Below are 54227 nucleotides of genomic sequence, written 5' to 3'. Positions count from 1 at the left end.
GTTGGAACTTTTGGAGCCGAAACTCTGCCGAATTGAGAATTGAGCTTGGAGTTTTAAAGACTTGAAGACTTGGACATTCAGATCTGGTTCTTGGCGAACATCCACGTCACAAAAGGCAGGAGTTCGAGAAAGAGAGATCAGATCTCAGATTTCTAACTCCCTCGTCCGATATCGGAATGAGGTAATCCAAGATGTGTTGGAAAGCTATCGAAGAGCTATAAAACTTTCCATAGGCAAGACACTCTCTTTCCTTGTGCATCACCTTCCACTGTTGTGCCATTGCCGCGTTAGTTACCATTGTCGCGCACCTCCGAGGCAGTTTGCGTTGTCTCGGGTATTTTGGCTCTAACTCCCTCGTCTGATATCGAAATAAGGTGATCCAAGAAGCGTTGGAAAGCTAGCGAAGAGCTCTACAACTTATCATAGGCTAGACACTCTCTTTGCTTGCATGTCACCTTCCACTATCGCACCTATGCGCATCAGTGTACCTTGTCGCGGGTATTCATTTTGTTCTTCTATGTTGTTTTACCTGTTCCTTTGCTTCTTTTGGCTTTGGATGATCCATTATGACTTAGATAATTACATTCATTATCTTCTCTTTATCTTGAGCTGTATTTGGATATGTATAAGCATTTTTAGACGTCTATAAACATAATTCTTAATAGTATGTTAGTAATATATTATTCTATTTATGCTATTATTTTAATTATTTTATTATAATTGATATATAATTATTATAATAATTTAGTTGGTTACTTCTAATAATCATGTATACTTTTTTTTGGTAAATGAAAAGATTTTATTTATCCACCAATGTGAAAACTTGAAAGTACATCAAAAATCTCTTACAATTTGAGATATCCAAAACCGAAACCTGTAACCAAAGCTCAGAGAAATAAATTTATACACAGAGCTTTACAAGGATAGTAATCATTCTCTATTCTCAACTGGAATTCGAGTGTTCAGATTTGTGATCAAAATATCCAGCTTTATATCTTTAACCAAACACTCCACGCTTCTGTTTTTATTTTGAAAAATCCTGGCATTCCTTTTAATCCATATACTGTAACTGTAGCAGAAAAAGCCATACGCTTGACTCAATGTTTAAAACCTCTGCCCCTCAGCTTTGTGCAAAACTAATCTAATAGAATCCCCCACTCACATGATTTCATGTAAGAGACCTGATGTCACATTTGATGACAAACGGGTATTAATTGTTGAAGAATTTTTTTTCCTCTAATTGTAATATTATAGTTCATAAGGATCCATTTAGTCATTTCAACGTGTTATGAATATAAGATATCAATAAATGGATTTTAAAATAACCTTCTTGAATGGATATCTTTAAGAAGATATTTACATATTATAGAATCAAGTATGTAAAATTCAAGAAGATAAAATTGATTAATTGAATCAATTAAAGTTATGAACTTAATCAATCAAACATTCATTTTGATGAAATGTTTAAGGAAATTGATTTTAATCATATCCTTAAAAAGAAATAATGTGTGTATAAGGAACAATAAAGTAAGTCCATTATATTCCTATCATTGCATGTTGATGACATATTGCTCATTAAGAATGATATTTTAATGTCATGATTAAAAGTATGATTTAGTTCTTTATGAAGGATTTTTTTTTGACATTCTATATCGTAGATCTTAAACTCTATATAGATAGAGAAATAGATATATAGAGTTGTCACAATCTACTTATATGGATAAGATCCATAGAAGATTCAACTTAACAAGATTCCAAGAAAAGAATGGTTCCTAAACAATCTCTCTTTAAGGAAATGTGTCCCAAAAAGGTTGTTATTGATCTTGTAAGTAGTTTTCAATCCAATCATAATAATAGAAAGTCTGTTTCGGGTTATATTTATATCATTAATAATAATAGCAGAATATGTAGTGCCATGTTAAATCATTAAAAGAAGGAATATGGATTAATGAGTTATTCCATAAGCTTAATATTATTTCTTGTAATAATTTTCTTTCTCATTATTATTTGATAGTAATGGAGATGTTGCAAGAAGCTTAGAAAGAAAAATTATCTTATTAAAGGTTAATAAGAAGAAATATGTTATGGTTTAATAGATGGCTAAGCAAACAACATTTAATGTCCTTTTATAGACCATTGTCTTAAAATTTTTTTGACAGATGGGAGTAAGGATTACATCTGATTGGATGTTAGGGCAAGTGGGAGATTGCTGGAATAGTAATAATAATTTGCCCTTGAACATCCAATACAAATTATGTAATAATATTGTAATGTTAATAAATTTAATTGTTGCACATAATTTGGGTATTATTTATATAATTGTTATATATATCCTTAGAAGTTATTTTGTTAGATCATGCACTGTGATGGTCACTTGCTTGGAGATATGATCTAACTTAGAAATTTCTTAAATTTGTGCTTAACCTATAACTAGTAAAGGATAACTTTGTTATAACAGGTTATTATGCATGACACCGATATATGAGATATGGTGGTGGGTCTCAACCATCGAGAATGGAGATTCTCCGGGTGTATGTCATAAGCACGCATTATGATGTGTGTAGCACTGGACCGTATTTGAATTCTCTAGGACGAGTCACCTAAGAGATAGAAAATTCAAATTGTTACATGGTCCCTTTGACTTGATGATATTGTCATTTTCGATTTGATAATTTAGTATGCCCTGAAACATTGGGTTGCTAAATTTCATTTAGGAAAATGATGGATGTCTAGATAGGATCCAGTATGCTCATTATGATGAGTTAATTTATTATGCATTCCCATGAAGCTATTAAATTCCTGCCGGCAGGTAGCTTTGAAAATATTTTTACAAAATTTATTTTCTTATAAAAAATAAAATATTTTGATGTTTCAAAATAATTTTTATTTATGTTCATGGGAATTGCAAATTTAGGCATGAGCAAATAGGTGAGTTGTCCTGCTTAAAAGAGTTGCCTAAAATAAATAATACTGGAAGGGATTAAATGTAAGATGTTATTTATTAATAATTAATCCCATATTATAGAAGAGCTTTTATGAACAATTGGTCGGATAGGGATTTGATTGTTAAATTAAAATTATTAATTTGATTAATAATTGGTTCTCGATATGGGACCCAATTGGTCTCACTAATGTCATTAGAAGAGGTATACATGCAATGCAATTCTATTTCTATCCTTAATTGTTATGGATAAAGTTTTTGAATAAATCTATTTCTATCCTTAATTGTTATGGATAAAGTTTTTGAACAAATCTATTCTATCCTTAATTGTTATGGATAGAGTTCTAGATAATTATGAATTGTTTAAAGTTAAAATCTCTAAGACTAGTGTAATCCTATAAATAGGGTTCATATGTAGCCTTATGAGAGGTTAAGAGAAGAGATTCAAAATCTTATGAAGATAATATGAAGAAATAGATTTTTGAGAACCTATCTCTCAGTATTGCTCCTCTACGGTGACGGGTGGATTTCAATTGGAGGCTTTTTCTCTTGAGGAAGCTATTTCGGATTGATCTCGGGACAGATTATTGTAAAAATTCGGAAAGCGTTTCAGGTATTTTTCTAATATTTAATTAATATTGATTAATAGTCTTGATATGTTTTTTCCGCTGCGTTGTATGTCATGTTTCCAACAAAATCCTAGTTAGATATAAGAAGTACAATCAAGATTTGAGGTAGGCAGCAGTTCAGGCATTAGATTCGACCCTCTCTTCTGTAAGAAGAACGAGCACATTTGATATTGTCAGAGCTATTCAAAGTTACAACAAAATATATTCCTAAAAAAAGTTCAAGAAAATACTTGCTCCTTGCTTGAGGAGTCGCGACCAATATAGACGGAGACGTCAAGGGCTAAACCAAAGAATAATTTTCATAATTCAAAGCAAATTGATATAGGTCCCAAGTATGCTAAAAATGTAAATGCCTCTTTGAAATAGAGCAAACATTAATTAAGAAATTTAAGAGGGGATTAAAAGATTGATTAATTACATAGATTTAGGGGGAGGGGTTAATTGTATGACAGCTCAAAGGCAAAGTCCTAAGAATTTACCATGTGACAACTAAAGAGCCTTGTTCATATATTAAGATAGATTAGATAGATAGACGATGAGCCTCACTGTTCACTTACTGTAGTTAGGGTCTATATTCCGTCAACATGTTGCTCAGATTAATTTCTATTAGTAGAAAGACTAGGATCCTATTGTAATTCTTTACTAGAACGATTTGGATCATATTGTAGTTCTTACGTATGATCATGTATTTATGTAGTTTAATGACCTACAATCCTTTAGAGAGATTACAAGCTTCATCTCAAGATTCTCAACAAACTATTTCCTTTTTTACTCTTTTAAACTTTTGGGTATCAGAGTTAAATAAGATGTAAACTTTGAGATATCAAAGTACCAAAAAATAATAATAATAAGGTTACCAAAGATAAAAGAAGATGTAAACGTAGGTCACAAAATTCCAGATAACCCTTAAGTTAATCATTAGGGCATGGTATTCTAAATAAATAGTAGAGGGTATTTTGATCATTGAGGGACTAAATTGCAATTTCCCTTAGAATTTAAGGAACATACCAGCAATTTCAAAGATTTTGTAGACTAACGAGCAAAATTAATCCACGCGTTGCCGTGGTATTTGTATGAAGAAGCTAAAAAAATGGTTAAGTTGCTTAAAGAATTATTTTTTAATTTGTGCTTAAAATTATTTTTAGGAGTTGTAATATACATAATTATTTATTTTCAAATAAATCCCTCAACTCGTTGAATTTATCATTAGGTCTTACGATTTTTGTAATCTTTTCAAATTAATGACTCTGGTTATTACTTCTACTCTTTATTAGAGTGGCTCGTTTATAAATAACTAGTTTTTATGCACGTGCAATGCACGTGGTAAAATATCAAAATATTTTATATATTTATTTTGTTACTATAAGTAAGCCAGATTCATCTCGAGTTAAAATATGTAAAATTGAATTATTAGATTTACTATTATTTTTATTTAAATATTATTAAAAATCAATGTAATTGATTTTTAAGCTTACTTGGGATGAATGTACCTAACTGGGATATTGTAATTGTCATTATGAATTATAGTTATAGCAATAAAGAAATCACATTTCTTATTGCATTAAAAGTAGAATTGCACAACTTTTTTGGATATTATAAGCTGGGACATCTTAATTGGTTTCTTAAGAAAAAAAAATATGAATTGACATAATAATATCTTCAAGTAGAATAGTAAAAGAAAATAAGTTAAATTAATAATGTCATATCTCAAACTCTACTAGAATAACAATATCATTATGAACTAATGTTCTAGTAAAAAAAGAAACCACATTTCTTATTACATTAAAAATAAAATTGCACAACACATTGGAACATTATAAACTCATGTTTTATAATAAACAATTTTACTAAACCATAATAATCATATAAAAATAAATTACAAGGAATGGTTCCAAGATGCCTCTTCTTATATGAGATAATAAAAATCAACCTATACAATAATACGCATTATTGAAAAGTAGTAGGATATGAGCAAACCCATAAAGAAATTTATAATGAAACTCAAAGAAACATGAAGATTTTAATCAAGTGCGCATTGAAGAACATTGCAGGCAGAGAGTAATTATCCCAAAGCAGTAAAATTAGAGCAATCCTATAAACAAATTTAGAACGAACTCGAAGAAACATAAAGATTTTAAACAATTGCGCATCGTAGAACTTTACAATTAGAGAGTAAATGTCCAAAAGCAATAAGATTAGAGCAATCCCATATAGAAATTTACAATGAAATTTGAAGAACAAAACATACCAATTACAGAAAAGACAGAGAGATACACCTATAATTGTCCAAAAGCAGTAATAAAAAGACGAAAACTAAATAATAATGGTAACTATAGTATACAGTAATAAAAAGACGAAAACTAAATAATAATGGTAACTATAGTATAATTTTATGTGATGAAAGCAATCACATAAGCATACAAAACTACTAATAATGTTATATGAAAATCCTTTATAAAAAATTCTAATTCTACTCAAAAATTAAGATATGATATAAAATGATCAAAAATATTATCCTTTATTATTTTTATTTCTAATTCTACTCAAAAATTAAGATATGATATAAAATGATCAAAAATATTATCCTTTATTATTTTTATTTCATATTTTAATTGAACCGAGATCAATCTTTCTCCACATTTATAAATATTATCCTTTATTATTTTTATTTCATATTTTAATTGAACCGAGATCAATCTTTCTCCACATTTATTTTTTTCCTGGATAATTCTAGAGTACCACCTTCTTCATCTACGTCGATTGTAATATCAGGAGGGAGTTGGATTTCTTGTGCTATTATATTTTCTTCGCCTCATTCATCTTTTGTTTTTTATCTAACTTCACAAGGAATTTGAATGTTTTTCGATGTTGAACATAAATTTCTAAAAATATGAACTTTGATTATTTTTCTGTTTTAATGAGAAAAATGTTATTTTAATATATATGGAATTTTTTTGATTTTCTAAATTATTACTTGAATAGAGTTAAGGATTATCTCTTTTTTCTATAATGAATTTTTCTGTTGTGCATCCAATAAAAGTTTTTGTTGCATCAAACAGTGTTACCCTTGCAATATACTTGTTATTTTCCACGAGAATCTTAACTACGTACCTGTAGTTTTCATTGTCGATTTCTAGAGATAGTTAATATTATATTTTAATATGTTCATGCCATAAAAAAAATATATTACTTAACATTGGTACTGAGTCATTAATGATTCAGCGGCATTTATCATTCATGCACTCTTTACTGACATCTTTATCTACCTTCTTGTTGTAGTCTTTGCAAGCATTGAACCATGGCTCGAGACTATTCAAAATAGTAGTTATCTTTGCCTTAAATGTGCAATAGCGTGTATGTATATTGACAAATTTTAGTTAGATTTAAATGTGTTAATAAGAATAGGTTTCTAATATTGTACATGTATCGAATTCTACGATGTAGTATAATATCACTAATTTAAATTTCTTTTGAATTTATAAAAATCGTTGATGGAGATCCTTTTGATTTTGTGGCTTCTTCCAAATGAAACCTGCACATTAGATTAAAATATAATATTATTTCATTATTGCGTTATATGAAAGTATGCTTGTTCTACTTACCATTCCCTTAATTCTTTAGCTAGTTGTATTTTTGGGTTGATACATATTGTTGATATAATTTGTAACGATATGCTTGTCTCCCCTGCAAAATTGAGGTAATTATTGAATGACTTTTATGTTTACCTGTCTTTAATAAGAATTTTAATAATAAATTATGTACCTTTATATATAGAGATTTAAAATCTGATAATGCTATTACCGACTTATCTTTGATTTCAGCTTCAAGAATTGATCCTTCATTTGTAGCCAAATCCCCAAATAAAGTTGCGCGCATAGTCATCCCACTGTATATGAAGATCCTTCATTTGTAGCCAAATCCCCAAATAAAGTTGCGCGCATAGTCATCCCACTGTATATGAAAAAATAAAGTATGTTAATCTTATTTTTTCCTATATAAGATGAAAAAGAAACAAAGAGAAGTGAATAAGAAATGAGTTTCTCCAATTATGACAACACACACCACACTACACTGAAACTTAAATTTAGATAATATAAATGCATTTATCCATGCACAGAAGTACTAAAAAATGTGAATGGATAGAACTCATGTCCCAACTTCATGACGAGCTCCTCCAACACCCTCCTTCTCCACCGAAAGCTTCACCACCACCTCCAAATCCACATCCCCTTCCTCGATCGAATACTTGTCACTACTTCCTTTGTCAGACCCATCATATTCATCGAATTAACCACAATTGACCATCGAACCTAGCTTCTCCACATCCTCTGACCGGCCATACTATCGAAATTGCCAAGCTCGCTACAACCACCTTCATCAATTTCACCTCACCGCTAATACCGAGCTTGCCTCAATGGCAGAAGCAAAATCTTTTACTATTCAAACTCTCCGTCTTCCTTTAATTTCCTTGCATTGGCAGAGCAAAGAAGAGTAGCAGAGGGGGAAAAAAGTAGAACTTGGATACTTTAATCATTTGATTTAACCTAGTATTTATTATGTGAAGAGTGGTAGAGGGGGGACCTGGGAATGAGACTATATAGAGAGTGTGATGAAACAGCTGGAAGTTGGAGGGGTTCGTGATAATTTGTTGAAGGTATCAAAAGGAGCTCACTTGTCAAATGTGTTAATACACAAAAGAAGCTTTCCAAAATACTAATTTTCTTTTTTTTATGAAATGTTTCCATTAGAAGGACATCAAATTTTCACTCATTAGAAAATCTAAGTTTGTGGGGACTACTTAAGGTAGAATTACGGAAGTATGAACTATTTTCTATATTGGTTTGTGTCTCTCGGACACTATAAACTATTGAAGTTTGAATAAAACGTTTCATCCATGTCTTTACATATGCGCACATAAACACCAAGTTATTGTTAACAAGCCGATTAGATAATGATTAATTAACTAATTTAATTAGAGTTACATAATTAATTATTTCAATTTTTACTTAAAACCACTCTAGATGAAATATAAACCTTATTTGTAGTTGATAAGCACTAAAAAAAATTAATGTTTAATTATAATCTTATACTATTAAAAATCTAATGTTTAATATAAATTTGTACTATTATAATCTAATTGGAGTTGCATTATTACATAAATAATAATTCCTACAATATATTAAAACATCACACGCTTGATAATCTAATACTATTATGATAATTGATTTAATTATTATATTAGATTTAATTTATTTAATAATATAAAGAATATTTATACTATAATATAAACCTTTAATTAATGTGATTTAATAAGATTGTGTGTTATGATAATAGAGTAAATTGGTTAATTTCATGAAAGATGAAGGATATTTTTGGGAAATAAAAGTTTTCCTAGTACCCACTCTTTTAAAGGGAGAATGATATTTTAATTATGAGGACAAATTTGTAAGTGTGAGAGATATGAGGGGTATATATGCAAAGTTTCATAATTTTCTTGCACAAATCAAAATTCTCGCGATCGGAGGAGGTTTAAGTGATTAAGTGTGTCAATTTATAAGTGTTATTATCGCCGACATTATTCTTTAGGCCCTATTAGTCAGAGTGTGTCACTTTGTAGGCTAAATTGATATTTTGGTCAAAAGCAATTTATAGTTAAACATGAATAAATTAAATACTCTACCGCGGACATTATGACAAGATTAGTTTGGAATTCAGGTCGGATCTCTAAACTCAGATCCGACTCGGAATCGCAAGGAACCCGAATTCGGGTCGGATCCAATCGGATTACGGCCCACTGACCCTATAAATAAATGGTACTCACGAGCCCTGTTCGCAAAAGACGCCGGACCACATCGCGTCCCGTCTCCCCTCTTTCCAAATACCTAAATCCCAAAATTCCCCTTTAAAACCCTAGAATTCGATTACCTTCTTCAAATTCATACAAAATCCCTTGTTTATTTATCGATTTATTTGCTCACGAGGGCATCGTCATCGTTATTTGCTCTATCTTCTGCTGCTCTCGAGAGCTTAAACGGTATGGACTCGATTTGCGAATCTCTTTCTATTCATTTTTAGGTTAATTTACTAAATTTAAGGTTTTAATCAGCTCTAACTCGCTCAAGTTGCAATTGAGGTTTTAATCAGCTCTAACTCTCTCAAGTTGCGATTTTTTTGGTTTCCAGGGTTTCGATTATGGCGATGGAGGTGCAGACATCTGGAAAACCTATCGAAACTTTGATAGAGAGGGTGCTCTCTATGAATATCCTGTCCTCTGACTACTTCAAAGAGCTCTACAAGCTGAAGACGTATCACGAGGTCGTCGATGAGATCTACGAGCAGGTTGATCATGTGGAGCCTTGGATGACTGGTAACTGTAGAGGCCCTTCAACAGCATTTTGCCTTCTGTATAAATTTTTTACGATGAAACTGACGGTCAAACAGATGCATGGGCTGTTGAAGCACCCTGATTCTCCTTATATCAGAGCTGTATGTTTCTTTGGTGATTCCATATATTTCTCTCCTACTTTGCAAATTCAATAAAAACTGCAACTTATGTTTTTTAATATAAATAATTGCTACTCTTGTGTGAGCAAGTCATTGTATTTTTTTATAATATGCTAACCAGCCATTATCATCTAAACTGGGCCCTTTTTTATGATGAAACTTAGTATCACTGGAATATAACTGCAACTTCATTAGTATGAAAGACTCAAAAGTCCTTGATTCTAAAGTTGATGACTTTCTAATTAAAGAAAGAACATTTATCCTTGATAGGGAATTTGAATTCCCCTCACATGTGAAGGAAGATAGAGTGATAAACATGATCGTTTTCCTGATGTAGATGGTGGCTATTTTGTTGACAGGTTCTTGGAAGCAATTAAGTGATAGATATAGTGATTTGTCTATGAAGAAAAGATTGCATTTTTAATTTTATGTAAAGCTCTATCCCATTGTTCTAAAACACGACTAGTTTTCTCTACTTGTACTTCGAACATAACTATTTGAGTGTTATTGCAGATTGGTTTTCTCTACTTGCGGTATGCTGGGGATCCTAAAACATTATGGAAATGGTTTGAGCCATATGTCAAAGATGAGGAGGTGTGTATCGGTATGCAATCCTTTTCTTGTTGACGATTACTATCTTCAAGAGATTATAGTTCCAACTTTTACATATACTTGTCCAAATGTGGCTTATCTCATTTCTTTTTCTCTGTTGTCTCGCTCTTAAGGTGATTCACAAAGAAGACACTCTACAATGTTGTGTTACTTTTTTCTCAGATCAGTTTTAGGATGCTTACAGTTGTAGATCAGTAGATAGGGAGTTAAACAATATCAAGATCACTGAATCATACTACTATAACTGCTTGCATGAAGGCCTTTATGATTTTTTCCCCCTTACAGTTAGTAATGTTGCTTGTCTCTATCATGCTAAGTAGTATCTATGTACTCCAAGTACAGTGAGGTAATGTTGTAAAGATAAGTCACTTAGATTATAGAGTCCAGATTAATGTCAGTGCGTAGTTCTAGTTAATCTATACTTGGATGAAGAGACGCACATGTTACCTGTCAATTAGGGTATACTAAACGGGGGTCCTAATAATGTAGAGAAGCAAGGAAAGGGTTCCAGAGTGTAAGTAAGACTGGTAATGTAAGTGTATTCACTCTGTCAACTATTCCAGTCTTTATATGCCGAGTTAGACTTTGTGCAAAACACTAAATTGTGGTTCTGGTTCACAAGTTCTTATGGGGGGGGGGGTTATTCATTGGTGTAATTTGGGGTAAATTGGGTTAAATTGTTCCAATGGGGTAATTTTACCTAATGGGATAATTTGAGTGGGATAAAGTGGGTAAAATGGGATAATGAGACAATTTGAGTGGGACAATTGGTATGACAATTTGAGTGGGACAATTAGGATAATGCATCTAAAGTTAAATTGGTGCTTATTAACAAAAGCAACTTAACAGAAAAATAATTAAAATCAACCAAAAAACATCCTAAATTGTCACAATACCCAATACTGAAAGGAGAGAGAAAAACAAGATTTCCACAACTGCTTTAGTTCATGGAAGCATTCCTAAACATTCATCAAACAAGAACCATGATTTCAATAAGATTATCACATAAACCACTAGAAAAAGATCATTCTTTTACACTAACAAACGCTAATTCATCCCTCTAATCACAAATCAAGAATCCGCAAGAAAACTCACAATCTTGGCGGCGATGATCTCGAACGTATCGACGTAACTGTAAAAGGTCAAAGTTCACGCTGAAATCGAGCACATAGATGAGAATCGTCGTCGTCTTCAAGCTCGTCGTTGTCGTCTTCATTCAGTTCAGCCTCCGCCGGAGATCCAGCCTCCGCCGCCTCCGTCGTCTTCTTCAAGCTCGTCGTCGTCGTCTTCAAGCTCCGTCGCGTTCAAATCTCGGCCATCCGAAGACGAGATCGACGAGGGCGGCGTCGATTCCGATAACCCTAGCTGGCTCGACCCCGATTCGGATGGCTCCGTCTTCAAGCTCCGTCGTCGTCTTCAAGTTCACATCGTCATCTTCATTGAGAACGGTGTGGAACGAAGTGGGGTAATTTGTTGTGGGGTAATTTGTTCCAGCAAACGAAGTGGGGTAAATTTTGAGGGTGGGCTGAGCTTTGGTTATTATAGGTGGGATAATTTGGGGGAAAGTGGGGTATTTGTCCCCCAATTACACCAACAAACTAATAACACGAAAGAGTTCACTCCTGTTCCAATTACCCCAACTAATAACACCAAACACTGATGTTCCCCAAATTATCCCATTATCCCCCAAATTACACCAATGAATAACCCCCCATAGTGAATTTGTTGAAATTGGTCCTTTATATTTGGCTTCTTGAAGAATATATTATCATCGCTGGTAATGTAGCATGATAGGGTATGTGTTCTTAGCTTTCTTGTTGTATATTGTCTGTTTGATAATATTATAGAAGATGCTATGAATATCTTGGCTGATAAACAATAACCTTCTTAACTGTATTTTTAATGGCATGTAATGGCTTTTTCCCCCTTTGCTCTTTCAGGAGTTCGCTCCAGGGTCTGATGGTCGAATGACAACAATGGGGGTCTATGTACGTGATCTTCTTCTTGGACAGGTCAGTCTCGAATCTCAATAGTTCGGAATTCAATTATGATCATACGTAATCTTTTGATTGTGGTAATTTGGCAATGCTTTGGTGTATTCGACTGTTGTTGCTAAAAAATCATCTTAATGATAATTTCACGGTAGTTGAAAAGCTAATTGACACTTGTACATGGCTCACTGGCGGTGTGAGATTCTGAGCTTGGATATCCTGCTGGAGGTTAAAGTTTTGAGAGGGAAGCATCTTTTTCAACAATGTTGTGGAAGGTTTGTCAAGTTGATTCTAAAAATGAAGTGTTTTATAAAAGAACATGATGCATTTTATACTATTTTGTTTAGCAAGATGCCATCCTGCATATGGTTTTTGGATGTTCTGATGTCTGTCACTAACTTTTAAGTATATTTTCCATGTGTCTTAGGAAATTTCTTCTGAAGTTCTTATAGGGGCTCCTTTTAACTTATGCAATGAATTCTTTCTGGTTTTTTAAGTAACTGGTGCACATTTCAATTTTGTTGGACATGTGAGATGGATATTGGGAGTGTTTGGGGAGGCTTATTTTTTGGTCAAACTAGCTTTTAAGCTAGCTTTTTCTTTTCTACCTGTTTGGTAAAGTAATAAATAAGTTAACTTGTAAGTGCCATTTTCAAAAGCTGGTGTACCCCAGCTTTTAGAAAACTAGCTTATAAGCTCACTTATATAAGTTAGGTTTGACCAAATAAATTACATTTCTACCCAAACAATTTTAAAGCATTTTTATCATAAAAGCTAAAAGTAAGTAAAAGGCAACATATAAATTTCAAAAAATAAGCCTTCCTAAACACCGGCATTGTTATATTCTGTCATATTAGTCTCTAGTATTTTTACGTGAGTAGACTAAGTTTAAACAAGGTTACCAGAATTTATTGCTTCCTAGGTTTTTGCCATGTTCGACTGACAGTCAACCCGTTCCGGCTTAAATCTGTTGGCTTGAGCCTATAAATCTCAGCCTCCTTTGTTCGGAAAAAGAGTCCTGCCAACCATCCCAACCTCCATTCTAGAACACTTTTGTCTTTTCTTCTTCTTACTCCTGACCCTGCCCTTTATATATATCACCTAGTATGGAATTTGATGGTAAAATCATGATGATTTCCTTTTGTAAATTGACTGACTTGCCTATTTCTCGGAGTTGTCTTCTATTCTTGATTTCCTTCCTCTCTCTGTAGAAGTTTGTGAAGCTTGTTTTAACCAGGTGTTGGTAGTTTCTTCTGCCAGTTCATACTTCTGGATGTTCACTATGCAAAGAATATAAAATAATTACTAATATATGTAACATATAAAAATAAAGTCCACGCTCAATGCCCCCATTGTTGTCTTACTATGAAATCTGTAGTCCTTATAATTTGTTAAACAATCTATTTATTTCAGACTATATAATTTGTTATAATCTGTTTATTTCAGGCCATCAGTAATGCCTATATCTAATCAATCTGTACATGTTGGGATATAAATAATATGTTTCCTTTATGAAAAATATTAGTCTCCTGCTCAAAATCAATACTGGAGATTAATATGGTACTACCTGTCTCATCTCAGTATCCATTCATTTTTCATCCTGGAAGCCAGGAGTAGTCCAAAGTTAGTTGTGTAATGCATGTCAGGGCAAGATTTTCCTGTAGTAGATAATATTCAGGTGAATAGGTATATCCTATTTCTGTACCTATGATATCCATGTCACCTCTTCAAAATTTTATTGGTGTTTGCTCTTTGCGTGTTATTTAAAATGCATACTGATGTCAAAAACTCTTGATGACATCCTTTGTCTAGTTTAAGTCATAGTTTGTTGCCTTACCTACCTGCCTCATTCATATGTTCTTTCATGTCAGTTTCTTAGGAATCCATTACCTGTATAACGGGTTCAGAGGTCTGTAATGTGGTTTTCTTATATTTTCAGTTTTTTTTTAAAATCTGATCTCAGAAAAGTTTCCCTTAATTATTTTATTCCTTAAATGCTTGCATTTCTTCCAAATATACTATGGTAAGCTTGATGTTTCCATTGCTCTCTTTAATGTTGGTGGCAAAAGATTCTCATTTTGTCATGTCTCTTATCTACTACTGATATTTATCCGTTTCATTACCTCTTACTGGCTAGATTGACTGTGTATTGATAGAATAGGGGAACATGGTAACTGGCACATACTAAATTGTTGTAGGATAACGTCGAGGTGGACTTTGAAAGATTCAGGATTGACAAGATGAACAACCAAAGTATGTTTTAAGGTTAAAAATCTTTGGCGGTCGCCTGCTTTCATGTCCTAGTTTCTGATATCAGTATCTTGAGTTTCAATCTTTCAACAGTTGTGGACAAGTTTTTTAGCATTTGTTGGTTGATAATATCAACAACTCAAATTAAAATTGAAATAGATTATCCAGTTCGCAACATTTTGACATGCTATTTTTCTTTTGACTAATTGATGGAGGAAAGGTTATATGTTTCGGTGGACATTGTAAAGTACGCGTTGCTAGGCCTCATTTTGAGCTATTTTGCCTTCATATTTCTTAATACAGCAAATTATCTCTAATTAGCAGAATACCGGTAAGCGTGATAACGGGTAAAAATAAAGGAGAATATCTGACCAGAAAACTCGTAAAAAATACTAGTTGTTTTTGCTAAAGTCAGAAAATAGATAAACCTATCTGATGGTTTGCTAAATAAAACCGAGGTAATTTAATTTATTGAAATGGATCAAGGGGAATGCAAAATTAACACTTGAGTTTTTAATAAAATTCGCTACTGAATGGTCAGATCTTGTTATGCAACAGATAATCTATTATCTTAGCAAATGAGCAGTTTTGTAGGGCTATGTAATAAATGTTTCTTAGCTGACCTTCGCCGGCCTTCTCAATCCGGTTTTTATTTTACTGTTCCTAATTATCTTAATTACAAAATGATTGTATGATGCCCCAACCTCTTGTGACTAACGTATGTTGTTTTTACGCTCCTACTAAATTAAATGTTGCCTGACGTGGAAAAGCTGTTTCTCAACCATATCTTCTTCATGTGTTTCTCTTATGTTTTGTACTAATGTCTTCCGGCCATTTTATTGCAGTACTACTTTGACAGCCTTTTCCCGCGCATTCCTGTTCCCATCATGCGCCAGATTGTCGCAAACCTTGAGAAAATGAATCTTCCAACCAAGCAATCTGGTGTGACTGGCGAATCAAGTCGTCTTGGCTCAGATGATACAGCCCGTCGCCCTCCATCAGTGAAAGCTGCCCTTTCCGTCTCTTTTGGACAACGAGCCCCTCATCGTGCGTCCACTCGGGACTCTTCCCCTGTTCGAAGAACCTTGCCTCCTCCTCGTGAAAGAAGAAGCCACAGTAGAGAAAGACCGGACAACGACCGAGACCGAGTGAGAGATCGAGACCATGACCGTGATCGCGACAGAGAGAGAAGGCACAAGAGGAGCTATGATGATCGTGATGGTAGAGATAGAGATTCTCATCGGTATTCAGATAGGGGTAACGAGAGGCGGGACTATGGAAGGAGTGGAAGAGATAGAGATTGGTACAGAGGAGACTCTAGCTCTCGTAGGAGCAGGAGCAGAAGCAGGAGTCCTAGTCGAGCAAGCTCAGACCGTCGTCCTAGCCCATTTGGTGATGGAAATAGAGACAAGGTCTCTAGCAATCTGGCAAAGTTGAAGGATTTGTATGGTGATGTGAGTGATAAGAAGAAGGATGCAGGTAATGATAGGCTTATGAAGGATACTAGTACTGAGGAAGTGATCAGACTTGGGGGCTCTTCATGGAAGTAATATGAATTGCTTTCTCCTCCTATGAACGATTATGAGCGGGGACATAGAACCGAGTCCAGGATTGAAGGAAAATTGTCAAGGGATCAGCTTGATTTAAGATCCTGGAACCCAGATGGGGGAGGATATCATGTATTTTAATTAAACTGGATGCACGAGCACAATTTTAAGCTTAGGTGATCGACAATCTTTGATGGTTGCGTATTTTAGATGTATGGTTCAGTAGGGTCATACTTTTTAAGCCTTGCTGATAAATTTACCAAGTGTATCAGTATCAGAATTCAGCTCAGTAGACTGCTAATGTGCGCAGCCTCTTGGTTCGGTATGTACTTTGTAGTTTATGATTCACATGTATTTGCTTTTGTATTCTTACCTCTCCGGTTTCTGGTTATGCTAATTTCCATGTGGGATTTAAGGTCTGTTTGGATACCTTTCTGCAAACCTCGTGATTCCGGAAACATGTCGCCTAGCTGTACGTGACAGCTACAGTATTGCTGAGCTAAAACGGCTTGAGATGGAGGGAATTTCATTAGGAGAGTATCCCAATCCCTACAATATTACATTAACTATTTAGTTTGGTTGTGCAAGGAGTCGAGTGATGTGACCACCCAAAACCATGCCGACAGTCCCATTGAAATTCGGATTGGGATCCTCTCCTAATGAGTAGTGGTCCTAATATCTCCTAATAAGGAGATATTAGCCTTTGATTTATCAATCAAATGTCAAGATCTCCTCATGAGCGAAAGTAGGGGGGCCCTCCTACTTTCGCTCATGAGGAGATCTTGACATTTGATTGATAAATCAAAGGCCAATATTTCATTAGGAGATATTAGGAACCTCTTTATTAGGAGAGGATCCCAATCCATATTGTCGTAGCCTGACAGCTACAGTATTGCATCGCCCGAAACACTAACCTTTAACTGCTTGCTCGTATTTATTTCTCTGTCAGAGCTTTTTGCTTGGTGATGTTGTGAGTTTAAGGACCTGTTTGGTTTATTTTCTAAAATCAAAGAAAAAGAAAAATGATAAGGAAACCATTAAAAGTTGATTTCCATCCATTTCCTCAAAAAGTCATGAAACGTGTTTCCTTAAAAATTAGTCACATCATCCATTATTAATGTGAAAACTCATTTCATCTCATTTCTTTTTTAGTTTCAAGAAGTGAACCAAATACAAGAAAAGAACCTATTATAGGAAATATGTTCCTTATAATTAATTTTTTTAGCCAACCAAACAGCCCTTAAACAAAGAGTTTGTAGTTTTTTTAATTGAATAGGCGCAGCTAGCTTCTCGTGGCAATCAAGTTTTTTTTAGTGTTTTTAGTATTTGGTGGAAGTTTACCACTAGCGCTATAATCCGCTTAAATAATTTATTTACTCGGAACACTCAAAGCTTAAAGAAGCATTCAGAAGGAATCCAAGTGTGCATAAACGCATTAATTTTGAAGGTGTTTTTTGTTAATACTATACTTTCAAGAATTCTTCTCATCTTAAAGATAAAAAAAAAGTTCTTTTGATTATTATGAAACAATTAGGGTTAGAAGGAAGTTTTGTTCTTTGTTCTACAAATGTCTGCAGGTTAGTCATTTAAAAAATTATTGCTTTACTTTATCCAAGAGCTCTCTCTCTCTCTCTCTCTTCTTTTTCCTTTTCTTTCTATTTTCTTTCTTCCAAACGCTAATGTCCTTTTCGGATGCCTTGATGATCTTATACATAGGAGTTTGGTCAAAGATGGGTTAATTTCATATAGGCCCCGTGAACTTTGGATTGTCTTACGAAGGCCCCCCTAAAACTTTTAATTGTCTGTAATCTGCGAATAAGTAAAATGACTTTATACATCGATGTGAGGGGTTTGTGAAATTAACCCTAATATATCGAGAATGGGTGTTTCTCGTAAATTTACCTAATATATCTTGGACCGACTTAATTTCCTGTGCCGTGACGAGAGCTGCCTATTTACCGCGAGAGGCAGAGGAGGGACCGCGGTGCACTGGAGTTGAGTTCGAGGTTCATTTCGCCCCTCTCTTCTCCAAATCACCCCGCCACCCAGGCCGTCCACTTCTCGTCGGGGAACCCTAGGATCGAGGAGACTCGCGGCATCATGCATTTGTACCCCGATGACCCCTCTCCCTCCTCCGATCTCCCGGTATCAATTATTCTCTTGTTTTTTTTCCTGGTGTAATTTGAACTAGAACTGATCGAATTCTAGGGTTTTGAGGAGTAGGAGATTGAATTCTGGGTTTTTTTTTATAGATATCAAACGACTTTGATGATAATGAGCGTTCTAGAACTTATTCTCCCTTCTGGTGAAACGTGATTTATTGGAATTCTAGGTTGGTACTGACTGAACCTAGAATTGATCGAATTCTAGGGTTTCTAGGGCGGGAGATGGAATTCTAGGGTATTTGGAGTTGCTGATGGGACTCAAATTAAAATTGAAGATGGAATTCTAGGTCTAATATCTAATTCTTTTGAAGATGATAATGAGGGTTCGTTAACTGGTCGTTTTGGTGTGTACCACTGGAACTTGAGCTTCTAGCTGAGATGTAAGAATTGTTTCTTTCTTCTGGTAAGTCAAATGTAACAATTGGAATTCTAGGGTACTACTGGTTGAACCTGGGATTCATTAAATTCTAGGGTTTTAGCGTAAGATATGGAATTCTGGGGTTTTTGGAGCTGGAGCTGTAACTATGGGGCTTTTGAGTATTGAATGGATTTGATGGTTTACAGAGAACCCTAGTGGTACAAAAAGCTGCATATGCAGTATTGTAGGTCTTTGACAGATGATAGTGTGTGCGTGCGTGCGTGTGTGTGTGTGTGTGTGTGGGGGGGGGGGGGGGGGGNNNGACTTTTTGGTGCTTATTGTGGAATTTGAGCTTTTCAGTTTCTCTTCTGTTGAAGTAGAGTAATCGGAATTCGATGGAGGTAAAAGTTATCTTCCATTGTGGAAGAGGGCTGTACGTCTCCCCTCCTTCTACCAGGAAAATCAACGCTAAGGTTTTATATGGTTCGAAGTTGATCTCATCTGGTTTGATAAAATTCTTGCTTGTCCTTTTTTGGGATTAAAATTGGATGTTGGGTAGTTCTATTGTCTGGAAACTGACATTTTCAGATTCAAAGTCTCTTTGGGTCCTCTAATAGTAGTATACTAATATTCAACCCGTGCCAAGCACGAGCTAGTGTTAGCCTGTGAACTATTGTAACATCCCATATGTAAATCCTCACGCCAATCGTAGAAACTAATTGATACACTAGACTCTGCAACTGTTCTCTCAGGCTACCATGGCCCACAAATATATCAATAAAATAACACATCTTATTCTTTCGGCGATCCATTGCCTTGAGAGCCATGATCACTATCAACAAACAGTTCAGCTATACTTCAACATTTTTTTGGTAAGCAAGTAAAACTTTATTACCAAATTGTAATATTGCATGATTAAACAATCCCTATATAAAGTAAACTCTCTCAAAACACCCAACTCATCTTAACAATATATGCACAATATTTATCACATAAAGCATCAAAAACCTATCAACAGCTAGAAGAAAGAAAATGCAATACTGCAGATCAGGATCTCTGTTTCTTCATGAACTCTGGAGCTATATACACAGTTTGACACCGTTGCCTATTCCTCATTGTATATCTGAGTGTCTTGATTGTGTTGCATTTGGCCTTGATGTCATATATAGCTGATTGAACACAGTCTATTGACACAATCTTCTACTGGAGATCAAATAGTTTTGAGCTCTTCACTCAAGTAGATGTATACTTCAAAAGCGCAGAAAAATTGGTATTTAGGTTATATTCAAAATTTTGCTTAGAAGAGAAAGAAATTTTGAAACATACAACAAAGAGACCAAATGAAAATGTTGTTGAATAGTGTATAGCCACTGGAAGTTCTTCTGGGGCTCTATATCACAATCTGATGATATAAAGCAATGAGCTAAAGTAATTAGTGTGGTAAAATATCTAAAGTGGGAGGGATAACTGCATTGAATTTGGATAAAATGGTTTTTGCATTCTAAATTTAGATACCTCATGAGTGTACTTCCTTATAGGAATAGTGAAAGCTCTACTGACTCCAAAGTACTCCAAGATAGATAATCACATATGTTATTAAAATAAAATCTGAAGGAGTGAGATAATCAATTGTACATAATTTGATAACCAATTGTACAGATGTACACCATCATGTCAATGCATTATTTCATAATATGCATCGTAATATTCCTCCTATCAATCAAACGCAAATCCAAGGTAAAATTCTCATGACATATTCAACAATCTCAAGCTCTGCGTCTATGTATCTCATTAAAGAACCAATATTTGCCCAATTACTCATAATTATGATAACTATTTTGAAGAAAATTCAAAGTGGGCATGTAGAAAATCACATACAAAATCCAAGTTTGGTATTACCAAGGTGAAACTTTGCAGCAAAGGTGATACTTTGACAACCAAGTTTGGTCCTTTGGCATAGATCATGCATTAATAAACAAAGCTTATCAGATACATTACTAATATTATGCTAATAATAATGATAAAAGAGGAAATTTCACAATTTCTATTGATTAAACATATCTCTCCCTCAGAAGTAATCAAAGGAGCACAATTTAGAGCCCAAAAATTGGAGAAGTCTAAAATAACTACATCATCGCCGGTATAACTTATAGCTAGCAAAAACGACAATACAAACTTCTTCCTTCAAATTATGAGCCTTCACATCAGGAAACTGTGGATAAAAATCAAAATAAAAGATTAGTATAATACTACAATCCAATGAATTCCATTCACATGAAAACTAGAAAACAACGAGAAAAAACTAAAGGAACTGAGGAAAAAAGGAAAAAAAGAGAAAAAGGAAATCAAAAAGTACACTCTTTTGTCACTGTTTGCCTGAAATCACTCAAGGAAAAAAAATCGAAAAGATACCCTGAAGTTCTAAAGTTCATGTACAGTTATTCAGAATTTTGTAGTATTTCTTAGGCAATACAAACTTCAGGTATCAAAGTTAACGTAGCATAAACTTTCAAGTACACAACTAAAGAAATAATTCCAAGTATAATATATCTAGAATAGCTAATTGTCATATTAGACGAAATGTTCTTCCCATGACCAAGCTTATCTAACTAACACAAAGGAGTTGATCTTCCCATAAGCCTAAAAAGAAAAAAACATATTCATAATAAATTTCATAAAAATTAGAAAACAATGATATCCTCCTCCTTTGAACAAAGATCTTAGAGGCATAAGATAGTTGTAACATGATAGATCATCAGAACATAAAGGAGTTTGACCTTAATGTATTCTTAATTTTTTTTTAAAAAATTGGAGTTCGAGCTTATTGTAATTAAATATGTATGTATGCAGAAATTTAGTCAATAGATTCGCATAATCAAAGGAACATTGATAAAGGTTGGATTTCAACAACAAAGAAAATAATCCAAATTCAGTTTATAGGTAATAGGTTCATAGTTTTTTCCTCAATCATAATAGTGAATATATCATTAATAACAACATAACTCACAATACATTTGAATTTTTTAAGAAAAAGAGGTAAGATTTGAGTTTTTCTCGCAAAATTTGGAGTATGAGCTTAATCAAAGTTAAATATATACAATAAACTATATAATGGACTGCCTATTGAATTTCTATATAAGTTCAGTCTAATTACAAAAAGTCACTAAAATTGGTTAAATTCCCTCAATTTGAGCATTGTTCCAATCCATTAATACATCAAAATATAATATAATATATAATACTTAATTACAGAAAATCCAATAAGAAATTATGAGATTGGATCTATTTCTTAGCCTAGGATCATGAATCTGGTAAACTACAGGAACCTGAATCCATTGAGGGGAATTTGCACAGAATTGATAAGAAGGGAGTTAGATTGAGCTGTGGAGATTGAGTTGAATCATGAAGTCTATAGGATTGCTTGAGAATAAGATCAAAAAAAGCCAAAACAAACAAACAAAACACCCAACTGCTTATCCTTACAAAACAAAGAATTCATAATTAAAATATTAAGGAATATAATAAAATTATGAGCTATAATTCATATAAAAACAAACACAATGCAGGAAAAAAGAAAGAATGGAGAGAGAGAAGCTTGATCATGGCAAATTCAAGAAAAGACCCAATATAGTCACAACCACAATATGTACATTCCCAATCAAATATGTTAAAAAAAAATTCAAATATGTTCAAAAAATATTATACATTGTTGAAGCTTGAGTAGTTAAAGCCATAGTCCATCCATCCCCAATCGACAATCCAATTGATACGCAATCCCCTTAAATTCACGATAAGATTGCAAATCCATAAAACCAGAGTTAGCATTAAACAAAAAAGTTGCTCAAAAATTCATTTCCATCTCTAGCTTAACAAAACATCACTAATCGAGACTATTCCACTATTGTAGGTAGGGGTGGGCAAAAACCGAAACAAACCGGTTCAACCGAAAAAACCGTCCGAAAAAACGGATCGGTTAACCGAACCGAATTAAATGGATGAGAAGAAGACTCTAAACCGTCCAAACCGAATTAAACCGGTCTGGATCCGGTTTGAACCCCTGAACCGCCCAAAAAACCGAACCGAATTCTTAAACAAAAAGTAGCTGCGAGCCTTGGGTGTGAAGAAAATTTATGGCTGAATGTTTAGCATTTAAGAATTGTGGGGTGGTGGAGTTTATACTAACATATATTTGAGTACGCTAATATAGTTAAGTGAGATTTCCGTAAATCAATATAAGATGTTGAGGTTGAATGATAAATTTAGTGTTTTGATCAAATTTCAGTGATAACATGAATACAGCTTGTTGGTGCTGGATATCAAATTAACCTATAGTATAGGCTGTCAAGGATATAAGATAATTCTTGATGAGAAAAAGGCAGTTAAAAATTAACGAAAATCATCAAAAGGTGTGTGTGCTTGCCAAACATTGTTCTTTCTCTAAAAAAAGCTACATAATTACATGGTCCTCCTAGTGTATTAAGCTAGTTATATTCAGATCATACAATTTGATTAAGTGGCTTAGTACAGTTTTGAGTGTTTCTTTTCAGTTTTGATTGCTTCTTTTCAGTTTTGGATGTAACTAAAACTTACCCAGATTTTTGTGAAATGGAGTTAATTCGGTTCAAAACCGAAACCGAACCGAACCGAACCGAATTTCGGTTGGGCCGAATATTCGGATGAAGGGGAAAAAATCTGGATCTGGATGAGAGTTTTGAGAATCCGAAAAATTCGGATTGGATGCGGATTGGGCTTAAAACCGAACCGAACCGAATACGCCCAGCCCTAATTGTAGGAAAGTGTGTAGATTCAACTCATTCAAGCAACATCAGTTTAGGAGGAACAATCGAAACCTGCGAAATTAGGGATAAGAACAAGAATAATTTTTTTCATAAAAATTATATGAAAAAGAATGTGCAAGAAAAGAATGGAAAGATCTCCCCTTTGATTGTTTGCCACTACAAATTCAAGAAATCAAGAAAAATATTAAAAATCTAACTTAAAATTAGGGATCAAGAACATACCCTAGAAAAATAGGGAGGTGAAAATATAAATCCTAGAAAAGAATTTTTTTATAAAAATTATTCAAAGACAAATATGCAAGAAAAGAATGAAAAAAAATCTTACCTTTGATTGTTTGTTGCTGCAAATTCAAACCTAAAAAAAATCTACATAAACTTGGGATCAAGAACAAACTCGATAAATTTTTTCATAAAAGTTAAATAAAGAAGAATATGCAAGAGAGAGGAGAGCCTCTGAGTTGCTTGAGAAATAAAACTAGGGAGAAGAGAACCTTCGAGTTGCTCTGAGCTGTAGGATCTTTCTTTTCCTCTCCTTTGTTTGTAAACAAAATTAGGGTTAGGGTTGGGGTTTTGGATGGTTTCGAGAAGCAATCGGGGAGATCTAGGGTTAGATTGGTATCTTCCGCTTCCAGCTCTAATCAGCGAAGGTGGAGGAAATGGATGTTGACTTTTGGTGGAGTCTCTTGAAGCGTAGGAGAGTGATGGTGAGGGCGATCTTGAGAGAGTTAGGGTCGGACGTCGATGAGGTTGATGATGGCGTTGCTATTTTCTTGAAGCGAACTTTGATTTGTGAGAGAGAGAGAGGGAGAGGGAGAGAGAGAGAGAATCTTTCTCTCTCTCTAAAACCCTAGAACAACCCTTTCAGAAGATAACCTTAGGATTTTCATTTCAAGAAGAGATGAAAACAATCATTTCAAGAAGAGAAAATAAAAAAGAAGAATTAGAGATTACCTCAAATATTGAGAGAGGAAAATAGAGAGGAAAACAAAGAAGAAAAATGGGAACTAGGGATTACCTTAGAGATTGAACTCCTATCTTTTTTTCCCTTATCCTTTTTTTTATCTTTTTTCTTATTCTTTTTCTTATCCCTTCCCTCCACCCTTGAGGATTGTAAAGTTATACTAGGAGAGAGTTTAAATACACAACATAGATTGATGGTTTTAGACATATCTATTAAGAAGTGGAGTAGAAAAACTAACGTGAACAAAAGACTAAGAACTAAATTGTGGAATTTAAAAGGAGAGAATTTAATACATTTTAAAGATAAGATAATGAAAGAAGATATATGAAACATAGATAATGAGACTAATATTATGTGGAATAACATGTCTTCTTGTATTAGAAAAATGGCTAAGATATACTAGGATAATCTAAAGGTTATACATTATACTGTAATAAGAGTTGGTGGTGTAATGAGAGTGTGCAAAAGATTATTAGCGAGAAAAAACTTTATATAAATAGTGGCAAAAGTATAGTAGGAAAAACTTAGAAAATATAAAATAGTAAGGAAGGAAGCAAAAAGAGTGGTTAGTGAGAATAAATACAAAGCTTATGAATTTTTTTATAAAAAGTTAGAATCTAAGAAGGGAGAGAAAATATAAATATAAATATATTTGATTTATCAATCAAAGGCCAAGATCTCCTCATGCACAAAAATAGGCGGGAGATGCGGATAAGATATTATCCTTTGAATATGAATAAGCCTCAGCATAAAAGAAAGCCTTGTGAACTCCTTACACCCCTCGTATAATAGTTACGCTCACCCCTTATCCTCACCCTCACCCCTACCCCCACCCTCACCCTCACCTAACCCTAACCCTAACCCTAACCCTAACCCTAACCCTCAACCTCACCAGTTGTTAACATTAGAGAAAGGAAGAGTAGAGATTTGGGTAATATTAGGTGTATTAAAAGTGAGAATCAAAGAGTTCTAGTGACCAACGGGGAAATAAGAAAGAGATGGAGGGGTTATTTTTATCAATTGTTTAATGATAATCAAATAAGTGAGCAAAATAGAGATTTTGACCATGTACTGAATGATAGGAGCTATAGATATTGTCGTAAAATGTGGATTAGCGAGGTTAAATATGCTCTAAAGAAAATAAAAAGTGGATGAGCCGTAAGACATGACGATATCCTATTGAAGTTTGAAAATATCTTGGAGATATAGGTTTACGATGGTTAACTAAACTATTTAATAAGATTACTGAGGCGAAAAGAATGTTGATGAGTGGAGGATTAATATTTTGACACCAATATATAAAAATAAAGGGGATATACAAAGTTGCTCAAATTATTGAGGTATAAAACTCATGAGTCATACTATAAAACTTTGAGAGAGGTTAATTGAGCAAAGACTAAAAAAAGAGACATGTATATCTGAAAATCAATTTGGTTTTATGCTTGGGAGGTCAACTATGGAACATGTACATATTTTGAGATGGTTGATAGAGAGATATAGAGAGAAGAGAAATGACCTACATATGGTTTTTATCGATCTAGAAAAACTTATGATAGAGTACCTAGAGAGGTAATGTGGTGGGTGTTAGAAAAAAAATATGTATCTAGTATATATATTGATGTGATTAAAGATATGTATGATAGAATAACAACTAGAGTAAGATCTAATGAAGGAGAGACTAAACCATTTCCTATTACCATAAGTTTACACCAAGGGTTAAGTCCTTATCTTTTTGCATTAGTTATGAACCAACTAAGCACATTCAGGATAAAATTTTAAGGTGTATGTTATTTGCAGATGATATAGTATTAGTTGATGAAACTAGAAGATGCATTATTGCTAAAGTAGAAAGATGGAGACAAGCTCTTGAGTCTAAAGGTTTTAGAATTAGTAGAATAAAAACAGAATATATGTAATGTATTTTTAGTAAAAATAGAAAAGAAAGAGCGCCTATGGTACATATTGCTGGAAAAAATACCTAAAACTAATCATTTTCGCAATTTAGGATCTATCATTAGACATGATGGTGAAATAGAGGATGATGTTGTGCATCGAATCAAATCGAGATGATTGAAATAGAGGAGTGCTTCGGGAGTCTTATGTGATCGTAGAATACTAATAAAACTAAAGGAAAAATTCTATAGGACGGCTATAAGACCAACTATGCTTTATGGATCAGAATGTTGGGCAATTAAAAAACATGTTTAAAAAATGAGTGTAGCAGAAATGAGAATATTACGATGGTCTTGTGGGTATATATTAAAAGATAGGATAAGAAATGAATGCATCCATAGTAAATTAGAGGTTGCGCCTATTGATGATAAAATGAGAGAGAATAGATTTAGATGGTTTGGTTATGTACAAAGGATAGGAAAAGTGATAATATTAGAGTTAATGAGGCTAAGAGATCTAGAGGTCGACCTAGAATGACTTGGTCAGAATCAATTAAGAATGATGTGATTAAGACTAACGTAATGGAGGAAATGACCCGTAACAGAATGGAATGAAAAAATAGAATTCATGTAGCCGACCCCAAATATTTTGGATAAAGTCTTGGACCTTGGTTGTTGTGGTGGTTGTTGTTTTATGATAGACTTTGAAGTGAAGGGTGTAATTAAAAACCCAACTTATCCTTTATCCTCCATCATATACAAGAAGAAAAAAAGATTAAGAAAAATGGTAAGGAAAAAAAGTTTATTCAGAAAATTAAGCAGATAAAAAATGGTAAGGAAAAAAGTCTGCTTAGGAAACTGAGCAGAGCTTTGAACTTACTTGTAAAGGAAATGGAAGATGGATGATAAAAGATAAATTAGCCATTGGGTTTTTAATTACACCATTCACTTCAAAATCCATCATACATAAGAGGGGAATAAAAAAACAGATTATGAAAAATGGCAAGGAAAAAAGTATGCTCAAAAAACTGAGCAGCTCTGAAGCACGGATTCGCCCCCAGAGGCCACGAATCTGTGTCCGACTCAAATCAGACACGGATTCGTCACGACACGTGCATGACACATGTCGGACACGGTCAATCCGTGTCTGAAAGGGTCAACGGTCAAATTAGGCTCGGACACGGTCAAAGGAGCTCGGACACGGCCCGGATTCGTCGAAGGCCGATTCATTCGGGTTGCGGGATTGATGGTTGCGGGATTGGTTGTTAAAATCCAACCCGAACCGTTCAATTAAAAAACCCATCCCTATTTCTCCAATCTCCCGTTCGATTCGATCCTCAGCTGACCCAAACGAAAGAAAATAAGAAAAAACCCTAACCCTAATCTCTCTCAATCTCTCAGCTTCCACTTCTTCTTGAGGTACTTTTTGTTTACAAACTTGTTATTTTGTGATAGATTCATATTTTAGATTGTTAGTTGAATTTTATAATTTTTTCTATATATAATAATATTTTTTAAAAAAAAATCCTTGCCGTATCCCCGTATCCTATTTTTTTGGATTTTGTCGTATCCCGTATCCGTGTCCGTATCATGTCCGTGTCCCGTATCCGTATCCGTGCATCATAGCTGAGCAGAGCATTGAACTTACTAGTAAAGAAAATGAAAGATGAAGGATAAAGGATAAATTAGCCATTGAGTTTTTAGTTACACCCTTCACTTTTAAAATTCATCATACATAAGTGGGAATTAAAAAAGATTATGAAAAATGGTAAGGAAAAATGTCTGCTTAGGAAACTGAGCAGAGCTTTGAACTTACTAGTGAAGGAAATGGAAGATGGAGGATAAAGGATAAATTAGCCATTGGGTTTGTAATTACACCCTTCACTTCAAAATCCATCATACATAAGAAGAAAAAGATAAGAAAAATGGTAAGGGGAAAAAGATAGGAGGAGTTCAATCTCTGAGGTAATCCCTGGTTTCCATTCTTCTTTTTTGTTTTTCCTCTCCGTTTTCCTCTCTCAATCTCTAAGATAATCTCCGATTCTTCTTTTTCATTATCTCTCTTCTTGAAATGATTGCTTTCATCTCTTCTTGAAATGAGAATCCTAAGGTTATCTGTGAGAGGGGTGCTGTAGGTTTTTTTTTTTTGAGAGAGATCCAATGGCGTGGAAAAAGGTGTTTGTGTTGAGGTCTTTGTCAGTGAAACATGTAGGGCCTGAAAAGTTTATTGTAGCATTCTAATGTTTTTGCTATAAGATTTAAAGTAGTTGATATTATGGCACTCGACAGCTTGTTTTTGTCTTTTCAGATTGTATAGGGCAAAGAGTTGTGAATTCACTTTTTCAGAATTTGATGTTTTCAGGTGGGAAGAAAGCCCCTCGTTTGTGTGTTGGCGGTTCCGAACCACATGACTTATGCTGATTTTTGCCAGTTCTCTGGTTCTTTCATTCAACACATGCTTGAAATGCGAATTGTGAGGTAACATCTAGATGATAATTCATTCACAATCAACATTTTTAGTGAGAATTCTTCATGGTTTAAGAAAATAATTGAGTTGATTATTATTATTGATTTTTTAGGACTGATGGGATGGAGGATCAATACAGTGTTCTAATAAGGTTTGATGACCAAACTTACGCAGATGCCTTTTTTAAGCATTTCAACGGGAAGAGGTTTTCTTCTTTGGAGGTTTACAATCTTTTGAAGCCTTTACATAATGTCAAGTTCTTTCTAAAAAAATTCACATGCTACTGAGTATTTTTCTTTGTGTAGGTTGATATCTGTCGTGTTCTTTATACCGTAGATGTACAATACACAGGATCAATAGAACGTGCTCAGGGTTCACTGGCCAGTTCAGCTGAACAGCCTTCTTGTCCAGTGTGTCTTGGTAAGTGTTCTTAATGTAAGTTCTGGTAGCTGGTTAACCTTGTGGTAAGAATAAAATCTTATGGAATTATTGCTTCCCTGAAGTTGGAGCTTTTTCAGATTCAAAGGCTACTTACCTTCATTTTAGTCTCAGTTAAAAGTAAATATAGTACATATTTTTCAGGTTTTGAGGAAAACCGGTACATTGTAAGCTATCATCTCCACTAGCATTTGTTATGTAATGTGCCTTTCTGACTCTGTGAGGCAAATATTTTGTTCCCTTAACAGGGTATGGTTCCTGTCTTTTTCGTTACCTGTTCCCCACCCCTCCCTCCTTCTATATATATGTTCATGCATTCGTGAGTACACGTGGAAGCATCATCTAACCTCTTCACATCTAAATTTTGTAATTTTCTTATATATCAGTTTTTTGTGCTTTATTAAACTATTCAATTTGAAATTTACTACTTAGAAGGACTTGGACACAAATCTGCCCATTGAAATTTGATGTTAGAATGTCCACTTTGAAGAACCTTTTCATTGCATTTGATCTATGTAAATTATGATCTGAAGTGTTTATGAACCAAGTTTTAGAAAATTCTTGGATTTCTCTTTCAAAACTAGCATTTCTTGGTGTCAGGATTTTCAAGGTATTCTGATCATGCCAGCTTTTGGGTTCTAGATCTGTGTGACAGAAACTATTTATCTTAACAACTGGCCATTTTCTATTGCACTTTTTGTGCCTAGTTGACGAATGAATTAAAGAACTCAACAGCATTCGAGCTTTGGTTGTTAGGGAGTTGACATGATGTAGATTAATTGTAACAACATAGATTATTCATCTGAATGATGTAATATGAACTTGAACGTAAAGGATGCAATTTTCATATCCTTCAGGAAGTAACCAAGTATGCAAGTGTGCGTGCGTGTGCGTGCTTGCATGCGTGGGTGGGTGTGCATACCTGTAACATACTTATTGTACTTCGTTGGGCTGTTCCGGTAGGTGTTAGTTCCATGTGTAACCCATCAAAACAAATGTAGTTCTCTCCCCCTTTCCAACAATAATGACAATGATAGCACATATATGCCTCTGCAGTCTGCACAATGGACCACAATTTGGAGTTTTATTAACCCCCTCCTTTCAGCATGCACAATCAAAATGAACTATAACTACAAGAAAAGTATATAATTGTCGAGGTTGCATTTCTACCCTTCAATACACAGGAAACAATTGACCCTTGCACCTTGTTTGGTACGCGAGAATTGAGTCAAGTGAGAATGGAATGAAATAAGGAATAGAACGGCTAGTGGGAATGGAATGCTCATTCACATCTCACGTGTGGGTGCAATTAGGGAATAAAGTGGGAATAACCTTTTTTTGTTATTAAATTTGTGGTATGGTAACTAATATGCCATTAAAGAACATTTGGAATGCTCATTCCCACATAAAATGGGAATGAATGAGAAGTGGGAATGAGCATTCTAGCTTCCAAAAAGGTGTTATGTTTGGTATGCATGAACTAGAAGTGGGAATGGGCATTCCATTCCCACCCATTTTTGTGTACCAAATGAGGCGTTAAAGTGAAGAATTAAGATGGAGGAGAAGGAATAAGCTTGTATACGTCGTAGGAAAAAGAGAATGGCAGTCATAAGAATCTTATATGCATATCTCCGACATGATCTATTTCTTTCTTGCATGTAGTATAAGCAGAATTTCTTTTGACATGCAATTATGTGACTTCTCATGTCGTCACTGTCTCATACATGATCTTTATAATCAATCTACTAGTTCTTAACAGTGATTGATTTCTTTTCTTTTTTGATGCAGAGAGGCTAGACCAAGATACCGGTGGGATTCTCACAACAATTTGCAATCATTCTTTTCATTGTTCTTGTATATCGAAGTGGACAGATTCTTCTTGTCCGGTTAGTACATCTATTGTCATTGTTTCCAAGTTGGTTTAATGTTAACTCGCAATTTTGTGATGTATTGCTCATTATATATACACACACACATGATGAGTACTGGTCTCCATAGCGGTTCCTTCTCCTTCAGCATTTATCTGTTGTTTTAAGTACGCATTTGAAGTTGCATCTTCTTGTTTGATTTGATATTTTTACACTTTTTTTTGGTTTAATAGTTTGATTTTATACCTTCTCTAGGTTTGCAGGTATTGCCAACAACAACATGAAAAATCTACATGTTGTATTTGCGGGATTCCTGAGAACCTCTGGATATGTGTTATCTGTGGTTTTGTTGGTTGTGGAAGGTAAAACATGTTTCAGATGTAAAATTTGCTTATATGTGGCCTAAGAAAAGAAGACTATTAATTTTGAATCAAACATATAACTTTAGTTCATTACTTTGGTTCATTTTTCATTTAACAGATACAAGGAAGGCCATGCTATTAGACACTGGAAAGAGACGCAACACTGCTATTCACTTGAATTGGAAACTCAACGCGTCTGGGACTATGTTGGCGACAATTATGTTCACCGGTTAATTCAGTCAAAAACTGACGGGAAGTTGGTAGAGTTGAACTTCCATTGCACTTATGCTGATCATACACGTGGAACTTGTGAATGTAGTGCTGATACTGGAATCAATGAGGCTCTTTTCAGCAGTAAAGTTGATGCTGTAATTTTTAGCTTAAGGATTTCTTTTTCCGGAAATTATGCATTAAGTATAACATTAAAATATTTCTACGCTTACGATTCTTCCTTTACTATGACAGATTGTTGAAGAGTATAATGACCTCCTTACATCCCAACTTGAGAACCAAAGAAAAGTATGTACTGACAATATTTTTCATGTTCACTTTCTTGTTGAAACTTTTGAACAACGTAATTCACATCTAATTCAGCTCAAGAACCATTTCTAGAAACTTCTCATTTTACGACTTCCTTGATAAATGGGCTTATATTAGTTTTTGTATTGGGTCAAGAAGACTGCATCAAAAGTGATATCAGCTAGCATGCAAAGGTTGAATATGGATTATGAGTTGATATGTTCTAATGTAGTAACTTTTTTTGTTGGTAGTATTTTGAATCACTATTGCAAGAAGAAAAGGAGGAAACTGAGAGAGAATTGTCTGGAGCTATTGAAAAGTCTGCAAGTTCAAAGCTGCAAAAGTTAAAGTCCAAGCTTGATAAGTGTGTTGAAGAGAAAAAATTTCTTGATGATGTAAGTACCTAATATTTCTAGTGCATAGATTTGCAATTTGCTGTTTAACAAATTTAGAGATATCTCCAGAAATTATATATTTCTAAATTAGTAAAACTGTCGATTTATCCACGAACAAGTTGTTTATTGCTTGCAGATTAATGAAAATCTCATGAAAAACCAAGACATGTGGAAAAGTAAGATTCAGCAGATCGAAGAAAGGTATTTGCCTTGCTACTACAATCTCTGCTCATACTTCATAGTAAACAGATGATGAAGCGAGCATATGATGTAACAAATAGAAGATTGATCATCTCATAGATGACACTGTTTCTCATGTCTCTACATGTTAAATCAGTAAAACATGTTTAAACACATTGTGAAATCATGTGTTTTTGGACACTTCTCACCTGGGATATAATGGTCCGCTAGACGTTATATTATTTAAAATTCATACATTTTAGCCAATTTGTTCATTATGAAACCACTCAGTGAAGAGGAAAGGTCTGCAGACCACTTAAATTCATGAATTTGCTTCAGAACATCTTTTTTTTCATTTTTCAAGTGCATACATAGCATAAAGGGGTAAGGAATTAGATCTCACAATAGTTTTTCACTAAAGTCATATGTTTCCGTTTTCTTGTATGGATCTCCAGGATTTGTATAAGATTCAGATTTTAGATCTGATTTCATCTTCTAGATTTGTACCTTTAACCGAGGGCTCAAATTTGGTTTCGGTGTTTTACATCCTCTAGCAAGGTTCCATTTGTTATTTGTTGAATTCTTTTTTGGAATTTTTTTTAGAGAGTTGAGTTTTGAAGCTGAGCAGATCTATTCCTCGTCCACTTTGGTTGAAACTTATTCATAAACATGTCTTGCATACTAAGTCTATTTTCAGACTTATTGGATAATTGTTTATTATTTATGGTTTTCTTATCTAAATAGTTTTTTGAATAATTTTTGAAGTTCAATTATGAGGACTACTGTTGTGAATCTCATGGTTTTAACAGTTGTTCATGTCTGTTTCACTATTTATTCTTGACAGGTACTCGTACACTACTGGGTTTGTTGATTTGACCAGAGTCTTTGTGAACCATGATGTGTATAAATTAAGGTCGCTTAATATCGGTTCAGCCAGACCCACTTGTTACCCATTTTAGATTGGTCATAGTTCCTCATCGTCTTCCTAGATAAAATTTAAGGCGGAATGGGTGGGAATGGAATACTCATTCCCACTTCTCATTCATGCCTACCAAACACAATGTCTTTTTGAAAGCTAAAATGCCCATTCCCACTTCTCCTTTCCCACTTTTTGGAGGAATGGGCGTTCCCATTGACTTGGTAAGGAATGAGCATTCCCACTTAAGTGGAAGTGGGAATGAAAAAATTAAATTACATACCAAATATGCCATAAAATGATTTTCATTCCCACTTGATTCTCTAATCGCATCCAAACATGAGAATGGAAATGAGCATTCCATTCCCACACTCATTCCACTCCGTTCCTTGTGTCATTCCATTCACTTGATCCCATTCCTGCATACCAATTGCAGCTGCAGGTGTTTCCTAACTAAATGGGTGCTTTTATGCAATGGTTGAAGTTTTCTCTCCCTCCTTTCCTTAGCCCCTCCCTTCAAAAAGAGTACCTATTCAGATTTTGCGACAATTGCCCCATTTCCCTCCATTATCAAGGCACCCAACTAACGGTTCTTGATGGAATATCACTTGTTTATGTCAGATTTAAATTGAAAAATGCTAAACAATGGATGATCCTATGTGGTCTTGTCTTTCATTGGCCAAGTCCAATAAAATATGTATAACCTTGATTGACAGGTCAAGAACTGATCAGAAAGCCCTGATAAGTTCGAATAACAGATATCAGATAATCAAGAAATACAGAAAACAAGGCTAGGGGAACGAATAAAAACTGATACTAGTCTAGTAGTAATCTGTTTTTGTTGTTGTCGTCATTACATTTGAGTTGGCTAGATAGAAGACAATCAAGAAATAAAGAAAGGGGCTAGGAGAAAGAATAAAACGCTAGTAGTAGTAATCTGTTTTTTGTTTTTGTTGTTGTCATTCCATTCGAGTTGCCTCAACAGTGAGCTAAATATTTCCTAAAACGGCATTTTCTCTACATTTCATTTCAGAGAGCAAGCTGCTGTTAGGATGAGAGATGAAAAGATACAGAAATTGGAGGAACAGGTATCAATATATTTACATATTTTGATTGTTTGGTGCTCCATTTTTCTTCTTTATGAATTGTTGCGTGATACTGCCATGACTTGCATATGTTGGTTGAAACTTTAAGGACACCTCAACTCTTCATTAACTGTACTAGGTCACTAGCACCACCTTTCACTGAAATTTAGCTCCTATTGCGATGACATGTTCCGGTTCTGCATTTTCATGTGGAAATTAACTTAAGCAGATGCTAGTTTCATTTTCAATGTTCTTCCTGGTAAAATTAGATTCACTTGCTTAGGAATTCATAGTGGCCAAAGTTGAATCAGGAGCTTATTGATGAGCATATAGTGGCCAGCTATAGAGGTGATCATTAAATTGCACGCCTCCATTGATTTGGGAGATCATTTAATGGGATTGCAATTAGGTTTGTTTGGTCGATAACAGAAAACCAACAAACTTATAACCATTCAACCATACTAGCTGACAGTATTAGCTAGATACTAAAACCTCAGGCTTCTGATTGAAACTGTCAAACTTACAGATGCTATCTTGTTAGTTCCAATTTATGTTGGCCGGTTTGTTGACGGTTGTATCGTAGGTTGCCAATAAGCTGTTTTCTGGTAGAATCAGACGTCTCATTGATATGTATAATTTGAAGGGTTAAATGCGGATAGACCCCCTGTAGTCTCGATGTTTTGAACTTACTGCTGCTCAAGTTTTTATTTGCAGATAGAGCCCAAGAGTTACCCTTAGATAAAGAAAATGTTCTTTGACAAATAGACCCTCCAAGGGTGAAAGAGTCAAAAAAAAATTGCTTAATGGTTCTATCTGCAAAAAGAAATTTAGAGGGTATGAAATCCAAAATGCTATAGGGGATCTCTCTGCAATTAACCGAAAAAGTACAGGGTTTCCAGTTACACGAGATGAGGTAAATACCCTCATTTGTGTTGTTTTCTCTGGTTGAATTGCGATACTGCTGTAATGACAATTCGAGATATTTTTGGTGAATTGTATTCATTCACATATGCGTATATATGCCAATTTGAGGATTTTTCTGAAGGGTTGTACTTGGACGCATTAATTGAAGCTGGAGTTTAAAGATTCAATAGATCCGATCAAATGGAAATAGAACTTCAATGCAGTCAAGGATCTCAATTTTAAGTAACCAAATATTATGAATTGGTTTTTCACTTCCGTTATTTTCCTGCTTTATGAATCTGGGCAAGTACCTAAACTTTCAAGACAAAGGATACTTAAATCTAAACTGCAAGCATGCTAACTAGTTAAACTGTCATTTTTTATGTGGTTTAATTTTCAGCGAACGTTGTACAATATAGCTTCTGTTTCAATTGATATATCTTATAATTACTTTGTTGGAACGGTGACTATTATATGCCTGATTAGAATTACTTATACACGTAGCCCTCTGGTGTGGTGGCAGCCCTTATTTAGATGAAAACAACAGTAATCATCATTTGCCTCTTTTCATACAGTGTATATACTGAGTTAAAGGTATTGCCTGACAATAATAGGTATCATATCAAATTTTAAGCATTGATCCAATCCCACTGAATCCGACTATATGCATTATGATTTATTTTCCTAACAAAGGCCACGTTGATTAATAAAGAAAACATTTGGGGAAGATCAAATTTTGAAGTGTCAAAAGTTAATTTGATAGTATCATTCAGGAGGGGGGGAAAACAATTAGTATAAAGTTGGGGATTAAACTCTTGTAGTTATTCCATGTGAAGCACTGAGTCGATGCCTACGAAACTAAACTGAAATTGTGGTGGATACCAAGATTTGACATTCATAGATACTCTTCGCCTAGTGACCTACACAATCATGCAAAATCTTGCTTAGAATAGTACAGAAAATGGAATACCCTAAAAAGAAGATGATGCAGAATTTGGTGTTTATAAGATAATCCAAGGGACTAGAGAGAGCAACAAGTGCTAGATTCAGAAAATATTTTGAATCTCTCTTCTATATCATTTTGTTAATACACTGTCTGAATACGACATTTATGTAATTTTATGTATAGTGCTTCGTTATTTGATAGCTTATATGTATTGTCCTCTTATATTTTCACTTCTTATGCGGCAGCTTCATGATCTGATCGCTCGCATTGAAACTCAGAAGACAATAGACGAGCCAGGTTCAACTTCCGGTGATATCAAAGGAGGCACGGCTGCACCCGGACCTCCGGCTTCTTCCCCGAGAAAAAACAGCAGCAAGCGTGCCGCTAAGAATCGGAAAAGCTAGAATTGTTTTTAGCTATAATGAGCTCCTTTGTTTGTGTATAATTTGTTCTCTATTAAGAGAGCGATTTTCTTTTCGTTGTTCAGGGTGGCAAGTAGGTGGGTTAGAGGAGGCCCTACGTGCATCTTTTTTTACCTGCTCCTGATGGGATTTGTATACGACTCGTGTTCCAAAACTTGGACCTGTCGTCTCGAAATTGACAAGCAAAATTATGGGTCAGGGATAAAACCTCGAGGGACCATCGCCCACTGTAGCACATACGATTAAAAGTTGATCGAACTAACACTTTGTTTGTTAGCTTGGGTTTTTGTGATTTGGTACATAAACGTTGGCCCATGATGAACGAGAACTCAATTATTGGTTTTGAGTAGATGATGCAGGAGTTAGCCCTCCCTACCAATTCGGCAATTATTGTTTTTTTTAACCTGTTCAGGGTATACTTCTTTAAAAAGAGTACTGCTACGGGGATCTAAAATATGGGATCAAAGGAGGGGACATGTGAGGTGTCCCTTTCCTATTGTATAATGAGTTGGTCATGCCAACTCATGCTAACTTATTATGCAATAGTGAGGGGGACACATTACCTGTCCCCTTCCTTGGTCCCATATTTTGGGTCCCGTAGCAGTACCCTAAAAAAAATGGATCATTTTTTGGTTGCCGAGTTTTCCAAATGTCAAGAATATTTGTCTTTTCTTTTGTTATTGGATGTGTCGATAATCAAAAAGCTAGTCCGTATATAACTGAATTCATGACATGATTATCGCAGTCCCATCCAGGGACCATCTAAAAGAACAGAGAAATAAGATACCGTTTAATGGGTATTATTATTAGTACGATATATACTTTAACAACTCGTTATAAATTTTTTATCTTATTGTGAATAAAAAGGTATTCTCTAAAATTTAGGTAATTTCTCATGGTTAAATAAGATTGTAATATTACATTTGAGGTAACTTCTAGCACTTTTGAGCAATTTAAACTTCAAGTTATAAAATTTAGGAAAGTAATGATACTCTACAATATTCAAATGCAATTAGCTTTTTTTATATGTGGATAAATGATTTTAATATCTAGCATAAAAGCGATAATGCTTGGACTCTCATATAAAAAACCCTCTCCATTGTGCGTGACTACGCCATCCAATTCTCATCTAAATTTCTTTTGTCCATTTCCTATATCATCTTCTCCTCATTTTCTTTTCTTTTTTATTATGGTCTCCTCCTCATATAATTAAAATAACACGGTTACTATTTACAAAGCCCCTCCTCTAAAATGATAATTTCATGTTAGGATTTTACGGAATGATTTTTCGGTGTGATGGACTATGTTCAACTTTGAAAAGGATAAATATGAATATAAAATTAAGAACTTATTATATAAGACCCTAGATTTGTTTAATTTGATATAGAATCCCCAGATTTAACAGCTTTTAGTTCAAAATGTAGAACTTTTGAAGCTATTGCAAACTAGTGATCATTTTTTGTTTGAATTTATATTCTTAAGTCAATTAATTCATTTTTTTTTTCATTAATTAGCAACTTGAGAAAAAAGAATGACATAGTAGAAAAACAGTGATCAATATAAGTTTTTGATCTCTTCAGACAAATTTCCATTAAAATTTTTCTGCTAACCCTATAAAATTATTTTTTAAATATTTTTTGTATGAATTTACTATTTGTATCATTGTTAATTTTTCCTGGGCGTTCGACGCTGCTAGTATGAGTTAACTTCTAATGCTTGATTTGATTGAAACTTTAGATATTGTTTAGCCCTAAACATACTCTGAAAAGGATTGTCGACTCTTTTCATAAACAATACCCATCTGATAACTTGTCTTCAACCATTGAGAATGATTTATTGTGAATTTGATGCATTGATGATATATTAGGACGTATTCTTGAACATTTTTTCCCCTCTAATCCTTCTTTCTCTTCTTAAACTTCTTCTTGACTTGTATTATATTTATTTTTCTCAACTTAAGAAATTCTTAAATATTTATGTCCAGATGAGTGGTGAATCTATGTACCACCTTAAGGGAGCAGATGCACCCCATTTTGGATAATAGATATCATCATTCACTCCTCTAAGATTTTTTTTTTTTTCATGGACGTGGTCTCGAGTGCTCAAAAAAGATAGATGACATGTGAGGATAAACTTCGACCAAAGAAACATGTTTCTTCTTTAATGACAAAAATATAAGCCTCTGAGCATGTCTCGCAACATGCTTGTATGTTACTAATTTTACTTATAAGTATCTTTTTAGTTATAAATTAATGAGATCATGTTTGGTAAGGGTTCACTTATCTACTTATTTTCAACTTATAAGTAGCCAAAAAATAAGTTAGGATTTTCCAACTTATTTTTTGGCTACTTATAAGTAGTTTTACTTATTTACGTCAAAAGACCATAATCCCCTTCATACCTCTTTATTAATAGTAGCTATCAGTAACCATAAATAATTTGATATATAATATATATTTTAAATAAATATTTTCTTATTATAAAATACTAATTAGTATAATTAATTAATTAATTACTAATTAACTTACTGATAATTACAACTCATTTAATTAGTTATATTTTTTATTCTTAAGAATAAGTAATTATTATTAATAATTGTTTGTTAATTAATAAATAAATTTATTAAAGAATTATTATTTAATTATTTATTTATATTTTCATTTTTAAAATGAATAATTATCCTTACTAATTAAATCATTAAGTAATAAATAATTTTAATTATTATTATTTCTTTCTTTCTTTCTTTATATTTTTTGTTTTTAATAATAAAAAATATTCTTATTAATTAATTAGTTAACTATTATATAAAGTCATTAATAATTACTAAATTTACTAGTAGTTATTATTTAATTATTAATTAATATTTTTTAATAATAAAAATTATTCCTCTTAAATAATTATTTAGTTAATAAATAAAACTATTAATAATCCTTAATTTAATCAATAAGAAACTAACTAATCAATATTAGTATTAGTAATTAATAACCAAAATTAGTGTAATATACAATTTAGATATATTTAATATTATGAGATAATTAAATTTTAACTAATTAATTAATTTACTAGTAATAATTTTTTATTAATATAAATTAATTACTTAGTCTGAAATATTTATTTGTTATTATTTACTTAGTGTATTAATTAAAAACTATATTAATAAATATTATTTTATTAATATATAAGTAATTAGTTAATTAATTATTAGATTTAACAAGATGTTAGTTTGGGTCATTTGAAAACTATCACAACCTTATAAATTATTGGTTCACCAAACAAATAACTACTATACACATATCCTTATAAGTTAAGAGTTTTATCAAACACCTTACTTTTTTTTACATCCTTATAAGATGTTCTGAAAATAAATAATAACGAACCTATGAGGTAACAAAAAATAAACAGTAGCCAAACATGCTCTCTCCATAGCCCATTTAGGGAACATAGTTTGTATATCTATGTCAAATTTTGTCCCCCTTGCGGATATTATAATTTCGGTTAAAATTATTAGGGAAAAAATATGTCAAGGCCCCCAAAAAAGAAAGTGGTTGTGACTAGGCCCCCCCGTATTATTTTTTGTGTGACAAAACCCCCAATACATGAAATAATTATGTTTCAGCCCCTATTTAACTTTCTAAGACAGCACATGGAGAAACTATTTGCCAAAGCCCTAAAATATCCTTAACCTCGTTCCCGTGGCCTTACTTCCACCGCCTCGACATCCTCATCGGCCCCACCCTCTTCAAAGCGCCCCGCCACCGCTGCGGTTGCCGAGGTCTGCGCGTTGCAGGGCGGCGGCATAGTTCCCGCAGAAGATGAGGACTCAGACCATCACCAACAATGTTAGCGTCAACGTCAAGAAGAGGCCGAGATCGCCGGTGGTGGAGGAGGGGGAGGGGGATGGGTGGAGCTTGTTGGCGAGGGTGGTTCTAGGGTTTGGGGAGGTTTACGAGAGGCTGGAGAGGGGGAAGACGATGCAGGAAGTGGATATTGAGAAGCGGATGATGAGGTTTTTCAAGGAGCTCGAGGTTCAGAGGATGGAGTTCATTATTAATGCCCAGATGGAGATTTCGACGTTGGATCGGCATTTGGGCGAGAGAAGTCATCGGAGGCATCGCCGGAGTTCGAGTGATGTTTACAGTAGCGTTAAATGAAGCCTGGCAAGAAGAAACTGAGAGTATAGTTACTTTCTGATGTAAAAGAGAGTAGCTGATTCAAATTGAAGTGTATATGCATCCACTTGCTCAATATGTACAGAGTATGGTCCTTTTTTGTGCTTTGAGAATCTGATACTGATATCAACGATCATGTTGTTGATGTTACCTGCATTGTTTTTCACTATGGACAATGTTTGTGTGTCTATTGAAGATATGCATATCTAATTTCATCCTACATGTGATGTTAGCGAAGACCGGTTGCATTCTCTAGAGAGTAATTATGGGTGTTTCTGATGCGAAATAGAACTGATTAATATTTACGAATCAAGCATAATAGGTACCAACAAGTTATTGGCTCGGTGGTAACAAGTTGTCAGGACGTTGTTTCAGAACTGCCGGTATGTTGCTGAAGTCAGGTTGAATGAGGACGTTGTTAAGCATTATAACTCGGCTGAACACAGTGCATATATTGAACCACTTGTAGCTGAGCTTCTAATAGAATGATGGAGATAGAAGAATCAAGCAAAGCCATTAAATAATAATGAAGAAAAATTTGTTTCAAAAATTGATTGATTATAAAAACTTGTGCACATATTTATATTGTGTTACTAATTTTAGTTGTATTAACAGTAGATGTGGATGACAAACAATGCAACAAGCTTGTCTTTTATTATTCTTATTGTATTTACAGTATTTTTGCCATCAATTTGATACGTTCATTGTTGATACCACAAATACTTAACGGGTTCAGCTGGAAAGTTAACATGTTTAGCTGAAAGTTAACAAGCATCATCAAAAGTTAACATTGTTCGAACGAAAGCTAACAGGAAACGAAAAAAGTTAACATGTTCAGCCAAAAATTAATAGGCAACGTCAAAAGTTAACACGTTAAAATGAAAGTTAACATGTACCGACTTACATAGTTAATGGTAAATGTAAATAGCTTACATATAAAATTATTGTACTTCAATACGATTAGTCTTACATTCTTACATCTAATATTGCTTGAATACACAATTTAAATAGAATTATTATTCCTAGCTGAAGTATTGTTCGTCATAGAATAGTATTGCAAAATTAGTCTTAAATTTTTTATACTTTCATTGTTGGCCCCTTTCAGTTAATGATGTGTAACACCATTGAGAAACGATGAAAGTGCTGTTGAGAATATCTTCTGATCTCACTACATTCTCACCATTGCCAGGAACAATTGTCGAGAAAATTTCCATCATCTGAAAGTTAATAATTTCCTAGCTGAAGTATATGTTACTAATTTTACTTATAAGTATCTTTTTAGTTATAAATTAACGAGATCATGTTTGGTGAGGATTCACTTATCTTTATTTTCAACTTATAAGTAGCCAAAAAATAAGTTAGGATTTTCCAACATATTTTTTGGCTACTTATAAGTAGTTTTACTTATTTACGTCAAAAGATCATAATCCCCTTCATACCTCTTTATTAATAGTAGCTATCAGTAACCATAAATAATGTGATATATTATATATATTTTAAATAAATATTTTCTTATTATAAAATACTAATTATTATAATTAATTAGTTAATTACTAATTAACTTACTGATAATTACAACTCATTTAATTAGTTATCTTTTTTATTCTTAAGAATAAGTAATTATTATTAATAATTGTTATTTAATTAATAAATAAATTTATTAAAGAATTATTATTTAATTATTTATTTATATTTTCATTTTTAAAATGAATAATTATCCTTACTAATTAAATCATTAAGTAATAAATAATTTTAATTATTATTATTTCTTTCTTTCTTTCTTTATATTTTTTGTTTTTAATAATAAAAAATATTCTTATTAATTAATTAGTTAACTATTATATAAAGTCATTAATAATTACTAAATTTACTAGTAGTTATTATTTAATTATTAATTAATATTTTTTAATAATAAAAATTATTCCTCTTAAATAATTATTTAGTTAATAAATAAAACTATTAATAATCCTTAATTTAATCAATAAGAAACTAACTAATTAATATCAGTTTTAGTAATTAATAACTAAAATTAGTGTAATATATAATTTAGATATATTTAATATTATGTGATAATTAAATTTTAACTAATTAATTAATTTACTAGTAATACTTTTTTATTAATATAAATTAATTACTTAGTCTGAATTATTTATTTGTTATTATTTACGTAGTGTATTAATTAAAAACTATATTAATAAATATTATTTTATTAATATATAAGTAATTAGTTAATTAATTATTAGATTTAACAAGATGTTAGTTTGGGTTATTTTAAAACTATCACAACCTTATAAATTATTGGTTCAACAAACAAATAACTACTATACACATATCCTTCTAAGTTATATAGTTTTATCAAACATCTTACTTTTTTTACATCCTTATAAGATGTTCTGAAAATAAATAATAAGGAACTTATGAGGTAACAAAAAATAAACAGTAGCCAAACATGCTCTCTCCATAGCCCATTTAGGGAACATAGTTTGTATATCTATGTCAAATTTTGTCCCCCTTGCGGATATTATAATTTCGATTAAAATTATTAGGGAAAAATATGTCAAGGACCCCCCAAAAAAAAGTGGTTGTGACTAGGCTCCCCGTATTATTTTTTATGTGACAAAGCCCTCAATACATGAAATAATTATGTTTTAGCCCCTATTTAACTTTCTAAGACAGCACATGGAGAAATTATTTGCCAAAGCCCTAAAATACCCTTAACCCCGTTCCCCCCAAAACTTGTCTGCCCTCTCTCTTCTCTCTTCTCATGCTCAAAGCTCGGATCCGGTCAATCCCGCTCATCCATGTGGCCTTACTTCCACCGCCTCGACATCCTCATCGGCCCCACCCTCTTCAAGCCCCCGCGCCCCCGCCGCCACCAGTTGCGACTGCGAGGGCGGCGACGTTCCCGCTACAGTTCCCACAGAAGATGAGGACTCAGACCATCACCAACAACATTAGCGTCAACATCAAGAAGAGGCCGAGATCGCCGGCGGCGGAGGAGGGGGAGAGGGATGGGTGGACATTGAGAAGCGGAGGATGAGGTTTTTCAAGGAGCTCGAGGTTAAGAGGATGGAGTTCATCATTAATGCCCAGATGGAGATTTCGACGTTGGATCGGCGTTTGGGCGAGAGAAGTCATCGGAGGCATCGCCGTAGTTCGAGTGATGTTTACGGTAGCGCTAAATGAAGCATGACAATAAGAAACTGAGAGTATAGTCACTTTCTGATGTAAAAGATAGTAGCTGATTGAAATTGAAGTGTATCTGCTTCCACTTGCTCAATATGTACAGAAGTATAGTCACTTTCTGTGCTTTAGGAATCTGAAAGAAATGTTGAAATATGTTGCTTCTTTCTCAATATGTGAAGAAAAAAAAGTATGGTCCTTTTTTGTGCTTTGAGAATCAGATACTGATATCAACGATCATGTTGCTGATGTTACCTGCATTGTTCTTCACTATGGACAATGTTTGTGTGTCTATTGAAGATATGCATATCTAATTTTATCCTACATGTGATGTTAGCGAAGACTGGTTGCATTCTCTAGAGAGTAATTATGGGTGTTTCTGATGTGAAATAGAACTGGTTAATATTTATGAATCAAGCATAATAGGTACCAACAAGTTGTTGGCCCGGCAGTAACAAGTTGCCATGACATTATTTCAGGACCGATGGTATGCTGCTAAAGTCAGGTTGGATGAGGATGTTGTTAAGCATTATAGCTCGGCTGACCACAGTGCGTATATTGAACCACTTGCAGCTTAGCTTCTAATAGAATGATGAAGATAGAAGAATCAAGCAAAGCCATTAAATAAGGATGAAGGGAAATTTGTTTCAAAAATTGATTGATTATGAAAACTTGTGCTTATATTGTGTTACTGATTTTAGTTGTATTACCAGTAGATGTGGATGACAAATAATGCAACGAGCTTGACTTTTATTATTCTTATTATATCTACAGTATTTTTGCCATCAATTTGATACGTTCATTGTTGATACCACAAATACTTAACGGGTTCAGCTGGAAAGTTAACATGTTTAGCTGAAAGTTAACAAGCATCGTTGATACCACAAATACTTAACGGGTTCAGCTGGAAAGTTAACATGTTTAGCTGAAAGTTAACAAGCATCGCCAAAAGTTAACATTGTTCGAACGAAAGCTAACATGAAACGCAAAAAGTTAACATGTTCAGCCAAAACGCCAAAATTTAACACGTTCAAATGAAAATTAACATGTACTGACTTACATAGTTAACGGTAAATGTAAATAGCTTCCATATAAAATTATTGTACTTCAATACGATTAGTCTTACATTCTTACAGCTAATATTGCTTGAATACACAATTTGAATAGTACTATTATTCCTAGCTGAAGTATTTTTCGTCATAGAATAGTATTGCAAAACTAGTCTCAATTTTTTTACACTTTCAAATTGTTGACCCCTTGTAGGGTGAAAATTTGATTCTTCCGAAGAAAGGAGTTTCGTTTGTATTTATAAGAAAGCTTATTACAAACTAACAAATCAAATGTTTACAACAGAAGCAGAGGGAAGGCCCTCTTTGTTTTGTGTGGGGACTTTAGGTGGCTATAGGACACTTCGCTCGATGCTCGGGTCGAGTCTGCTTCCCTTGGACCGTTTGAATGAGGTTGCTGGAGAGCTTCAGTTCACAGTAGAAGCTCGGGGCAATGGAGTTCGGGTCTGCTTAGTTCGTCGGCGATCGGAGCTCGGAACTAGGCAGCAGTGCTGTAATGCAAGGATTTGCTAACAGCTTGGTCTCAACTCTTTTTTCTCCAAGTTTTGCGACCTCTCTTCCATCGTGCTGGAAGGGGTTTTTAAATGAAAGAAGGACAGCTTGACTTCTCCTTGAATTGTGGGATGTGACCACATCCTCTTCAGAGACGTCTCGCCGTTCCTCGATACCATGAATGGTCATTCCAGGGATTGTGCTCTATGTCCTGTCACCTACGATGGGAAGGCCCATTCTTGTATGTGAGGCAACAAACGACTGCTATCCGAGTGGATTTGACCAGCATTAATGAACCGCATTTATGAGTTCGCAGATCGATGAAGTGTCTGTCCGATCACTTGTACTGTGCGCGACCGCCCGGCGTGCTTTGAGCACGATGCTTTCTCCTTTCCGGTCAGGAGAGGCGGTGAAGTAGGTGTACAGTACTCGAGTGGGTCTAGCCAGCTTGCCGAGTGCCGGCGGATCCAGCTCTTGGCTCAGACATCCGAGGTGAGTCGCATTTATGAATGCTCAGGTTGACTCGACACCTGTCCAGTCCCTTCGCGCTGTGCGCACTGCGAGCGGCCGTTTGACGGTCCTGGGGTACTGTGCTCTCTCTCCCTTCGGGTCGAGAGAGATGGGAAGGTCCATCTCAGCACGTGGGGTAGTGGATACCCAGCTGTACTGACGGTTTTGGGGCTTGCTGGCGGATTCGACTCCGAACTCGGGCAGGCGAGTTGAGCGAAGAGCGAATTTCCGCCATCCTGATCGACCCTGACTCATGCTGGCGAGTCGACCGTTAGGCGAACCTGGACTTGAGTACAGTCGACGTCTACGCGGTTTAGGTCCGTGCCAGAGAACTGGGCGTGCGAACTCTTCTCGTAGGCAAATTTCCTGTAGACCCATAGAGGTATTTTTTACCGTCTACAAGACCCCCTTCAAAGTTTTCAGACCTAAACTGGCTTGCGTGTGGTCTGGAATACTTTGAATGAAGAAATTGTTGGCGAAGCAAGTGCCTTCGATTTCTCTTAGGATTTTTAGCAAATCCTCAGCTATCAACGGGTTTGATGTGCCTTTACCGATTACCGTTTGAATCGGGCTAGCCATACTATTCTCCTCAGTATGATGAGTTGTCGAACAGTTTCTCTTAGGCTTAATGCTAAGATTTCTGCTCTAACCCTTAGCCATCTGGGGCGTGGGTTTCAACCGTTTAAGCAAGGTCATTCTTTTGGCTTTGTTCGTAATTTTACCTTTGAGGGCGAATGCATCGCCAAGGCGAAATTAGTTTTTGAGAGCCAATTTTCGCGCGACTCGTGGGGTTATGCCCAGTATTTGCAGGCGAAACCCTTCCTTTTGTAGGCGGAACCGGATCTGACGGGAGATGAGCCACGTGTCTGCTGATAGAGCCTCGTGCTTCCCAGCTAAGACATTGGATCGTGGCGATCGTGACTTGACAGCACGATCTTCATGCGTTTCGCCCTGCGACGTATCGTGGCCGTGGTTCTCGGACTCAACCGTCGGATTCAAACGCTAATCTCGGTCCCTTCGATGCACTGAGGGTGATCTGGGCCGTCGAATTTGATCGTGGCCCCGTTTCCTGTCCGTTAGGGTTTTCGCCTTTCGAGGGCAGTCGTGGCCACGTGGACAACTCCGCCCTTCTAAATCAGCCGTTTTCCTCCATTGGGAGTTACCGTGCTTTCAAATCTTGAAAGGGAACATCCAAGGAAAGAATTCCCGCTTCCTCTCACAATGGCTCCGAAATCCAAGAGGTGTAAAGTGAGGGGTGCAGGCCCCGGACGTTACTCCGACCGTCTCTCTGCCGGCATGCCTGCTGGTGCTCTGGAGTCGTGCCCAGGTACGTTGATGGATTCGTTGGGCGATCCCTTGCAGGCCTTAGGCGTCGGATTTAGGGAGATGAGTGTTGCTTATTTCCCCGATTTGGGGCAAAGTTTGCCCTATTTTGCCTTTAGAGGATGAGTACTGTCCCCGCGGGCGAATTCTCCAGTGGGGAGGAGACGAACCCCTTTTTCGTAAGGCGAGTTCGGCCCTTCCCATTAGAGGGGAGTGTAGTCCGTAGGGACAGACCTCGTTCGAAGTGGGTTCCCCCTTTCGATAGGCGATTTCGCCTTCCTATGTTCGATGGGCGATTTCACCTCTACAGCGGATTTTGTCTCAATTGACTTTCTATTTCTTGTTGCAGCGACCTTCCCTGATGAGGCTTTCCCGGAGGGTGTGGCCGTTGGCCACGTCGGGGCTAAGAGCTACACGGCCCCTTCTCGTTTTCCCTCGTTGGCTCCAGTACCCTTGTTCACTGCTGATAAGCTGCATGGTCTGGTACAGAGGGTCACGGATGGTCATCACTTGACCCTGCGCGAGCTGACGACCAATGCGGCGCTGACAGATGAGGCCAGGGCAGAGCTGCCGAAACCTCAATTTCTGTTCGGCGACTCCATGACCGACCCTTCTGCCCTGTTGCTCAAAGAGAGCCGGTGGTTCCGCACGGTAGAGGGGACCCATTATTACCTCCCCAGCATGCCGAGAGGGTTTTCGATTGTTGAGCTGCGGTCCCTCGCGATTCCTCGGACGATGAACTGGGATTTGACCCCCACTCAGGACGGGGTCACTTGTGGCGTCTTTACGGGTTCTACGGCTGGGTATGGAGTGGAGAGCTCATGTAAGCGCGTGACGGGTCTGCGCCCTGGCTTAGTGTCTGCTGAACCGCCCGTGGGGGAATCGACAGCGGTGGCGGAGACTTTCCGTCACCGCTTCTTCCGAGTCGGTGGAAGCTTTCCCCCGAAGGACTTTAGAGCCCCGGGGTGGGTTTACTCTGCACCTGGCAGTGACACGTGGTGGTCCAAGATCACCGACTATGTTTTGGCCGAGAATGCTGACCTCAAGGGCACAGAGCTGTATGTGGCCATCGAAGCCACTCGACATGGCCTGCGGATCAACGCTTCTCAATTCCATAGCATTCTGGAATTGTATTGTGCGGAAAGCGGCACGTTTTTCACTCCCAATGGTGAGCTTGGTATCACCCCCTTCGAGATGCACGACGTGTCAGGGCTACCTCTGGGAGACTTCCCTTATGAGGAATACGTCCCTGATCAAGATGAGATCGATCAGCTGTCGGACAATTCCCCTCTGGCGGTTGAAACTCTGTGGGAGTTACTCTGTCACTTCCACATATGCCTCAGTACCTTAGGGGCCTCGGATCATAAGGGGAAGAGGAAGAAGACCCCAGGGATTAGCCACAAGAATTGGGCTGATTATCTGTTCCCTGGGAACGATGTCAAGGGGAAGCCCGCTCTCCCGTTAGGCGCGTGCGACCAGCCCGAAGTGGAGGCGAGGACAGCTAAAGAAGGAAGCACCATTACTCTTGACCGCGACGAGGGCGGATTTAAGGCTGGTACGGTCCTTCACTCATTCCATCATCAGGCGAAGTTTCTCATTTCGGGGAAGGCGCTGCTCGCGGGGTACCTCATGTTATGGCTGAAGAGGTGCGTAATCCCCACTCACTCCTTCGAGGCTCTTCCTATAGAGGTCGTGTATCCGGCGGTTTGCCTGGCTCACGGGAAGTCTTATTCCCTGGTATCGGCGACGATAGCGTGCATCCATCGGGGGCTCCGTACTCTGACGAGCCAATTCTGCCGTGTGTCGGTCCTCGACGAGGGGGAAGGAGAAGTTATCAGAACCCCCAATCCTAGGGTGGGGCTACCGTATACCTACTTGATGGCATGGTTCGTCTATCACTGCGAATGCTTGATGAGTGCCCCGGCAGCGCTTCAGGGAGACAAGTTTGTTCCCTTCGTCCAGCGTTTGGAGAGGTGCTCTTGGAAGTGCAAGGACATCCCCGATACGAGGAAGACGCTCTCCCACTTCGGGCACTATAATTTTCGTCGATCTTTTCCTTACTTTAGCGGGGGTGGTCATTCCATCATCAGGAGAAGTTTCTCATCTCGGGGAAGGCGCTGCTCGCGGGGTACCTCATGTTATGGCTGAAGAGGTGCGTAATCCCCACTCACTCCTTCGAGGCTCTTCCTATAGAGGTCGTGTATCCGGCGGTTTGCCTGGCTCACGGGAAGTCTTATTCCCTGGTATCGGCGACGATAGCGTGCATCCATCGGGGGCTCCGTACTCTGACGAGCCAATTCTGCCGTGTGTCGGTCCTCGACGAGGGGGAAGGAGAAGTTATCAGAACCCCCAATCCTAGGGTGGGGCTACCGTATACCTACTTGGTGGCATGGTTCGTCTATCACTGCGAATGCTTGATGAGTGCCCCGGCAGCGCTTCAGGGAGACAGGTTTGTCCCCTTTGTCCAGCGTTTGGAGAGGTGCTCCTGGAAGTGCAAGGACATCCCCGATACGAGGAAGACGCTCTCCCACTTCGGGCACTATAATTTTCGTCGATCTTTTCCTTACTTTAGCGGGGGTGGATATGGAGAATCTCTCAGGGATGCGCCGACGGCGGATCACCACACAATCCTTTCCCGTGGTGCCTTTCGCTGGTTGGTGGACATTCGACCAGGGTATCACGTTCTGAGAACAGGCTCCACATGCTATCTCGAGCCATACATCCCTTGCAGGTTTGCCCGCCAGTTTGGGTATGATCAATTGTATGTGGGCAACGCCAACCCTCGCCTACACTTCGAAGGAGGACTGGTTGACGGCGCTCGGGGGTGGTTCTGGACCCATGCTGGAGGTACTCAAGCTCGTTTTGAGTTGCCTGCGAAGGACCGCGATTTACACCACACGCTCTTGTACTGTCGGTGGTATCGGGGTGCTAGTGCTGACCCCGCCAACTTCTGGTTCCAAAGCTCATGTCTGGCGGAACGCGATCGTCCCATCAGGGGCTCTCTCCGTTCTTCAAAGAGAAGGGGCCACCAAACCGCTAGGGAGTTGTTCTCGGAGGATCCAGTGGGGGACTGTGAGAGCTTCGATGCTGGTGGCGAACCTGAGGTTCCCGATGTTCAAGCTCCGGTTCAGAGTCCGACAATCGGACAAATGGGGGCACCTTTGCTATCCCCGAGTAGCTCGCTTCTCTCGAAGCGTCAGCGGGAGGCGGTGGCCGAGAGTTCCAGAGCGGAGGCGGCCAAGAAGGCTCGCTGTGATGGGACAGTCGGGACCATCCAAGTGGCAGGGGGTCGGGATGACGTTTCTCCGATAAGGATTCCTGGAGTGGCTCTGTCCGGGTCTGGAGTGGCTCCGTCTGGGTCTGGAGCCGTGTCGCCTGCCTCACCTGCCGCATCGGGGGCAGTTCAGGAGACTCCGAAGGACGTTCCTCTGCCGTCCGACGTGGGGTCACCGTCGGGAGTTCCAACGGCTTCTTTGCCCGCATCACGAGGTAGTCTTTGCAACAGTACCCTTGATTGCAATGTTGCTCTTGCACCTTTTGATATCGGTAATGGATCTATGCAGGTGCGGTTGAGAAAGTGATCTCCATTCCTTCCGACGAAGAGGAAGAAGCTGGAGATGATGAGGGGCTTACGGGCTTAGGTAAGTATAGACTTTAGCATTACTCGTTCTTTCATGCTTCACCGTAAATAGGGTCCCTTACGAGGGGTCTCCGTTAATTCTCTTGGTGCATTTGTAGCCGATCCTGCCCGCGAAATCGCCGGCAAAGAGGGTCCTTCCTCTTGGGCGAATCGCTCGTCTAGGGAGACGGGCGAATCTGAGGAGGATGACGACGACGCCTCAATACACGAGGCCCTGTCGAGTGAGGAAGAGGATTTGACTCATGAAGATGCGACTGGTCAAATAGGGGGATCCCCTGCTCCTGCGGCGGTGTCTGCTGAGGATCGTTCCTCAGTGCGAGAGTCACCGCTTCAAAGAGAGGTTTCTGCTCAGCAAGTGATCACCTCCCTGTCGGGGGTCGCCGTTGATGCCGTGATTGCTGTTCCGAGGTCATCATTGGTCACACCGGCCCTGGCGACGCCAATTACTACTTCCACAGTTACGGCCACCAGTGCTTCAACCGCGGTTCCATCTATGATGGAAGAGGCTGCCCTCTCTCCCTTGGAGCGTGAGCGAAGAAAGAGTGCGGCACGATCCGTGGCTGAATTCCATGACACTATGGCTGCCTGCATCAGGCTCGCGCTGGAAGAGAGTTGTCCTTTCGAGAGCTTCGAAGAGGATATCGACTACATCATAGGCTTCTTAATCAAGAGGCTAAAGCATTCTGGGGCGCAGCCTTATTTCCAGCGTAAGGAGGCGGTGAAAGAAGCCATCCAGCAGTTGCTTGCTCTTCGCGCGAAGAGTTCCACTCTTGTGGATCTTGCATCCGGCGAAGTCCGAGCGGTGGTGCAAGAGCGGGATCGCCGTCTGAATGAAACTATGTCACTAGAGGCGAGATTGTCGGAGGAGCTGGAGCAGGCCAGAGCTGAGAATGAACGTTGGTCTTCGAGCGACAGAAGGCTGACAACCGCGTTTCTCGCCTGTCTTCGGAGGTAGAGACTCTGAAGCAGGTCATAGCCAAGGCGCGGGCCTCATTGGCTATTCAAGAGAAGGCTCGTGAGCAGGCGGTCAAAGAGTTGGAGAACATTGAATCTCGCCAGCAGCTGACTGCCAATTCAGTGGAGGAAAAGGAGCGAGCCCATAAGGAAGCCAAAGAGACCGTTCAAGACTTGGCCTCGCGTACGGATGAAGATCTTCGCCGAGAGATTCTAAGGAGGCTTGAACTTCGCCATGCCGAAGAACTTCGTGAGGCGGAGCTGCGGTTAAAATCTCTGTAATTCGCTTTCAATTTTCCGTTTGTAATAGGACTTCCCTTTCACGAATGAAATTATCCCTTTTGTTTCTGGCCTATTGTCATTTGTGTGCGTGTGCCATTTTCGTAACCATGCATTGGTCAGAATCTGGCCGCAAGAGGACCTCAACTGCAGCGGGATTATCATCGATTGATTTGCGCTGTAGGTTTATTTCGATTGCAGGCGAATTCGGCCCGCAGGCGGATTTGCAAATGCTAATGGCGATTCTGACTCTGATCGGGTTACGCTTTTAGCGGGCCACGTGTTAATCCACGTGTACGCCGGTTAAGGAGACGTGGGATAGCCGCCTCGCATTAAATGCGAGGTAGTGGGCCTCTTCGTTCCCCACGTCCGATTTGAGCCGTTTGTTGAAGATCGTGCTCAAGGAACTGCCAGATCTCTTCCGTCCAGATCCGATCCGTTCGGTCTTGCTCTCTAGCTGCTTTAATCCTGAACGGTCTAATCAAGTACTGAGTAACCGCCTAGGACTCTTAGGGTATTTAACACCCTAACTCTTCCTCGAGAGGGCCTATCGTCCTCCTCAGAGTAAACCCGAACTTCTTCTTCCTCATACTCCCAATGGCGCCGAAGGTGAAGAGAGTCGTTTCCAAGAAAAGGAAAGAGCCTGGTTCTTCAGGTGCTGCCGAAGCCGTCGCGGCTGAAGGTATCTTCTTGCTTCGACTTTCGTGTGAGTTTAGTAGGTGTTCCTCCCCCAACTGTTCCCTGTATCGCTTGTTGCGTTTTACACTCCCCCAACTGTTCCCTGTATCGCTTGTTGCGTCTTACAGGTCGAGAGGAGGTGCCGGCTGCCGAGGAGCATGCGGCCGATCCCATTCTGATTTCAGACGACGAATCTGAAGGCCGTGCGAACTCCGCTGCTCCGGATCCCGCTCCCCAGCCGGGAGCCGAACCTTGCCTCGAAATTCCTCCCATCACGGCGCTTGCTCCAGGCCAGAGGTCTGTTCCCTCCGAGTCTCAACCCTGGCAGGCCCGAATTGAAGAGTTCGAGGGCGCTGTAAGGCAGGCAATTTCCCTCGTCGAACTCGGCATGGGTAGCTTTGACAGCTTCAGGCAGTCTCTCTACGATCGCGTGGCTGATTTACGGCGATCAGGTGAAAACCGTCTCGCTACCCGTTGCGTGCGTGAACTCCGTCTCTTGGAGCCACGCATGATGGTGCTAGAGGACTTGCTACGGGGAGGTCCGGAGGCTAAAATGGCATCCTGTCTAGCTCACTTCAGGCGTCAGGAAGCCCTGGAACAGGAAACCCGCTCCAAAGAGATAGCGGATTCGGAGTCTGCGGCTAACTTTTGGGTGAGCCAATAACGTTTGCTAGAGGAGCAAGTCATTGACCTCAACCATACCATGGTTCGCTTGAGGGCCGAGTTGGGACAGGCGGAGGCGAAGTGGAAGGGGCTCCAATCCGACGTTATTAAGGTGAACG

At 36.9% G+C, this 54227-nt stretch overlaps 2 protein-coding genes across 9 annotated transcripts; both read left to right on the top strand.

Moving 5' to 3' along the window:
- Positions 9417–16871, top strand: LOC109841181 (pre-mRNA splicing factor SR-like 1). 8 transcript variants are annotated; one of them, XR_002247169.1, is made up of 6 exons: positions 9417–9604; positions 9753–10056; positions 10588–10668; positions 12627–12698; positions 12833–12952; positions 15773–15897. XR_002247169.1 is itself a non-coding variant. In XM_020410071.1 (5 exons), exons 2-5 carry the CDS (start codon positions 9763–9765, stop codon positions 16475–16477), a joined length of 1152 nt encoding a protein of 383 aa, XP_020265660.1. In that variant the 5' UTR covers positions 9417–9604; positions 9753–9762; the 3' UTR covers positions 16478–16871. The 8 variants fall into 8 exon arrangements, 4 of the variants coding, with proteins under 4 accessions (XP_020265660.1, XP_020265663.1, XP_020265661.1 ...); XR_002247170.1 differs by lacking the exon at positions 12833–12952 and having other exon boundaries at positions 10588–10678; positions 15773–15895; XR_002247171.1 differs by lacking the exon at positions 15773–15897 and having other exon boundaries at positions 10588–10678; positions 12833–12949.
- On the top strand, positions 18514–37501 carry LOC109841180 (BRCA1-associated protein). Its single transcript, XM_020410070.1, has 12 exons — positions 18514–18619; positions 29012–29127; positions 29229–29337; positions 29422–29536; positions 31343–31440; positions 31678–31784; positions 31903–32152; positions 32250–32303; positions 32555–32698; positions 32835–32899; positions 34828–34882; positions 36974–37501. Exons 1-12 carry the CDS (start codon positions 18575–18577, stop codon positions 37130–37132), a joined length of 1317 nt encoding a protein of 438 aa, XP_020265659.1. The 5' UTR covers positions 18514–18574; the 3' UTR covers positions 37133–37501.

The sequence above is a fragment of the Asparagus officinalis genome, chromosome 5 (assembly GCF_001876935.1).
Source record: "Asparagus officinalis chromosome 5, Aspof.V1, whole genome shotgun sequence".
Lineage (NCBI taxonomy): Eukaryota > Viridiplantae > Streptophyta > Magnoliopsida > Asparagales > Asparagaceae > Asparagus > Asparagus officinalis.
The sequence above is the reverse complement of the archived record's forward strand: the minus strand, read 5'-3'. Positions and strand labels throughout refer to the sequence as shown.

Coding starts and splice junctions, on each gene's coding strand:
- LOC109841181 (XM_020410071.1), top strand. CDS start 9,763: ATGGCGATGGAGGTGCAGACATCTGGAAAACCTATCGAAACTTTGATA. Junction 10,057..10,587: donor ATTCTCCTTATATCAGAGCT/GTATGTTTCTTT, acceptor GTGTTATTGCAG/ATTGGTTTTCTCTACTTGCG. Junction 10,669..12,626: donor CATATGTCAAAGATGAGGAG/GTGTGTATCGGT, acceptor TTGCTCTTTCAG/GAGTTCGCTCCAGGGTCTGA.
- LOC109841180 (XM_020410070.1), top strand. CDS start 18,575: ATGCATTTGTACCCCGATGACCCCTCTCCCTCCTCCGATCTCCCG. Junction 29,128..29,228: donor CTTGAAATGCGAATTGTGAG/GTAACATCTAGA, acceptor TTGATTTTTTAG/GACTGATGGGATGGAGGATC. Junction 31,785..31,902: donor GGTTTTGTTGGTTGTGGAAG/GTAAAACATGTT, acceptor TTCATTTAACAG/ATACAAGGAAGGCCATGCTA.